This window comes from Bufo bufo, chromosome 6 (genome assembly GCF_905171765.1).
Source record: "Bufo bufo chromosome 6, aBufBuf1.1, whole genome shotgun sequence".
Classification (NCBI taxonomy): Eukaryota; Metazoa; Chordata; class Amphibia; order Anura; family Bufonidae; genus Bufo; species Bufo bufo.
Genome location: NC_053394.1, coordinates 117956514 through 118028602, shown reverse-complemented (window position 1 = coordinate 118028602; position 72089 = coordinate 117956514). Strand labels below are relative to the sequence as shown.

The following is a 72089-nucleotide window of genomic DNA, read 5'->3' as shown; positions in this document are numbered from 1 at the left end:
CACCCCTAACATCAAGGGCACCTCAACCGCCATCTTGGCAGGATTTTATGCTGTCCACCTCAACACTGTGCTGCCAGCCCAGGGAGGCTATCTGCTAACCGTGAGTAAACTGATGAACAGTGTGTTATACTATTTGGCCCCTCATCGGTCCACCGTGCACCTCACGTGTTGCCCCTGCGACTGTCTGGCTGCAGAGGGTATTTGGGTTCTTCCATGTAGCTGCTCTGCATATTTGTTCCACTGAGGCAGAGGCATTCTCTGCCCATGAGGCCGAGACGGCTCTGGTGGAGTGTACTTTGATCCCTTTAGGGGGGGGGCAAGCTTTTCTGGAGGTAACAGAACTCGATGGTGCTTTGGATCCATCTGGATATGGTACTCTTGCTTGCCGCTGATCCCTTATGCTGGCCTTGATATTAAAGGAGGAGATGGTCCGATCTTTTGAATACTTCTGAGACTTCTCGGTAAGTTAACAGGCATCTTCTGACATCCAAGTTATGGTATTTTCTTTCTAAGTCGGAAACTGGATTTTCACAGAAGGATGGAAGCGACACCTCCTGTTGGCAATGGAATTTTGAGGCCACCTTGGGTAGGAACATCGGGGTGTGTCTAAGGATAATACGGTCCTCTAAGACTGTGAGATAGGGTGCTCTGCAGGAAAAAAACAGAATCTCCCCTACTCTTCTAGCAGATGTTATTGCTAGTAAAAAGGTGTTTTTTAGGGTCAGGAGTTTAAGAGAGATCTCCTGCAAGGGCTCAAAAGGTGCGTCTATAAGAACCTCTAACACTAGATTCAGGTCCCAAGGAGGAATGGTAGAATGGACAAATGGACATCTTCTGAATGCTCCTTTTATAAATCGCTTTATCAACGGTAAGTCTGCCAGTTTTACTTCAAGAAAGTTACTTAAAGGGAGTCTGTCACCAGCATTTCACTTTTTTAACCCTTACCATAGCTCCCTAGCATGCTTACAGTTAATAAAAACGTTACCTCTGGCATCAATCCTGGACTTATAGAACCCTCAAAAACGATCTTTATAATATATGCAAATGAGGGCTCGCAAGTGCCCAGGGGCGGCGTTACTCTCTTAGGTGCCCTGCTTGCTCAGCCTTCTCATTGCGTCCCCCCGCCCCTTCCTACAGCTACACAGTAACTATTGCGCATGCGCCGGCTAACGACGCGAAAACACAACAAAGGAGGCGGTCCATCGGCGTCGTTAGCCGGCGCATGCGCAATAGTTATTGTGATGCCGTACAAGGAATGGGCATCGCAGTGCGCATGCGCCGGCCAAAGGAATGAGTGCGTAGGCGCGGGATATCGGCAGAATAACAAGTTAGTACAAAGGCGGTCAGAGGGAAAGGATGGGCGGGCAGAGGGTAAGTTTTTATTAACTGTAAGCATGCTAGGGAGCTATGGTAAGGGTTAAAAAAGTGAAATGCTGGTGACAGACTCCCTTTAATGCTGAGACCTTTGTCAAGACTTGCCTGCAGGAAGTCCAGTATGAGTGGAATATTGGCTTCCTGACTGTAGTACAGTCTGTCTCCTGCAAACTCCAGAAATACTTTCCATGTTCTTCTATAGATCCGAGAGGTAGAGTCCTTTTTAGTACAAAGCAGAGTGGATATTACCGACTCGGATAGGCCTCTTTGTTGTAAGTGGACCCGTTCACTTTCCAGGCTGTTAAATGTAGTCTCGCTACGTCTGGATGGAACACTGGACCCTGACATAGTAGTCCCGGATACGACAGGAGAGACCAGAATTGACCTGCCCAAGGAATTCCGTGAGGGGCATGGCGAGTTCCTAGAATATATATTTTTTTGGCACAAGTTAGCGGAAAATGATTTTTATATTTTTTTTTTCTTACAAAGTCTCATATTCCACTAACTTGTGACAAAAAATAAAATTTTACATGAACTCGCCATGCCCCTCACAAAATACCTTGGGGTGTCTTCTTTCCAAAATGGGGTCACTTGTGGGGTATTTATACTGCCCTGGCATTTTAGGGGACCTAAAGCATGAGAAGTAGTTTGGAATCCAAATGCGCAAAAAATGCCCTGTGAAATCGTAAAGATACTCATTGGAATTTTGGCCCCTTTGCGCACCTAGGCTGCAAAAAAGTGTCACACATGTGGTATCACCGTACTCAGGAGAAGTAGGGCAATGTGTTTTGGGGTGTATTTTTACATATACCCATGCTGGGTGAGATAAATATCTCTGTAAAAGACAACTTTTCCCATTTTTTATACAAAGTTGTCATTTTACAGAGATATTTCTCTCACCCAGCATGGGTAAATGTAAAAATACACCCCAAAAAGCATTGCCCTACTTCTCCTGAGTACGACGATACCACATGTGTGACACTTTTTTGCAGCCTAGGTGCACAAAGGGGCCCAAATTCCAATGAGTATCTTTACGATTTCACAGGGCATTTTTTACGCATTTGGATTCCAAACTACTTCTCGCGCTTTAGGGCCCCTAAAATGCCAGGGCAGTAAAAATACCCCACAAGTGACCCCATTTTGGAAAGAAGACACCCCAAGGTATTCCTTGAGGGGCATTGCGAGTTCCTAGAATATTTTTTTTTTTTGGCACAAGTTAGCGGAAAATATATATATATATATTTTTTGTTCTTACAAAGTCTCATATTCCACTAACTTGTGACAAAAAATAAAATTTTACATGAACTCGCCATGCCCCTCATGAAATACCTTGGGGTGTCTTCTTTCCAAAATGGGGTCACTTGTGGGGTATTTATACTGCCCTGGCATTTTAGGGGACCTAAAGCGTGAGAAGTAGTTTGGAATCCAAATGCGTAAAAAATGCCCTGTGAAATCGTAAAGATACTCATTGGAATTTGGGCCCCTTTGCGCACCTAGGCTGCAAAAAAGTGTCACACATGTGGTATCGCCGTACTCAGAAGAAGTAGGGCAATGTGTTTTGGGGTGTCTTTTTACATATACCCATGCTGGGTGAGAGAAATATCTATGTAAAAGACAACTTTTCCCATTTTTTTATACAAAGTTGTCATTTTACAGAGTTATTTCTTTCACCCAGCATGGGTATATGTAAAAAGACACCCCAAAACACATTGCCCTACTTCTCCTGAGTACGGCGATACCACATGTGTGACACTTTTTTGCAGCCTAGGTGCGCAAAGGGGCCCAAATTCCAATGAGTACCTTTTAGGAGGGTATTTTTAGACATTTGGATTCCAGACTTCTTCTTACGCTTTAGGGCCCCTAAAATGCCAGGGCAGTATAAATACCCCACAAGTGACCCCATTTTGGAAAGAAGACACCCCAAGGTATTCCGTGAGGGGCATGGCGAGTTCCTAGAATTTTTTATTTTTTTTGGCACAAGTTAGCAGAAATTGTTTTTTTTTTTGTTTTTTCTCACAAAGTCTCCCTTTCTGCTAACTTGGGACAAAAAGTTCAATCTTTCATGGACTCAATATGCCCCTCAGCGAATACCTTGGTGTGTCTTCTTTCCAAAATGGGGTCATTTGTGGGGTGTTTGTACTGCCCTGGCATTTGAGGGTCTCCACAATCATTACATGTATGGCCAGCATTAGGAGTTTCTGCTATTCTCCTTATATTGAGCATACGGGTAATGAGATTTTTTTTTTCCGTTCAGCCTCTGGGCTGAAAGAAAAAATGAACGGCACAGATTTCTTCATTTGCATCGATCAATGTGGATGAAAAAATCTCTGCCAAAAAATGTGCAAAAAAAAAAAAGGAGGGGAAAGGCGTCTGCCAGGACATAGGAGCTCCGCCCAACATCCAAACCCACTCAGCCCATATGCCCTGGCAAACCCGATTTCTCCATTCACATCAATTGATGTGGATGAATAAATCATTGCCGGAATTTATATATATATTTTTTTATATACAAAGTGTTTGCCAAAGCATATGAACACCGCCCCTCAGCTCATAAGCCTCGGCAAACGTATCTTTTTTACTGCAGAGGAGAAATCTCGTCTTGCAGCGCCGCATACACCGACTTTTGTGTAATCTGACAGCAGCACAATGCTTCTGTCAGAATGCACATCAGTGCTGCATGCAGCTGGTTCATCGGCTGGTCCACCTAGAAGGTAAAAAAAACAAAAAAAAACAGGCCGCAACGCAATAAATTTATTAACATTAACTTTATATAACATTAACTTTACAGAACATTAACTTTTATAAACTTTATTGAACTTTTGGAACATTAACTTTTTTGCTTTAGGCCTCCTGCACACGAACGTATTTTATTGCGGTCCGCAAAAACGGGTCCCGTTTTTCCGTGATCCGTGACCGTTTTTTCGTCCGTGGGTCTTCCTTGATTTTTGGAGGATCCACGGACATGAAAAAAAAGTCATTTTGGTGTCCGCCTGGCCGCGCGGAGCCAAACGGATCCGTCCTGACTTACAATTCAAGTCAATGGGGACGGATCCGTTTGACGTTGACACAATATGGTGCAATTTCAAACGAATCCGTCCCCCATTGACTTTCAATGTAAAGTCAGGAGTTAATATACCATCGGATCGGAGTTTTCTCCAATCCGATGGTATATTTTAACTTGAAGCGTCCCCATCACCATGGGAACGCCTCTATGTTAGAATATACCGTCGGATTTGAGTTACATCGTGAAACTCAAATCCGACAGTATATTCTAACACAGAGGCGTTCCCATGGTGATGGGGACGCTTCAGGTTAGAATATACTAAAAGAACTGTGTACATGACTGCCCCATGCTGCCTGGCAGGTGCTGCCAGGCAGCAGGGGGCAGACCCCCCCCACCCTCCCCCCCTGTAGTTAACACATTGGTGGCCAGTGTGGCCGCCCCCCCCCCTCCCTCCCCTGTAGTTAACTCATTGGTGGCCAGTGCGGCCGGCCCCCCCCTCCCCTGTAGTTAACTCATTGGTGGCCAGTGGGCCCCCCCCCTCCCCTGTAGTTAACTCATTGGTGGCCAGTGCGGCCGGCCCCCCTCCCTCCCCTGTAGTTAACTCGTTGGTGGCCAGTGGGCCTTCTCCCCTCCCTCCCCCTCCTAATTAAAATCTTCCCCCTATCATTGGTGGCAGCGGAGTGTACCGATCGGAGTCCCAGTTTAATCGCTGGGGCTCCGATCGGTAACCATGGCAACCAGGACGCTTCTGCAGTCCCGGTTGCCATGGTTACTTAGCAATTTGTAGAACCATTATACTTACCTGCGAGCTGCAGAGATCGCAGCTCGCAGGTAAGTATAATGGTTCTACAAATTGCTAAGTAACCATGGCAACCGGGACTGCAGTAGCGTCCTGGTTGCCATGGTTACCGATCGGAGCCCCAGCGATTAAACTGGGACTCCGATCGGTACACTCCGCTGCCACCAATGATAGGGGGGGAGATTTTAATTAGGAGGGGGAGGGAGGGGAGAGGGCCCACTGGCCACCAACGAGTTAACTATGAGGGAGGGGGGCCCACTGGCCACCAACGAGTTAACTACAGGGGAGGGAGGGGGCCCACTGGCCACCAACGAGTTAACTACAGGGGAGGGGGGGGGCCGGCCGCACTGGCCACCAATGTGTTAACTACAGGGGGGGGCCCACTGGCCACTAATGTGTTAACTACAGGGGGGGAGGGCTGCCCCCTGCTGCCTGGCAGCCTCTGCCAGGCAGCAGGGGGCAGTCATGTACACAGTTCTTTTAGTATATTCTAACCTGAAGCGTCCTCATCACCATGGGGACGCCTTTGTGTTAGAATATACTGCCGGTTCTGAGTTTTTACGAAGTGAAAACTCAGCTATGAAAAAGCTTTTATGCAGACGGATCTTCGGATCCGTCTGTATAAAAAGTAACCTACGGCCACGGATCACGGACACGGATGCCAATCTTGTGTGCATCCGTGTTCTTTCACGGACCCATTGACTTGAATAGACAGGTCATATTTTTTTCACGGCCAGGAAACACGGATCACGGATGCGGCTGCAAAACGGTGCATTTTCCGTTTTTTCCACGGACCCATTGAAAGTCAATGGGTCCGCGAAAAAAAACGGAAAATGGCACAACGGCCACCGGTGCACACAACGGTCGTGTGCAGGAGGCCTAACTGTGATTTTTTGTTTTGTTTTGTTTTTTTACCTTTATAGGACAAACCTCTCCTTCCCCATGGGACAATGTGCAAAGCGCAAATCGCCCAGAGATGTGTCGAAGTACATTATGCACTTTGTCCCAGGTGAAAGGAGAAGTTTGCATCAGCTCTGTGTGAAAGGGCCCTAAGACCCCTGTGTGCCTGTCCTGTGTCACGCAATCCCTATACTAAGTGTACCTGTGTGTGGTACTTCCGGAAACACTCCCCTAAGCATAGGGCAGGGTGGTCAGGGCAGTCAGGACAGAAATAGCGGGTGTCACGCCTTATTCCACTCCTGCTACAGACACGTCATCTTTTTCGGGGTGGCGCTTGGTTTGAGGTACCAGCAACGACATTGGGGAAATGTCGCTCGTGTAGACGGCTCACTACAATGGTGGTTGGGGCCACGGAACCTCCTGGATACAGGAGGTTCTCGATGATCTCTTCCTGAAATTTGAGGAAGGATCTTGTTCTCCCAGCCTTACTATAGAGAACAAAACTATTGTACATAGCCAATTGAATTAGGTATACAGACACCTTCTTATACTAGCGTCTGGTCCTGCGGGAGAGTAAATAAGGAGCCAACATCTGGTCATTGAAGTCCACCCCTCCCATGAGCAAATTATAGTCGTGGACCAAGAGGGGCTTTTCAATGACACAGGTTGCCCGTTCAATTTGGATTGTCGTGTCTGCGTGAATGGAGGAGAGCATGTAAACGTCACGCTTGTCTCTCCATTTCACCGCAAGCATTTCTTCGTTACACAAGGCAGCTGTCACGGCTGAGGATGGGGAAAACCCTCAGCCGTGCGATGTCAGAAGATGGTGGTCGCTGCTAGGCCAGGACAGGAATCAGGGAGCAGGTCACCTCCTAATTCTGACCCTGTCTCCTAGCCGTATGAGCCAACCCTGATGGTGTGAGGGCTCATACTCTGGAACCTGAGATCCCTACTAGCCCTCAGGGTGGCCCTGGACTAGGAGCAGGGTACGACTACCTGTTCCTCCTAGACACGGACGAACAAGAGTCTCAATGGCCAGACTGCCACACTTGTGTAGAAATTGTCCACATAAAGGTGGTACCCCTTGCCAAATAAGAGTGACACCAAGTCCCTGACTGTCTTCCCACTGCTCCCCAGGTAGTCAGGGCAACCGACCGTCTCCAGGGTCTGATCTTTACCCTCATAGACACGAAATTTGTGCGTATAGCCTGTGGCCCTTTCACAGAGCTTATACAATTTGACCCCATACCGGGCGCGCTTGCTTGGCATGTATTGTTTGAAGCCAAGGCGCCCGGTAAAATGTATCAGGGACTCGTCTATGCAGATGTTTTGCTCAGGGGTATACCAATCTGCAAATTTGGTGTTAAAGTGGTCTATGAGGGGCCGAATTTTGTGGAGCCGGTCAAAAGCTGGGTGGCCTCTGAGACGAGAGGTGCTATTATCACTAAAGTGCAGGAAACGCAGGATGGTCTCAAATTGTGTCCTGGACATGGCAGCAGAGAACATCGGTGTTACGGAACGTTTCAGCAGACAAGGGGTTAAAATCCGTTTAGGCGATATGCCCCTTTCTGAGAGACAGGCACAGCTACTGCAGAACACCAAACTCCTGAACTGGATACAAAATAGCACTCCAAACTGGGACCTCACGAATAGCTGCTAGCAGACGAACAGGAATCAGCTTACACTCCTGGCAATCAGTCTCTAACAGCATACAGTGGATCCCCCCAATAACGAGACAAGGCTCCGTGTTGAGGGTCAAGCAGTGGTCTGAGGTGCTGGCACACCCAGCCTGGTTTTTATTACAGTTGTTGCAATTACAGGTCCGCCCACAGGGTTTTGAAATACAACCAATCAATATGTTACAACACATACAATGTAAGTACAGCAACCAATCGTTCACGCCCCTAGGGGACCAGAAGGGAGACTGTGACACAGGACAGATATGTAGCAATTCAGGATACACAGAGACAATACATCCCCACAATGCATCATGGTTTCCTCCTCTCTGCCCTGGAGACACCCGAGGAGTAATCCAATTATCTCTCAAGACAAAGGGAAATCACCAATACACATGTGGGGACAACAGAACAGAAATCACCTTTTAAACATACAATGTCACAACCCTTTTCAATACACAGACATTTAACATCCCAAAATGGCACGAATTAGACCAGGAGTTCAAGTTAGTTCAAGTCCTTTGTGAACAAATGAGGCCTGGCTGATGAGAGGGCCCATAATCCTGGGGCAAGAGGCCAGCAGCCAGGCTCCTCCAAAACCCAGTGGCGAGGTTGGTTTCGCCACAATGGGCATGTGATGAATTGGGTTCGTGGACCAATATGACCGCAATTCATGGTTTTTTGTCAGGCCCATGTTGAGGAGAAAAGTTTTAAATTCGGAAACTTGGACGGGTTTCCACCGGAAAGACTAGGCATAAAAGCTTCCCGGGTTGGCGGCTATAAATTGAGTGGCGTACTGGTTTGTTTCTGCCACGACTAAGTCAAAGAGCTCCGCAGTGAAGAACAGCTCAAAAAACCCCAGTGCCGATCCGATCTGAGCTGTCTCAACCCGAACTCCAGACTGGGCGGTGAAAGGGGGAACTACTGGTGCGGCTGAAGATGGGGGCTGCCAATCAGGGTTTGCCAGCACCTCAGGGACTCTAGGGGCTCTACGGGTCTGTCTGTGCGGTGGCTGCGATGGGGGAACTACTGCACGTGCCACCGTACCAGCTTCAACTGCCCTTCTGGTGCTCGCCACTTCACCATGTTCTACGGCAGTGCTGGTACTAGGTCCAGGATGGGCTGCGCTGCTGGTGTATGCCTCACCACGTAATCCGACAGCGTCAGCCCCACTCTGCTGCCCTTGAAGCGGATCCTGCGCAACCTGTGGTCTAGCAACACGGGGCGGGGTACGCCTGGTGGTATCAGGGACCTCCATCGTCCGAACTTTGGGTCAGACTGCCACTGCTTTCTACAGGTTCGTATTCTGACCCGCTGGATTCGTCAGATGAGGGTTCCCATTCCTCATCCGACTGGGTCAGAAGCCTGTAGGCCTCTTCAGAAGAATACCCCTTACTTGCCATTTGGTCAGCTAAATTTAGGGGGTATTCCCTGAGACTACCCAAGAAAAAAAGCAAGCCTGTCTTACAAATGGGAGGCTAGCGAAGTACAGGAAGCCGCTGTGATTGATAAAAAATATCAAAACTGATTTTTCTTTATCGCCGCAGCGCTTGTGTAGTGATTGTGCAGTGATTAAAAATAAATAAAAATGTTGTCACTGCGGCGGGGCGGGCGTGGGTGAACGCACGTGTGGGCGACCAATCAGGCCTGATCGGGCAAACACTGCGTTTTGGGTGGAGGGCGAGCTAAGGTGACACTAATACTATTATAGATCTGACTGTGATCAGTTCTGATCACTTACAGATACTATAAAGTACCAATGCTGATTAGCGATACGCTAATCAGCGACTGCGGTGCGGTGGGCTGGGCGCTAACTGAAGCTAACTACCAAAGGGGCCTAAACTAATCTAAACCTAACAGTCAATACTAGTGGGGAAAAAAAAGTGACAGTTTACACTGATCACTTTTTTCCCTTTCACTAGTGATTGACAGGGGTGATCAAGGGGTTAATTGGGGTGATGGGGGGGTGATCTGGGGCTAAATGTGTTGTGCTTGGTGTACTCACAGTGATCTGTGCTCTCTGCTGGGACCAACCGACGAAAAGGAACCAGCAGAGAGCACAGAAGCCATTTAACACATTATATTTATAAATATAATGTGTTATTATATTTATAAATATAATGTGTTAAATGGCTTGTGATTCGATTTTTTAAAAGTCACCAACCTGCCAGCGGTGATCATTGGCTGGCAGGCTGGTGACAAACTTCTCCTGCGACTTTTCCCGGCCCGCACTGCGCATGTGCGGGCCGGCTATGCTCGCAATCTCGCGTCTCGCGAGATGACGCACCGATGTGTCTACGAGGAATAACCCGGTCGCCCGCAGGACGCATCCTTGCGTTAGGCGGCCGGGAGCTGGTTAAGGAGCTCTGGTTCCCATCCCAGCATTCCAGAAGGAATTTCTGCAATGTCCTTGTATGATGCTGGGCCCATCGGACTGCAGGAATAGTGGATGTTAGATGTCCCAACAGCCTCATGATATCCCGGATGGCCACTCTTCTGGATTCGCAGAATTGGGAGATTTTTTGAGTTATAACCATCTGTTTTTCTGGAGGTAAAAAGGGCATAAGACTGTGAATCTAACAGGATTCCTAAGAATTTATTTTGCTGACTGGGAACTAGGTCGGACTTTTGGATATTTATTAGCCAGCCTAACTCGATCAACTTTTCCTGCACCGTCTTCAGATGCCCTTGGAGGTCTTGAAGAGATAAACCTGCTATTAAAAGGTCATCTAGATATGGGACCACTATTTTACCCTGGAGATGTAAATATCGCATCACCTCGGCCTTAATCTTCGAAAATATTTTTGGGGCTGATGACAGCCCGAAGGGGAGTGTCTGAAATGGAAAGTGGTACTCCTGACCTCCTAGGAATATCGTAAACCTGAGATATTTTTGGTATAAACTTTGTGTATGGGAACGTGGTAATATGCATCCGAGAGGTCTATAGTTGCCATGTAACAATTGCGAGATAGGAGATTCACTGTGGATCTGATTGATTCCATCTTGAATCTTTTGTAGGTCATGTATTTGTTTAGCTTTCTTATATTGAATATTAGCCTGAAGGACTTGTTTGGTTTCTGAATAAGGAATATGGGGGAATAAAATCCTCCCCTTTCCTGATATCGCGGGACTGGAACAATTACACCTCTTTTTAATAGAGATAATATCTCCATTTCTAATGCTTGGTTTTTTTCTGACTCTTTTAATGGCCTGTTTACGGTGCAAATTTCTGGTGGAGGTGTGTCGAACTCTAGTTAGTACCCCATGCATATGGTGTTTATAACCCATGGGGAGGAAGACATTTCTTCCCAAGCCGTGGAGAACATCTTTAACCTGCCACTGGCCAGGTTTAGGAGTGGATTCAGGGTTGAATAGAAATCCCTTTCCTCTTCCTCTGGAAGATTGCCATTTTCCAGTACTGTCCTTTCTTTTCTGGTCTGGTCTATTTCTCCTTTGATTTCGACACTGCTGGTAGAACCTTGATTCTGAAGGGAATCCTTTTTTCATGTCTGATGCTTTATCTAAAATGTCCTCCAGGACTGACCCGAACAGCTTATCTCCCTCACACGGAATAGAGCATAACCGACTTTTCGAACTGGCATCACCGAACTAAGATCTGAGCCATATAGCTCTTCTTGTAGAATTAGAGAGGGCTGAGGATATGGCGGCGAGTTTCACCAGGTCAGTGGACACATCCGACAAGAAATTACAAGCCTGTTTTAAGATAGGTATTGAGGCCAGGATTTCCTCCCTTGGTGTCCCTGCCGCCAAGTGCTCTTCAAGCGGTGTCAACCAGACTGACAGGGATCTTGAAGTGCAGGTAGCGGCTATGCTCGGCCTAAGCATGGTTGTGTTTGTTTCCCATGCACGTTTTAGCAGACCTTCACATTTTTTATCCATGGGATCTTTTAAAAGACCCATGTCTTCAAAGGGGAGAGAAGTCTTCTTAGAAATCCGGGCTACAGGCGCATCGATCTTAGTCGTCTTGTCCCACAAAACGGAGTCCTCCTCAGTAAATTGATACTTTATATGGATACTACCTCTTAAAGGAGGTGGGGATTACATTATTTTTCTCTGGATCTTTCCATTCTTTTTTAATCAGCATTTTAATATTACTATGTACTGGAAAGACCTTTCTTTTCTTTTCTCCCAGCCCCTGGAACATTCTGTCCTGAATGGACTGAGGCTCCTTAGTTTCTTCTATTTTCATTGTAGCCCTAATGGTTTTTAATAGTCTTTCTGTCTCTTCTGGGCTACAAAGGGGCCTCCCTGATTCATCACCAGAGGATTCAGATTCTCCCAGGGATAATACCGGTCCCTCCTCAGAAGTGGTGGGTGGTTTGTGTGCTGGCACACAGTAGGGTACTTTTTCTGGCGCACAAAAGACTACCTCAATTAGGGAACTTTTGGTGTAATAGCTGTTTATTGTGCAGTGGACAACGCGTTTCGGAGTTTATAACTCCTTTCTCAAGTCTTGGGGGCGTCAGCAACAAGAGTGGCCAGATGGCTTGGAGCCTCTTCTGGTGCGCCCTATGCAGCAACACGCACCAGAAGAGGCTCCCAGCCATCTGGCCACTCTTGTTGCGCCCTATGCAGCACCACACCAGTGAGGGATATTATTAAGTGTTTCCCACCCCCCTCTCATAGCAGGGTCAATATCATACGGGAAGGAGACTTACCGGGCTCTGGGCGGCAGGATCTACAGGCTTGCGGGACTCAGAAGCTTCCAGGGGAGTCGACATGTTCACCGGACAGCGCTGATGGACGCCGAACTCCCTGCACCTGGTCTCATATCCGCCAGTTCTCTGACGTCATCCGCCACCGGAAGTGACACCGAGAACTGGCAACAGCACTTCCGGCCTGTGCGCACGCGCGTGATCCCTTGTTCCCAGCGGAACAGCGGAGCAGCGGAACGGAAGCCCGGGGCTGCCTTCAGTGAAGGACTTATGCCAAAGAACGGGGACAGAAATCCTGCCAACCCCCGCCTCTGCACGGCCCTCCCGGATGCGGCAACGCTATCCAGGCCGTGCGAGCAAGAACCCCTGACCTAGCAGGAGCGGCTTCCACGCGATTCCCGAGGACAGGAAACAACAAACTGAAGCAGGTAAGGGGAGGGGGCTTTTAAAGATTGAGCTTCTACGTTGTTTCCTGTCCTGGGGAGGCGGGGGCACCCTCCTGGAGTGCCGTTGTGGAGGCGCCGGGGAAAAACGCTATTATCAGCGTAACCATCCCACTTCTGTGTCTACTCAAACACTCGCTGCTCACAATTAAGGACGACACTTTGCATGTGGAAGAGGTGGAAATGGGAGAAGAAGACATTATACAGGGTGATAGCCAGACCACCCTCCGTCCATCTTCTCAGCGCGAATTGGACGATGAAGAGGTGCAGGAGGAGGAGGAGCAGGAGACGGTTGCCTCCTCTACAGAGGGTAGCACCCATGGAAGTTTTTTTTATTTTAAATTAGATCATTTTTATTAGTTTCCAGTTTATATCACAAGGAATATAAGCATCGTACATTAAGGTTACATCAAGGAGTAGGTCTCAACAATTCAATGTACATCTACAAACATATTATGACATGCATAATGCCCTTTTGAACATGAATCCCCCCTCCCATCCTTTTAAATCAGATCTTCTTTATTAAAGTTTTATATACACCATATAATCGTATGCAAATGACAATATCCATTAAAACAGGATCCTGCTTTGTGCAGAAGCATATAACATTTAGATAATAGCAACTTCGGTTACATAAAAGTTTGTTATTATGTACTAAACAATTGAGATCAACCAGGAACCCATCCCATCCCTCCACCTCCCTACCTCCCCTCCCCTCCCCTCTCTGTGTGGCCAAACCTAAAAGCAAAAAGAAGAGTACTGCAGTATACTCATCCCTTGATGTCCCTCAAGGCATTACACCTACTTGTATATAATTTATCTAGTGCCTCCAAACCCTCTAATAAACATACTATGCCATATATGTGTCAATCTTTGAGATAGCCTGCCAGGTCCGGTTAACCACATCTGCCACTGTTTCTTGAATTTTAGCACTGTGTCTGTTTTAATGTAAATACCACTTTCCATAGATATCATATGGTTAACCATATTTATCCATTCGGATTCTGATGGAGGTATCGGTTGTATCCAATGCGTAGCACTGGCTTTATGAGCAACATATAGCAATTTGGTGACCGCCAGATTATGATTAGTAGACACAGAGAGGTCTTCCACATACCCGAGATAACCCACCAGAGGAACCTTCGGTAAGGTGATGTCATAACTGTCTTCAATTTGTTTATATACTACACTCCAGAAATGTTCCAGTTCCGGACAGGACCAAAACATATCGATCAGGTCTGCTTCTGGGGCAGCACACCTAGGGCATTTTGAGTCTGCACGCAGACCCATTGTAAACATTAGCCGTGGTGTCTTATATACACGATGCAATAGGAACAGTTGTGATCTTCTATGTGCGACGCTCATAGAAATTGTGGGTACTGCCCCCAAAACATCCCTCCACATTTCATCTGTCAGGGCTCCCACATCCTTTTCCCATTTACTCTTAAGTCCAGAGAGTGGATCTTCAAATTTTTTGTCTAGTAGGTTAGCATATGTCACAGAGATTATTTTGCGCGTAAGTCTGGCTTGCACCACCAAATCTAACACTGGCATAGATTGTATAATTAGCGGAGCTTCACGTTGTTGACTCTGTACAGCGTGCCTCAATTGTAGGTATTGAACACCTGATTTGGCAGTCGAAAGTCTGCCTCTAATTGTTGAAAGGATTTAAGATTCCCTTCTGTATATAATTGTGGTATTTTATTGACCCTCGCTCTTTCCCAGTTATCAAATCCTTCTAATTTGAAAATCTTCCACAGCTGTGCATTTCTCCAAATAGGAGAATATTTTGTACACCCAGTTATCCCTAGTACAGTCCTGATCAAAATCCTGACTACTTGAAAAATGGCAAAAAATCATATTTAGCATGGCTGGATCTTAACAAGGTTCCAAGTAGAGCTTCAACATGGAACAAGAAGAATTGGGAGTGAGACAAAACATTTTTTGAGCATTCAATTTAATGAAAACAATGAATAAACTGAAACAGGCAGTTTTTCAGCTGATCAAAAGTTTAGGACCACACCTCCAAAAAAAAACTAAACCCCCCCAAAACAGAAATCCAACTTCCAAACATGAACTCAGTAATGAGTAGCTCTGCCGTTATTGTTTATCACTTCCAAAATTAGTTTCGGCATGCTTGATGCAAGCGTTTCCATAAGGTGAGTGGTAACATTTCTCCAAGTGGTGAAGACGGCCGCACTGTCTGGAACTTTTGTCCATTTTTGTAAACTTCCCTTGCCATCCATCCCCAAAGGTTCTCAATTGGATTTAGATCAGGGGAACACGCAGGATGGGCCAAAAGAGTGATGTTATTTTCCTGGAAGAAGTCCCTTGTCCTGCGGGCATTGTGTACTGTAGCGTTGTCCTGTTGAAAAACCCAGTCGTTACCACACAGACGAGGGCCCTCAGTCATGAGGAATGCTCTCTGCAACATCTGGACATAGCCAGTGGCCGTTTGACGCCCCTGCACTTCCTGAAGCTCCATTGTTCCACTGAAGGAAAAAGCACCCCAGACCATTATGGCGCCCCCTCCACTGTGGTGCGCAGAAAACATCTCAGGTGGGATCTGCTTGTCATGCCAGTAACGTTGGAAACCATCAGGACCATCAAGGTTAAATTTTTTCTTATCAGAGAATAAAACTTTCTTCCACCTTTGAATGTCCCATGTTTGGTGCTCTCTTGCAAAGTCCAAACGAGCAGTTCTGTGGCGTTCAAGGAGACGAGGTCTTTGAAGAAGTTTTTTGTTTTTGAAGCCCTTCAGTCTCAGATGCCGTCTGATGGTTATGGGGCTGCAGTCAGCACCAGTAAGGGCCTTAATTTGTGTTGAGGATCGTCCAGTGTCTTGACGGACAGCCAATTGGATCCTCCGGCTCAGTTCTGATGAAATTTTTTGGGGTCTTCCACTTGACTTTTTTGTTCCATAACCCTCAGGATCATTTAAGAAATTCCAAATAACTGTCTTACTGCGTCCCACCTCAGCAGCGATGGCGCGCTGTGAGAGACCCTGCTTATGCAGTTCAACAACCCGACCACATTCAAAAAGGGAGATTTTTTTTGCCTTTGCCATCACAACGTGTGACTACCTGACAGAAAATGACAATGAATCCACATCTTTGCACAGATTTGGCCTTTTAAAGGCATGTGGTCCTAAAATTTGGATCAGCTGAAAAACAGCCTGTTTCAGTTTAATCGTTATTTTCAATTAATTGAATGCTCAAGAAATGTTTTGTCTCACTCTCATTTCTTCTTGTTGCATGTTGAAGCTCTAGTTGGAACCTTGTTAAGATCCAACAATGTAAAATATGATTTTTTGCCATTTTTCAAGTGGTCTTAAACTTTTGATCAGGACTGTAGTTCTTTTGCTTTTCCCCATATTTTATGGATAAGAAGTAGTGTGAGCAAACCTGGAGATCGCAATCAGAATATTTGTGCCTCTAGTGCCCCCATCAAAGATTTTTCAGTAGTCAGGCATTGTATAATCAATCTTTTAGAGTCCGAAGCTATGCTGCCACCCTCTACCCCCCATCCCTGCATATGTTGCAGCTGAGCTGATAAAAAATATACCCACGGGTTGGGCAATGCTATCCCTCCCTCTGTCTTAGACAATTGTAATTTTGATTCTAGGGTTCTGTTTTTTCCAGATTAAATCCCTAAATATACCATCTATTCTATGAAATAAGTATTTGGGGATCCATACTGGTGTATTGTGCAAAACATATAATAGTTGCGGCATTAGGATCATTTTGGCCAGATTAGCACGCCCCACTACCGAAAGAGGGAGCTTAATCCACGCATTAACTTTCATCTTCATTTTTTCGAATAGTGGGTGTATATTAGAGACACTATAGTCCTGTATACTATGGGTAATTACTATACCAAGATATTTGAAGGAGTCAACAATCGGAATTGGGTTATTGTTCACCCACCTTCTATCTTCCTGTGGGGACATCAACATAATTGTGGACTTGGTCCAATTGATAGTAAAACCAGAATAGTTCCCAAATCTATTTATGACATCCATCACCCTGCTCAGGCTACTTTCACACCTGCGTTAGGTGCGGATCCGTCTGGTATCTGCACAGACGGATCCGCACCTATAATGCAAACGCTTAGATCCGTTCAGAACGGATCCGTTTGCATTACCATGAACAAAAAAAATAATGCAAACGGATTCGTTTTGACTTTACATTGAAAGTCAATGGGGGACGGATCCGTTTGAAAATTGAGCCATATTGTGTCAAATTCAAACGGATCCGTCCCCATTGACTTACATTGTAAGTCTGGACGGATCCGTTTGCCTCCGCACGGCCAGGCGGACACCCGAACGCTGCAAGCTGCGTTCAGGTGTCCGCCTGCTGAGCGGAGCGGAGGACAAACGGTGCCAGACTGATGCATTCTGAGCGGATCCGCATCCACTCAGAATGCATTAGGGCTGGACGGATCCGTTCGGGGCCGCTTGTGAGAGCCTTCAAACGGAACTCACAAGCGGAGCCCCGAACGCTAGTGTGAAAGTAGCCTTACAGAGACGTCCACCCTATCTAAAAATAAAAGCATATCATCGGCAAATAATGCCAGTTTTTCTTCCACCTCTGAGTGTTTGAACCCATGAATCTGGGGATCTTGCCTAATAACAGTAGCCAATGGCTCCATAGCTATGGCAAATAATAAGGGTGACAGTGGACACCCTTGTCGTGTTCCCATTTACAGTGTAAAGCTATCTGATATCTCATTGACCCATGGAAGTTTAATTCCATCTGTTCAGCGTGGGTGGGCAGAAGAGGAGGAAGAGAATGAGGAGCTTGAGAGTGATCCTCCTGATGACGACAGCGAAGTCTTGCCTGTTGGTACTCTGGCACACATGGCTAACTTCATGTTAGGCTGCCTTTCCCGCGACCCGCGCGTTATACTATTTTAGACAACACGGATTACTGGGTGTTCACCCTTATCGACCCCCGCTACAAACAGAACTTCTCATCTCTCATTCCTCAGGTGGAGAGGACAAGCAAAATGGTGCAATATCAGAAGGTCCTTGTTGAAAAATTGCTCCAAAAATTTCCATCTGACAACGCTGGCGGCAGAGTCTGTAGTTCCTTGGCCAACCGAGGAGGAGAGACACAGCAGTTCCAACAGAGGCAGGGCAACACTCTCCAAGGCCTGGGACAGTTTCATGACACCCCGCCAGCACCCTCACCCTGATGCGTGGCCTACTGTCACAAGGAGGGAAACATTTTGGAAGATGGTGAAGGAGTACATAGCAGACGGTGTCAGCGTCCTCAATGATCCCTCAGTGCCTTACAACTACTGGGTGTCCAAGCTGGACACGTGGCACGAACTGGCGCTCTACGCCTTGGAGGTGCTGGCCTGTCCTGCCGCCAGCGTTTTGTCTGAGCGGGTATTTAGTGCTGCTGGTGGCATTATAACAGATAAGCGTATCCGCCTGTCAACTGAAAATGTTGACAGGTTGACTCTTATAAAAATGAACAAGGCCTGGATTGTCCCAGACTTCTCGACTCCACCAGAGGAAAGTGGATGAACAAAGGCACTTTAAATGTGTTGTTTAATGTACTGAATACGCTGTATTCCCATGCACCCCTTCCACCACAAAAAAGGGTATATGGTTAAATCTTCCTTTTCTCCTCCTCCTCTTCCATCATATCAACATGCTTATTCATCGCATATAGGTTATCTATACCATCTTGTGCTGACGTAGGTGTTCAGACTCTTTACTCAGCACTTAGTTGAAGGACCTTTGGCAACAAATACAGCCTCCAGTCTTCTTGGGTATGAGACCGCAAGGTTTTCACACCTGGATTTGGGGATTTTCTGCCATTCTTCTTTGTAGATCCTCCCAAGCTCTGTCAGATTTGATGGTGACCATCAGTGGACAGACATTTTCAGGTCTCTCCAGAGATGTTCGATTGGGTTCAAGTCAGGGTTCTGGCTGGACCACTCAAGGACATTCACAGAGTTGTCAGAATTGTCCCTAAGCCATTCATGTGTTGTCTGGGCTGTTAGGTTAGTGTCATTGTCTTTTTGGAAGGTGAACCTTCAGCCCAGTCTGAGGTCCAGAGCACTCTGGATCAGGTTTTCATGAAGAATATCTCTGTACTTTGCTCAATTCAGCTTTCCCTGAACTCTGACCCGTCCCAGCTGCTGAAAAACACCTCCACAGTATGATGCTGCCTCCACCAAGCTTCACTGTAGGGAAGGTTTTGAGGAGTTTCAGGTATTGAGCAGTATCTTCCAAGCGTGAGGCCAAAAAGTTCAATCTTGGTTTCATCAGTCCAGATAATCTTGTTTCTTACAAAAAGGCTTCTTTCTGTTCACTCTACCATAAAGCTCAGAATACAGGAATGCTGCAGTGATGGTTGACCTTCAGTAAGTTTCTCCCATCTGCACACAGGATTTTTGGAGCTCAGCCAGAGTGACCATTGGGTTCTTGGTTGCCTCTCTTACCAAGTACCTTTTTCTCTAATTACTTAATTTGGTGGGGAGCCAGCTGTAGGAAGAGTCCTGGTTGTTCAAAACATCTTCAATTTAAGAATTATGTAAATCACTGTGCTCTTGGGAACTTTCAGTGCAAAACAAAATTCCAGATCTGTTCCCCCACACAATCCTGAGGCAGTTCTTTCCTCGTTATGGCTTGCTCTATATACAGGAGTGTGTCTTTCCAATTTATTTCCAATCACCTGAATGTACCACAGGTGGACTCAAATCAAGGTTCAGAAACATCTGAAGAGAAGAGTGTGGCTCTTGGAGCTAAATTTCAAGTGTTGTATCAAAGGGTCTGAATATTATGTCCACGTGAAATTTTAGCTGTTCCTTTTTTAATAAATGTGCAACCACTTCTACAATTCTGTTTTCACTTTCTCATTATGGAGTATTGACTGTAGACTGATGGGGGAAAACTTGATGTTTTTTTTATTTTAGTTAAAGGCAGCAACATAACAAAATGGGAAACGGGCTGAAGAATTTCCGAATGCACTGTAGACACACTAATAGGGGTTGTCCAGGATCAGAAAACATGGCTGTTCCACCAGAAAATGCACTCCACCTGTCCATTTATTGTGTTTGATACTGAAAGTTAGCTGAAGTAAATGTGAGCTGCAATACCACACACAACCTGTGGACAGGTGTGGTATTCTCATATGATGAAAGCCACCATCATGGCAGAGAACTAGATCTAATAATGAAGCCTTCTTCACCATGAATCAGGAAGGCTGAGGACCAGGAGGTTTGGACCTCCAGTTCTACCCCCATACAACAAGTCCTTGATCCACTAATTCTGACAATTTGCATTAGAAACCACTGTTGGGTTCTGGAGCAATGACTGAAGGGTTGATGGTGTCGGGTGATGTCAATGTGTTATATTCTGAGTAACGTGTGTGTGTGGAAGGAGATAACACTTTGCTGATGACATGGTTAGGGCTGTGGGCTGTGCTATATTCTGTGGTTACTCCATCCTGACTAGTCTGAAAATTTAACCCTTTTGCTGCTTTATAAAACTATATAGTAATGACCGTTCTATTTGTCCAATTCCTGGTGAGACCTATTTCTGAAAAAGATAAAGACAACCATTATGGCCACCATTATAGCTTCTAGAGTGGTCGTTACACAAAGTTCTTAATGGAAAACTCTATAGTGATGAGAAAGTGAAGGACAACTCGCTGCATTAATGGACAGAACAACAACCCCTATTACAGTAGGAGTCATAATGGTGGTCATCAAGGTTGCCAACCAGAATTTTTCTTTCTTTTTTTTTAACAATTTATTCCAAAATCACAGACAGACAATATTTTTTACGGATAAGTAATCCATGTCTATAAGCTCAATATACTTATAAGAACAATTGTACCCAAAGAAAAACAATTGTACCCAAATTTTTCTGCAGGATTCTGCTTTTTGTAGGTGATTTCTATTTTCTCCTGACTGTGAACAATAACCTCCCCCCCATAAAACTGTATACTCCCTCCAGTTGTGTAGAGATAATAAGGCTCCCGGACCGGTGACGTCAGCAACAGCATATAATCTGCTGTCAAGTTTTGCTGCGTCACAGTCTTTGAACCACAGAACGGACCTGACTGTTCCTCCCGGAGTTCAGGATGCGTGAAATTGTCCATCTGCAGATCGGTCAGTGTGGAAATCAAATTGGAGCGAAGGTGAGCGACTTCCCATATACAAGTGACTGGGACACCTATAGAGAGATATTTGCTCTATGAGTTATAGAATCTTTACAGCTAGGCTAGGTGTAGATGTGGATTTGCCATTGTGGATTTTTCTGTAGCGTTGTAAAGTACCAGCCGAGTGGATGAGGTTTTCTGAATTCTTATCCACACGCTGCAGAAAAAACATTGTGGATTTGAAATCTGCAGCATGTCAATTTATATAACGGATTTCTCCTGTGGATTTCACCCTTTTCAATGGTGAAGGCGAAACCCGCGGTGAAAGCCTCATGTAATACATACGGTTTTGTGGTAGTTTCTGCTTGTTTTTGCTGTGGAAAAGCCGAAAAATGTGCAGCGGATTTTCCGCTGGATTTTCAGTCACTCACATATTTTTTTTTTTACGCTTAATTTAGGTGTTATTGCCCATATAGTGGTGTAATTTAGTAGCTATATTTTTTGGATGCCTTGCGTATTTATATAGAAAAGTATGCACCCCCAGTAATTTCACTTCCTCTGTAGAGCACTATATGAAAAAGGATTGATAAAAAAAACATGCAAAACACAGTAAAAAATGCAACACACGCATTTTTAAGGCAGAATAAAAGATCTATTGAAACACAGTGGTCTATGAGACAAAAATTCCAGAAAATGAGGGGGAAAAGCCACACCCACAGCACGCTGGGATTTCAAAAAGATGTCATTGGCCCAAAAACACACCTCAAATGTAAAAAAAACACATCTGGAGCTGGCAATTTGTGCCTAAAAAAACGCAGCAAAAAACAAGCAGAAAATAAAAAGCAGCAAAAGTGCCTAGAAATGCCATAAAAGCCTGCGTGATGCCAGTCTTAGGCCTCTTTCACACAGGCGTCCCGGATTTGCTCTAGATGCATCGCGTGTGCTTTGCGGGAAAACCGCGCGAGTAGGCACACAATTGCAGTCAGTTTTGACTGCGATTGAGTTCGGATGTTCAGTTTTTTCCGCGCTAGTGCAATGCGTCACGCATTGCACCCGCACTGAATCCGAACCCCATTCACTTTAATGGGGCTGTTCAGATGAGCGGTGATTTTCACGCATCACTTGTGCGTTGCGTGAAAATTCGCAGCATGTTCTATATTCTGCGTTTTTCACGCAACACAGGCCCCATAGAAATGAATGGGGCTGCGTGAAAATCGCAAGCATCCGCAAGCAAGTGCAGATGCGGTGCGATTTTCACGCATAGTTGCTAGGAGATGATCGGGATGAAAACAACCCTGGACCCCAATACAGTGTATTCACTGTATTACTTTCCCTTATAACATGGTTATAAAAGAAAATAATTGCATTCTTAATACAGAATGCTTACTAAAATGTGGCATGAGGGGTTAAAAAATGTAAAAAAATTAACTCACGTGATCCACTTGTTCGCGCAGCTGGCAAGTCTTCTTTCTTCTTCTTTCAGGACCTGCCAAAGGACCTTTTGATGGTGAGCATGGTGACGTCAGCGCAGGTCCTGCTGAATGAAGATAGAAGATCCTGCGCTGACGTCACCGCGCTTACGTGGTGAGCGCAATTACGTCATCAAAGGTCCTTTTGCAGGTCCTGAAAGAAGAAGCAAGAAGACGATGCCGGCTGCGCAAACAGGATGAGGTGAGTTAATTTTTTTATTTTTTAAGCATTCTGTATTAAGAGTGCTATTTTTTTCCCTTATAACCATGTTATAAGGGAAAATATTTAAATTAATAGAACACCTAACCCAAACCCGAACTTCAGTGAAGAAGTCCGGGTTCGGGTCTGAGTACCACATTCAGTTTTTTCTCACGCGCGTGCAAAACGCATTGCACTCGCGCGGAAAAAAATGAACATCGGAATGCAATCGCAGTCAAAACTGACTGGAATTCAGTGCCTACTCGCGCAGGTTTCCCGCAATGCCCAAGCGACGCATCCGGAGCATATCCGGGACGCCCGTGTGAAAGAGGCCTTAGGACAACAGCAATCCTATGTAGAACCACAAATAACAGAGCATGGTGTGCCACACTCAACTCATGGGACAAATTGCATTGCATGTTTTGTTTAACAGTCTTGTTCTCAGCCATAGCAACGTGCCCCTGCGCTTTGGGATGTGCTGACTGACCCCCTTTTTCTTTGCAGCTTGTGCTGGAGGTGTGGCTGCCTCCTTAGTCGTGCACTCCTGACCAGCTCGTCTGCCCCATTGGCTGATTTTAATTAGTGTTAGCATATAGCTTGGCCTGCTCCCCCTCACTCACTGAAGCCATCTGGCACCAGGAGAGAGATAGTGTGTGGACTCTCATTGCAGTCTTTGGTGACCTTTTGGCGCCAGGGGTGGTGTGGAGTGGGCCCGGCATGCATGCTGGTAACTGCTTTCCGTGGATATAATGGAGGCCATTTTGGCACCAAAAATGACAGAAATTCAGGTGGATCCAGCATGCATGTGGAACCTGCACTTTCTGAATTATATGGTAGCCGTCATGGCACATAACAGGTAAAATTTAGTGTTAGGAACCCGTCTAACTAGAGATCGCCTTGACGTGCGGCAGACGGGCTCAAATAATTTTGTACAAAACGATTTGACAAGCATCTCTAACTTATTAGTATAGCATTTGCAATTATGATGCAATTTTGTACTTTATTTGGTTTGCAGTGAGCTGTTGCATTGCATGTTTTGTTTAAAAGTCATGGGACAAATTTAGCTCTGCTGTTTTTGACAGCTATATCTTTTCTTTGCTTCAATAGTTTAGCAAATATCTGCCTCAGGCGACTATTTAAAAAATTATTTCCACAGATATTGTAGTCAGTTGAATGAAGTTTACAGTTTCTACTTGCTACATCTCCAGCTGGGCTCTTAAGGTGGTATATTATCTGCAAGCAACCATCTTGGGCTACTTTCACATATGCGTTTTGGCATTCCGGTTTTGAGATCTGGCAGAGGATCTCAAAATCGGGCTAAAACGGCTGTGGTTTTGTGCCTGTCGTTTTGTGCCAAACGGAACAAACCGTATTATACTTACATGCTCGTTCTTCTTGTATAAGCATAAGCAATGCGCCGCACAGACCTGTGAGTTACAAGGAGTAGCACCGGGCGGCCACAGCACATGTAAGTATAATGCTGCTGAGTAACAGACCATGGCAGACAGGACTTCAGTAGCGTCCTGGCTGCCATGGTAACCAATCGGAGCCCCAGCATTACACTGCTGGGACTCCGATCGGAACTGCCGCTGCCACCAATGATGGAGTGGGGAGGGCGCACTGCCCACCAATGATTTTAATACTGGGAAGGGGGGGGAAAGGTGCACTGCCCACCAATGATTTTAATACCTGGGAGGGGGGGGGCGCACTGCCCACCAATGCATACATTGTAGAAACATTGCCGACACCCGACCTCTGACAGGGAGCTGCCGTCCGTGCAATTAACCCTACTTGTCATAACAGAGAGGCACTGTCATTTAATTTTCCCTTATGTGTTATGTTCAGTTCAAGCTCATCTAGCATAACCAAGCATGTCCATGATGGTTCATGAGGGTGCCTCTGTTAACTTGAGTTTTTTCATAAAGTAAGCTACAGTTCTCGTTTAGAAATCTGTTCTGTTTAAGCTCACAATCTATTTTTGTGTTTGTTTGATTGAATTACAGTACATTTTGGGCCTGTCTTCTAAGTTGCTATCAATAAAGACCTTATTTAAATATGGTTTTGATTTAAAATAATTTTTTGTATCAGGACAAGTAGATTGTCATGAGGGACAAGCAGATCGAGACCCGCTTTAGTCCTTCGACAAGTAGTTTTTTTTTTTATTTCCACACCCCTGCATTGACATTTAATGTATTTAGTGACGGATCTGGTTTGTTCCCTTTCGATTTCACTTAACCGAATCCTAACAGAACGGATAGATCCTGATTTGTAGTCAAAACGGAACCGTTTTGGTCAGGTTTTGACGTCCTCTACCGAATCTGAAAACCTGAAACCAAAACGCATATGTGAAAGTAGCCTGAGGCTCCATTCAGACTGTATTTAAACCCTACTCTCTGCATATACAGTCGTGGCCAAAAGTTTTGAGAATTACATAAATATTGTAAATTGGAAAAGTTGCTGCTTAAGTTTTTATAATAGAAATTTGCATATACTCCTGAATGTTATGAAGAGTGATCAGATGAATTGCATAGTCCTTCTTTGCCATGAAAATTAACTTAATCCCCAAAAAAAACTTTCCACTCCATTTCATTGCTGTCATTAAAGGACCTGCTGAGATCATTTCAGTAATCGTCTTGTTAACTCAGGTGAGAATGTTGACGAGCACAAGGCTGGAGATCATTATGTCAGGCTGATTGGGTTAAAATGGCAGACTTGACATGTTAAAAGGAGGGTGATGCTTGAAATCATTGTTCTTCCATTGTTAACCATGGTGACCTGCAAAGAAACACGTGCAGCCATCATTGCGTTGCATAAAAATGGCTTCACAGGCAAGGATATTGTGGCTACTAAGATTGCACCTCAATCAACAATTTATAGGATCATCAAGAACTTCAAGGAAAGAGGTTCAATTCTTGTTAAGAAGGCTTCAGGGTGTCCAAGAAAGTCCAGCAAGCGCCAGGATCATCTCCTAAAGAGGATTCAGCTGCGGGATTGGAGTGCCACCAGTGCAGAGCTTGCTCAGGAATGGCAGCAGGCAGGTGTGAGCGCATCTGCACGCACAGTGAGGCGAAGACTTTTGGAAGATGGCCTGGTGTCAAGAAGGGCAGCAAAGAAGCCACTTCTCTCCAAAAAAAACATCAGGGACAGATTGATCTTCTGCAGAAAGTATGGTGAATGGACTGCTGAGGACTGGGGCAAAGTCATATTCTCCGATGAAGCCTCTTTCCGATTGTTTGGGGCAGCTGGAAAAAGGCTTGTCCGGAGAAGAAAAGGTGAGCGCTACCATCAGTCCTGTGTCATGCCAACAGTAAAGCATCCTGAGACCATTCATGTGTGAGGTTGCTTCTCATCCAAGCCATGAATAAAGAATGGTACCAAAACACCCTCCAACAGCAACTTCTTACAACAATCCAACAACAGTTTGGTGAAGAACAATGCATTTTCCAGCACGATGGAGCACCGTGCCATAGGGCAAAAGTGATAACTAAGTGGCTTGGGGACCAAAACGTTGACATTTTGGGTCCATGGCCTGGAAACTCCCCAGATCTTAATCCCATTGAGAATTTGTGGTCAATCCTCAAGAGGCAGGTGGACAAACAAAAACCCACTAATTCTGACAAACTCCAAGAAGTGATTATGAAAGAATGGGTTGCTATCAGTCAGGAATTGGCCCAGAAGTTGATTGAGAGCATGCCCAGTCGAATTGCAGAGGTCCTGAAAAAGAAGGGCCAACACTGCATATACTGACTCTTTGCATAAATGTCATGTAATTGACGATAAAAGCCTTTGAAACGTATGAAGTGCGTGTAATTATATTTCACTACATCACAGAAACAACTGAAACAAAGATCTAAAAGCAGTTTAGCAGCAAACTTTGTGAAAACTAATATTTGTGTCATTCTCAAAACTTTTGGCCACCAGGAAAGCTTACAATGCAAACACCAAATGTATCTCCATTCACAAGATGGTAACAGAAAAGGGGTCTGCATCAGTGGTCCCCAATCTTTTTTGCACCAAGCACCAGTTTCATGCAAGGCAATTTTCCCAGGGACAGGGTGGGGTGGCTGGTTTTGGGGCGGGGCTTAGGGGGTGCTGGTCGGCGCTGACTAATTCACACACATAACAAAACACAAGTTGCATATTAAAATATATAACACTATATAAACTGACTAGGGTCTCTGCTGCACTGTACCGTATTTTTTGCCCTATAAGACGCACCTAGGTTTTAGAAGAGAACAATAAGAAAAAAATATTTTCCATTACACCTCAGGTCAGACCAGCAATCAGACCCTTAATGTTAATCAGACCTCAGATCAGCCCCCCATGTCAGCCAGCCATCAGCCGCCCATGTCAGCCGACCATCAGCCTCCCCTTGTCAGCCAACCATCAGCCCCCATGTCATCCATCAGCGCAAATAAAATAAAACACTTACCTCTCCTGCTCCTGGACGCCACCGCTCCTCACCATCACGATCCTATTCATCCTGCTGTCGGCTGTGTATCGCGGGAGCGGCGCACAGTGTGAGATCACAGTGCGCCCTCACGCTGTGCGCAGCCGACAGCCAAGCCGAGGACCAGGAAGCGGTGATTACAGATCCTTCACCGCTTCCTGGTCCTCCAGTACTAATGAAGCGCTTTCATAATGGAAGCTCTTCATTAGTACCATCTCAAAGACGGCCCTGATTGCCGCGGCCCGGCAAACAATCTTTCAGGGCCCGGACCTGGGCCGTGGCCCGGCGGTTTGGGACCGCTGGTCTACATCACTATAACATTTTTCTAACTGTATAGTAAAGTGCAGTGAAATATGCTTTTCTATACAAAAATGTGTATGCTATGCCCTTTATGTTTTGTTTTTTTCAACAAGGAAGCCTATTAGAGAGATAGGCAGCAGTTTATTAAAACTGGTGTCAATGAAAACTGGCTTAGTTGCCCATAGCATGCATAGGACCTTGGAAAATGGAATCTGAATGGTTGCTCTGGGCAACTAAGCCAGATTTCATTGACATTACTTTTGATGTCTCCCTCATACTGTACACCACAGCCTTATACACTGGGAAATCTTCCCAATGTACTGTATACTTCTAATGGAAGGCTTAAAACTATGTGAACAGAGCCTAAGACAGGACTCAATGCACTCAGTGTTAGGCCTCATGCACACAGCCATTGTGCAGCCGTTACGTGCATTGGGGACCGCAATTCAAGGCTTAGAAGTTTAGAAGCAATTCTTGAAACTTTTCTGAAATTTTCAAAAACCCACTTTTTAGGGACCAGTTCAGGTCTGAAGTCACTTTGTGAGGCTTACATAATAGAAACCACCCAAAAATGACCCCATTCTAGAAACTACACCCCTCAAGGTATTCAAAACTGATTTTACAAACGTCGTTAACCCTTTAGGTGTTCCACAAGAGTTAATGGCAAATGGTGATAACATTTCAGAATTTAGATTTTTTGGCAAATTTTCCATTTTAATCCATTTTTTCCAGTAACAAAGCAAGGGTTAACAGTCAAACAAAATGCTATATTTATTGCCCCGATTCTGTAGTTTGCAGAAACACCCCATATGTGGCCGTAAACTACTGTACGGGCACACAGTAGGCCGTAGAGGGAAAGGTGCGCCGTATGGTTTTTGGAAGGCAGATTTTGCTGGACTGGTTTATTTACACCATGTCCCATTTGAAGCCCCCCTGATGCACCCCTAGAGTAGAAACTCCATAAAAGTGACCCCATCTAAGAAACTACACCCCACAAGGTATCCAAAACTGATTTTGCTAACTTTGTTAACCCTTTAGGTGTTGCACAAGAGTTATTGGCAAATAGAGATGAAATTTGAGAATTTAAATTTTTGGGCAAATTTTAAATTTAAAAACTGATTTTGCTAACTTCAATTTTAATCAATTTTTTCCAGTAACAAAGCAAGGGTTAACAGCCAAACAAAATGCTATATTTATTGCCCCGATTCTGTAGTTTTCAGAAACACCCCATATGTGGCCATAAACTACTGTACGGGCACACAGCAGGGCGTAGAGGGAAAGGTGCGCCGTATGGTTTTTGGAAGGCAGATTTTGCTGGACTGGTTTATTTACACCATGTCCCATTTGAAGCCCCCCTGATGCACCCCTAGAGTAGAAACTCCATAAAAGTGACCCCATCTAAGAAACTACACCCCTCAAGGTATTCAAAACTGATTTTGCTAACTTTGTTAACCCTTTAGGTGTTGCACAAGAGTTATTGGCATATAGAGATGAAATTTGAGAATTTCAATTTTTTGGCAAATTTTCAATTTAAAAACTGATTTTGCTAACTTCAATTTTAATCCATTTTTTCCAGTAACAAAGCAAGGGTTAACAGCCAAACAAAATGCTATATTTATTGCCCCGATTCTGTAGTTTGCAGAAACACCCCATATGTGGCCGTAAACTACTGAACGGGCACACAGTAGGGCGTAGAGGGAAAGGTGCGCCGTATGGTTTTTGGAAGGCAGATTTTGCTGGACTGTTTTTTTTTGACACCGTGTCCCATTTGAAGCCCCCCTGATGCACCCCTAGAGTAGAAACTCCATAAAAGTGACCCCATCTAAGAAACTACACCCCTCAAGGTTTTCAAAACTGATTTTACAAACTTTGTTAACCCTTCAGGTGTTGCACAAGATTTAATGGAAAATAGAGATACAATTTCAAAATTTCACTTTTTTGGCAGATTTTCCATTTTAATAATTTTTTTCCAGTTACAAAGCAAGAGTTAACAGCCAAACAAAACTCAATATTTATGGCTCTGATTCTGTAGTTTACAGAAACACCCCATATGTGGTTGTAAACCGCTGTACGGGCACACGGCAGGGTGCAGAAGGAAAGGAATGCCATACGGTTTTGGAAGGCAGGTTTTGCTGGACCGATTTTGTGACACCATGTCCCATTTGAAGCCCCCCTGATGCACCCCTAGAGTAGAAACTCCAAAAAAGTGACCCCATTTTAGAAACTACGGGATAGGAGGGCAGTATTGTTGGTACTAGTTTAGGGTACATATGATTTTTGGATGCTCTATATTACACTTTTTGTGAGGCAAGGTAACAAGAAATAGCTGTTTTGGCACCGTTTTAATTTGTTTTTATTTTCAACATTAATCTGACAGGTAAGATCATGTAATATTTTTATAGAGCAGGTTGACACGGACGCGGCGATACCTAATATGTATACTATTTTTTTATGTACATTTTACACAATGATTTCATTTTTGAAACAAAATAAATCATGTTTTAGTGTCTCTTTAGTGGTTCTTGAAGATCCAGTGGGTCTGATGTCTGTATAATACAGTACAGTACACTATATAGTGTACTGTACTGTCACTTTACAAAGTCTGATTAGACTTCTGCCTTTAGCAGAAGTTTAATCAGCACCATGGACAGCCTCTGATCAGTACCATGGACAGCCCTGGTACCCATCACTCGCCTCCACAGCAGAGCAGTGGGTGATGGGGAGGTAGGGGGGCCCCCTCCCTCTCCCATCGGGGGCTGAAAAGGCACAGCAGCCCCCGATGGGAGAGAGCTCCCTCCCTCTTAAAGAGGACCTTTCACTAGAATACAAAATCTAAACTAAGCATACAGACATGGAGAGCGGCGCCCAGGGATCTCCCTGCACTTACTGTTATACCTGGGCGCCGCTCCGTTCTCCCGTTATAGGCTCCGGTATCTTCATATGTTCGGCTCCACCCAGCTGAGCCTGCCGGCGTCTCCTTCTCCCAGGCTGTAGCGCTGGCCAATGGCAGCGCTCAGCTCATAGCCTGAGAGGTTTTTTTTTCTCTCAGGCTATGAGCTGAGCGCTGCGATTGGCCAGAACTCCCCGCATCCCCCCCCCACTGCGCCCGCAGGCAGATAACAAAGAGGGCAGCGGGGGGGGGGGGGGGTTAAACATTAAATAAAGGTTATTTGAAGTCTCTGATCTCCGCGGTCACAGACCGCAGGGATCAGAAACTTCAGAAACCGCAGGTCTGAATTGACTTGCGGTTTGCTGCGATCGCCAACATGGGGGGGGTCACAAGACCCCCCCGGCGCATTTAGCCAAGGTGCCTGCTCAATGATTTGAGTAGGCACCGGGTTCCGATCACTGCCTGACGGGCGGCGGTGATCGGAACTATACATGACGTACCAGTACGTCATGGGTCCTTAAGGACTCGGGAACCATGCCGTACTGGTACGTCATGGGTCCCTAAGGGGTTAAAGGGGTTGTCCCATGAAAAATATTCTGCAGTTTTCAAACCAGCACCTGGATCTGAATTCTTTTGTAATTGCATGTAATTAAAAATGTAGTATAGCCACTGAGTTATTCAGTGAAATGTATCTGTATAGCACCGGCCGCGTCTACTAAGAAAATCTTGCGCCTGCGCCGTCCCGTTCAGTATTCGACGCAGTGAGGGAAGGACGCTCGGCGGCTGCTGGCTTCCTCACTACGCCTGCGCTGAATACGTCACAGTGAGGAAGCCGGCTGCCGGAGAATGTCCTTCCCTCACTGCGCCGAATACAGGAGCAGGTTCAATGCCACCCCCCCCCCCCCCCACTGCTCCTAGAGGCTAATTAGCATATTATAAAAGTTTGTTTTTATCAATAAAGGCTTTAGGTCTCTTTCACACTACCGTGTTTTTTTTCCTTTTTGCGGGCCGTTTTTTTAATGGGAACCATTGGGAACCATTCATTTCAATGGGTCCGCAAAAAAAAAACGGAATGTACTCCATATGCATTCCATTTCCGTGTTTCCTTATCTCCGTTCCGTGCAAAGATAGAACATGTCCTATATTTGGCCGCAAATCACGTTCCGTGGCTCCATTAAAGTCAATGGGTCCGCAAAAAAAACGGAATGCATACGGAAATGCATCCGTATGTCTTCCGTATCTGTTCCGTTTTTTGCGGAACCATCTATTGAAAATGTTATGCCCAGCCCAATTTGTTCTATGTAATTACTGTATACTGTATATGCCATACGGAAAAACGGAACCGAAACGGAAACACAACGGAAACAAAAAACGGAACAATGGATCCGTGAAAAACGGACCGCAAAACATTGAAATAGCCATACGGTAGTGTGAAAGAGGCCTAAGGCAGTAAAATGGCACTATTACAGTTATGTACAGCTGACATTAGCACATCGCTAATGTCAGCCAGCTTAATACCCATTTTTCAGGTGACAGAAACTCTTTAAACCATCAAGGTTCCCATTCACTGACAGTAAGCAAAGATCTTGAAAATCAGGATCATTTAGTACACACAAAACAGATAATTGCAGAATACGCTTTTTTGCTGAAATGGCAGCATTTCTTTAAATGCAATTATAGACATCAGATTTTCTCTATGTATCCTGGCAATTTCGATGGGATCCATGAAAAATCGAGAGAACTACTCCCCAACCCGTGGCTCTCAGGATGTTGCAAATGTCCCACCATTTTCTGACAGCTGCAGGCTATCAGGGCATCACGGGAGCTGTGGTTTTGCAATCGCTGGACAGCCACGTTTTGGGGAACACTGATCTAGAGTATTCAGACAGCTCAATGGCGCCTTTTTCCATCAGGAGAAACCAGGATACATTAGATTGGATTTTAACCTCTGATGTGTAGCAGCCACTCGTCCCTATTGAAATAACGCACACGTGTCCAAGCTAAACATGTTTTTGTGATGGGGAAGTGTCATTGTCACCTATTGCAAGCCCTGTTTAATAAGATGAGTCAGTAGGGCAGCTATAGGTGGTAGGTACCGAATTTGCAAGCGTGCCCCCCTCCTAGGTGTGACCAGACCCCCAATGTTACATATGATAATAGCAGCACTGTATGTACAATTTATAGATAATGTAATTGTATGATGTGTTATTGCCAAATACAGCTTCTATATACTTTTCTGTATATCAGTAAATAAGTTCAAGTGAGGGATCAGGCCAGGCGAGGCTGGTAGCAGAGGGTGTGCCCGAGGCTTCATATTGTGGTGTGTGGGGGAGACTGATAAGGACACATGGGCAGGTCTGCTGAATGGAGATGCAGATAGGAGTCTACCACTGCTGCAGTATTCTTTCTGTCAGAAGACCACAGCCATTTTCTTATTGGAGGTGGCAGTATGTTATGGTCTTCATTACTATAGGGCAGTGATGGCGAACCTATGGCACGGGTGCCAGAGGCGGCACTCAGAGCCCTCTGTGTGGGCACCCACGCTCTGGAAAAATTCTATGGCATAGCAATATGCTTTAGACTTTTCCTGCCATTCATCATCCCCAGGACACACTATAAACAGCACAGGCAGCGCATTAAATGTAGGCTATTAATCTATTATAGATAAATGATAAAGGACATGAAAGATATATTATATTGGTATTTAGGTTAAATTGCCGTGTCGGCACTTTGCGATAAATAACTGGGTATTTGGTTGCAGTTTTGGGCACTCGGTCTCTAAAAGGTTCACCCTCACTGCTATAGGGCTACCTGCACACGGGTGCGGGTAAACATGCAGAACATATTTCTGCATCAAATCCGCATGTGTTACTTGCAGATTGGATGTGATTTTGACACAGATGTCATTCTTCCATTGAAAAAGGTGAAATCCGCAAAGAAAAAAAATGACAAGCATAATTCACATGCTGCGGATTTCTATGTCCACACAGCAGGTCAATTTCTGCACAGAAGAAAAAGGCAAAGTGTACGGGAGATTTTTCTAATCTCATACACTTTCCTGTTACTGTATTACACTTTCTGAACGAAAAACCAAGTGTAATCCGCAAAGTGTGCAGGTAGTCTAAAGACTAATGCTGTACAAAACCCTGCTGCTCCATAAACTTCTTAAAGGAATTTTCGGGGAATTATTTAAAATGGTCACCTGCGACCTGTCCTAGGATGTGAGCAGCGCTAGTTGTCACCACTTGCAGAACTGCCTAGGAGAGGTGAGCGAGTGAGGCCTCACTACACATTACACTCTGGCACTTGCATATACAGTCAGGGCCATAAATATTGGGACATTAACACAACTTTAACATTTTTGGCTCTATACACCACCACAATGGATTTGAAATGAAACGAACAAGATGTGCTTTAACTGCAGACTGTCAGTTTTAATTTGAGGGTATTTACATCCAAATCAGGTGAACGGTGTAGGAATTACAACAGTTTGCATATGTGCCTCCAACTTGTTTAGGGACCAAAAGTAATGGGACAATTGGCTTCTCAGCTGTTCCATGGCCAGGTGTGTGTTATTCCCTCATTATCCCATTTGCAATGAGCAGATAAAAGGTCCAGAGTTCATTTCAAGTGTGCTATTTGCATTTGGAATCTGTTCCTGTCAACTCTCAAGATGAGATCCAAAGAGCTGTCTCTATCAGTTAGGCAAGCCATCATTAGGCTGAAAAAACAAAACAAACCCATCAGAGAGATAGCAAAAACATTAGGCGTGGCCAAAACAACTGTTTGGAACATTCTTAAAAAGATGAGCTCAAAAAACACCAAAATAATCGGAAGACCATAGAAAACAACTGTGGTGGATGACTGAAAAATTCTTTCCCTGGTGAAGAAAACACCCTTCATGACAGTTGGCCAGATCAAGAACACTCTCCAGGAGATAGGTGTATGTGTGTCAAAGTCAACAGTCAAGAGAAGACTTCACCAGAGTGAATACAGAGGGTTCACCACAAGATGTAAACCATTGGTGAGCCTCAAAAACAGGAAGGCCAGATTAGAGTTTGCCAAACGACATCTAAAAAAGCCTTCACAGTTCTGGAACAACATCCTATGGACAGATGAATCACTGAAGAAAATGCACCAAAAGGATATGTCACTGACTAAACTAGCTGGTCATGCAAGCAGATATTAAAAGCTGAGACTTTCGCCAATATGTTCCTGTCAGGAAGATATCGGAGCCCATCATTGCACCACGTCACGGTCACTCAGCATGGCAAAGGGTCCTACCACTACGCTAACTGTGGTGTGAACACGGTCTGAAGGTGATGTGATCCAGCTCACAGCCCAGCCTGCACACAAATGCCTAGCAGGACAGCCAGTGCAATGTGAACAAAGCAGGACTGTGAGCCCCACCCATATCAGACCATGTAATGAAGGATTCCAGGTGCAAAGGAATGTTCAATTGCCAGATGAAGGCACATTCAAGACATATAAAACAAAATCACTGTAGAATTGCAGTGGCCAATATGGCGGAACTGCTCAGACCCCAAACACTGTAGCGTGTTTCTCATTGGGCGAGCAGTCCCATCACATGTGAACCACAGAAATATCGTGGCAGATATGGAGGAGCTGCTCAAACCCCAAACACTGTAGCGTGTTTCTCATTGGGGGAGCAGTCCCACCGCATGTGGACCGCAGCAAACGACCATCCCGAGCAATTAATGCGTACAAAGGAGGACGCCAGCGCGGTCCACATGCACCACAAAAGCATCCTGCACAGGCAGAGCATTGTGCGGATGAAAATACAATTATATAAATCACTGAAGAAAATGCACCAAAAGGATATGTCACTGACTAAACTAGCTGGTCATGCAAGCAGATATTAAAAGCTGAGACTTTCGCCAATATGTTCCTGTCAGGAAGATATCGGAGCCCATCATTGCACCACGTCACGGTCACTCAGCATGGCAAAGGGTCCTACCACTACGCTAACTGTGGTGTGAACACGGTCTGAAGGTGATATGATCCAGCTCACAGCCCAGCCTGCACACAAATGCCTAGCAGGACAGCCAGTGCAATGTGAACAAAGCAGGACTGTGAGCCCCACCCATATCAGACCATGTGATGAAGGATTCCAGGTGCAAAGGAATGTTCAATTGCCAGATGAAGGCACATTCAAGACATATAAAACAAAATCACTGTAGAATTGCAGTGGCCAATATGGCGGAACTGCTCAAACCCCAAACACTGTAGCGTGTTTCTCATTGGGGGAGCAGTCCCACCGCATGTGGACCGCAGCAAACGACCATCCCGAGCAATTAATGCGTACAAAGGAGGACGCCAGCGCGGTCCACATGCACCACAAAAGCATCCTGCACAGGCAAAGCATTGTGCGGATGAAAATACAATTATATAAATCACTGAAGAAAATGCACCAAAAGGATATGTCACTGACTAAACTAGCTGGTCATGCAAGCAGATATTAAAAGCTGAGACTTTCGCCAATATGTTCCTGTCAGGAAGATATCGGAGCCCACCTGTGCAGGATGCTTTTGTGGTGCATGTGGACCGCGCTGGCGTCCTCCTTTGTACGCATTAATTGCTCGGGATGGTCGTTTGCTGCGGTCCACATGCGGTGGGACTGCTCCCCCAATGAGAAACACGCTACAGTGTTTGGGGTTTGAGCAGCTCCTCCATATCTGCCACGATATTTCTGTGGTTCACATGTGATGGGACTGCTCGCCCAATGAGAAACACGCTACAGTGTTTGGGGTCTGAGCAGTTCCGCCATATTGGCCACTGCAATTCTACAGTGATTTTGTTTTCTATGGACAGATGAGACCAAGATCAACTTCTACCAGAGTGATGGGAAGAGAAGAGTAGAGTAGGGAGAAGGAAAGGAACTGCTCATGATCCTAAGCATACCACCTCATCAGTGGGCATGTATGGCTGCCAATGGAACTGGTTCTCTTGTATTTATTGATGATGTGACTGCTGACAAATGCAGCAGGATGAATTCTGAAGTGTTTCGGGCAATATTATCTGCTCATATTCAGCCAAATGCTTCAGAACTCATTGGACGGAGCTTCACTGGGCAGATGGACAATGACCCAAAGCACACTACAAAAGCAACCAAATAGTTTTTTAAGGAAAGAAGTGGAATGTTATGCAATGGCCAAGTCAATCACCTGACCTGAATCCGATTGAGCATGCATTTCACTTGCTGAAGACAAAACTAAAGGGAAAATGCCCAAAGAAAAAGCAGGAACTGAAGACAGTTGCAGTAGAGGCCTGGCAGAGCATCACCAGGGATGAAACCCAGCGTCGGTTGATGTCTATGCATTCCAGACTTTAGGCTGTAATTGACTGCAAAGGATTTGCAATCAAGTATTAAAAAGTGAAAGTTTTGATTTATGATTATTATTCTGTCCCATTACTTTTGGTCCCTTAACAAGTGGGAGGCACATATGCAAACTGTTGTAATTCCTACACCGTTCACCTGATTTGGATGTAGATACTCTCAAATTAAAGCTGACAGTCTGCAGTTAAAGCAGGTCTTGTTCTTTTCTTTTCAAATCCATTGTGGTGGTGTATAGAGCAAAAAAATTTAGAATTGTGTCGATGTCCCAATATTTATGGACCTGACTGTACTACTGTATATATTGGGAAGTGTTTCCGTCAGGCTGCTCAGCCATGATGGCATATCATAGGCAGGATCACATCATTATCATCAGAGCACTGTAGTGAGGCCCCACTCCCTCACCTCCCTAGGCAGCTCTGCAGGTGGAGTCCTGCTCATATTCTAGGACAGGTTGCTTAGTTGTAGCTATTTAAAATCATTCCCAGAGAACTCCTTTAGAGGGTTTTGTCCAGGATTACAAAAGACATGACTGATTTCTTCCAAAACCAGCACCCCACTGCCTGCAGATTGTTTGGTATTGTAGCACATCCACATTCTCTTCAGCAGAACTAAGCTGTAAACTAGACACCACCTTTGGCTGGCATGGCACTGTTTTTTCTAACCTTGGACAACCTTTTAACAGACTATAGTGCCATAACTGCCATATATAAAGCACTGATGTATGCTAGAGGATGTAACCACAAAATTCACAGAACCTGAAGAGCTCACAATTTGATTGTCTAATCAACCAACAAGAGTCTCCAAGGGAAGATGTAGCTTGACAACAGCTAAAAAGACAAAGGTTGCAGATCAAGCACAATAGCTAGTCTCCATTTCAGGTTTCCTTTGCTTCGAGATCCTTAGTAACATCTTTTCTTCTTTGCAGTTCTGGGAAGTGATTAGTGATGAACATGGTATTAACAATGGAGGGAACTACAGGGGAGAGTCTGACCTGCAGCTAGAGAGGATCAATGTCTACTTCAACGAGGCTCATTGTAAGTGTCTCCTCATGACACAAGTTGCTTCTACCTCATTGACATTTCTGATACTATGTTATATTTCTTACGTGCTATTCTCTGCTCTCCTTTCATAGCCCAAAAGTATGTACCTAGAGCAGTGCTCGTGGATCTGGAACCTGGCACTATGGACAGTTTGCGCTCCAGCTCTATTGGACCTTTATTCCGTCCAGACAGCTTCATCCATGGTAATACAAATATAAATACAGATCTGATGGCCTTGTTGCATGTGCATGATGAAGATAGAAAAATAATAATAAAAGTCTGCTTAGGCTAGTTTCACATTAGCAGTAAATTCTTCAGGCAGGCTGGTCTGGCAGAGGAACAGCCTGCAGGAAGACATGGTATCCAGCATAGCGAGATACTACCTGACCCCACTGTTGCCTATTGACTATAATGGGACTCGGATGGGATCTGGCCTGTTTACATTATTAGTGCTGGGATTTGGCCGGACAAAAACTGCTGCTTGCAGAGGTATTTGTCCTGCCGAATACCACACCAATGTCGGAAACAGGCCGGATCCCCGACGAGTACCATTATAGCCAATGGAGCCTGGTATACTCCAGCCTTTTACAAGCTATACCGCATACAATGTCTTTCGACAGGTTGTTCCCCTACTGGCACAGCCTGCCGGAAGAATTTATTGCTATTGTGAAACTAGCCTTAACTGGTGTGTGGTCAGATTAAAGTCCAAGCTGAGCACTAACAGTAATAATTTTGCTTTGTTAATGTTTAGCAGAACATTTTTTCATCAAGGTATATGATTATTTGTTAGTGCGAAAAACAGAGCAGACCCCTATACTCATTCAGACCCCAGAGCAGACTTCCTAAATTATTTCAGACCCCTAAAATTAATCAGACTGCAGACCAAACCCCTAGGACCTTGTGTGCTGGGCTCTGATGGTCATTTTCTTTTCAGATGGCATCTGTGGCGGCAGGTATGTAGGGTCCGGACAACTGGGGTCCCTGGTTCAGATTTGGACTGCTGTCTGCCAGCTGAGGACCACTGCTGTACAAGAGTCTATAGTAGTAATCTTATTTGTAGATGAAGTAGATCAGGGGTGCACAATTTGCAGCCTCTGGTGCGATCCATGTGGCCCCAACCTTTGGACACAGACATGCTGTTACCTGAGGGTCAGCAGCATGACTTGTATTTTTTCTTTGGTGCTCTGTGGATCTCTTCCTGCTCATCCAGGTATAAACAATGTCTTCACAGAGTTCTCCTTTAAAGCAATAATCCCATCACATACACTTATGACATATCCACTAGTTCTAGTCTCCAGGGAGGAGAATATGAGGTGAAGATGTGGCAATGCATTTCTCCATTGTAGTTTATCAGAGTGTATTTTCACAATTGCTTATACAATGTTGAGAGCCACAGACATACATGGTCTCCTCCTTTTTATCAAGTTAGTTGGGGGTTCAATTTCTGGCACTCTCAACTATCCGATAATTAAAGAATGCTGATGATATTTTGTAAATGCCTCTGAAGACAGGCCCTTGTGCATTATACAATCTGATGAGGCCCTCTCATAAGAAAAGGAGGTGCACCCCTAATATGGACTATGATAAACAATTTACAGTTTATTGTACACAAGCTAAAAGGAGGGATTCCGTTAATATTAGATAGGAAACTAGTCCTCCAGGCAGGATCTTACTTTTCAGTGTATTCTTTCTCATGTTTTTGAACATCATGGACTGGAGTTGATAAACATTCAGGTTTTATTTAACAGGTAACTCCGGAGCTGGCAACAACTGGGCAAAAGGCCACTACACAGAGGGAGCAGAGCTAATTGAATCTGTGATGGATGTAGTGAGAAGCGAGAGTGAAAACTGTGATTGTCTTCAAGGATTTCAGCTGGTGCATTCTCTAGGAGGCGGAACCGGCTCTGGAATGGGCACTCTCCTTATTAACAAGATTCGTGAAGAGTACCCAGATAGGATCATGAACACCTTTAGTATTATGCCCTCACCAAAGGTGTCAGACACGGTGGTGGAACCTTACAATGCCATCTTGTCCATCCACCAACTGATTGAAAACACAGATGAGACTTTCTGCATTGACAATGAGGCCTTGTACGATATCTGCTTCCGTACCCTGAAGATGTCCGAACCAACATATGGTGACCTTAACCATCTGGTGTCCATGACAATGAGTGGGGTGACTACTTCTTTGCGTTTCCCTGGTCAACTCAATGCTGATCTCAGGAAGTTGGCAGTCAACATGGTGCCTTTTCCTCGTCTTCACTTCTTCATGACCGGGTTTGCTCCTCTAACATCTAGAAGAAGCCAACAATATAAAGCTCTAACAGTGCCTGAGTTAACCCAACAGATGTTTGACTCCAGATCCATGATGACTGCCTGTGATCCACATCATGGACGCTACTTAACAGTGGCTGGAATCTTTCGTGGTCGAATGTCCACTAAAGAAGTGGATGAGCAGATGCTAGCTGTGCAGTCCAAATACAGTGCATACTTTGTGGAGTGGATTCCCAACAATGTCAAAGTTGTTGTTTGTGACATCCCACCCCGTGGTCTCAAGTTGGCTTCTACCTTCATAGGCAACAACACAGCCATCCAAGAAATTTTCAAGCGAATTGCTGAGCAGTTTTCGGCCATGTACCGAAGGAAAGCTTTCCTCCACTGGTATACGGGCGAGGGCATGGATGAGATGGAATTTACTGAAGCGGAGTGTAACACTCATGATTTGATTGCAGAATACCAACAGTACCAGGATGCCACAGCAGACATAGAGGACTATTTTGAAGAGGTTGAAGAAACAGAAGTAGTTAAAGTAACAGAGACTGTACAAAATGTTCACATATAGACCACCTTTAAGATCAACTAAGAGTTTCCAGTAACACGTGTGGCAATAAGGTTACTTTCACACCAGCGTTTTTGCTGGATCCGTCATGGATCAGCAAAAGCGCTTCCGTTCTGATAATACAACCGTCTGCATCCTTTATAAATAAATCCAGTTGTATTATCTGTAACATAGCCAAGACGGATCCGTCATGAACTCCACTGAAAGTCAATGGGGGACAGGTCCATTTTCTATTGTGTCAGAGAAAACGGATCTGTCCCCATTGACTTACATTGTGTAGCAGTAAATAAAGTAAAGTCCAGCTCACTCAATCAGCCTGGATCGCCCGTGTGCATGGAACAGGCAGGTGAGCCTCGTAGCACAATTCAACAAGAAAAAGTTCCAGCACTGACGTTTTCTTTGGTAGCTAAAATCCTCGTCTTTATTCAGGCAGTAGAAGCAATATACAGGACATGCACCCACTAGTGTAGCAACATTGACGCGTTTCGAACAAAGTTCTTATTCTTAACTTACATTGTGTATCAGGACGGATCCGTCTTGCCTTGCACCACATCGCAGACAGAAAAATGCTGCTTGCAGTGTAATTGTGTCCGCGATGGGGACGCAACCAAATGGAACGGAATGCATTCTGGTGCACTACGTTTCATTCAGTTCAGTTTTGTCCCTATTGACAATGAATGGGAACAAAACAGAAGCGTTTTCCCCGCTATTTAGATCCTATGACGGATCTCAATAGCGGAAAGGGAAAGCGCAAGTGTGAAAGTAGCCTAACTTTGGCCTCATCTAGATGGTTGTATTGCGGGTGCATTTTAGTATCTATATTATGGCCGCAAGTCATGGCCTGACCATGGGTCTAATGACCTGAATTAAATGCATCATAGATAACTATGAAGTTTGTAGCCAGGACTTCTAGCAGTAATAAAGACGCTATAATGCAGCCGTATAATGGTCATCTGAATGAGGCCAAAGTCTGACAGAATTGTCCGTGTAGAGAGCTTAATTCACAACTCCATGAACTTTGTAGAAATGTGACTTTACAATACTAGGACATTATTTTATGTATATAAATGACATAAAAGATACCCAATTTGTAGTGAATTATGAAGATGCAGTGGAATGATGCATAAAATGGCTTCCATTTTGAAGGCGATTCACAGAGTGGAGCACTTATATGCGCTTTTATAAATGTTTTATGATCCAATATTGCTTGTTTCAGAATTTCAGGTTGTTAGGCTTTGTCCACCTCTATGATATGGCTTCCATATATAATGGAAGCCACAGCACATTGCCAGGCTGGTCATGCTATGAACTCCATTGATAATGGGCTTGCTGGGTTTCTGTAGTTTTAATGGCATAAAAAAATAAAATAAAAAAAATGCATGCTGTGCTATTCTTAATGTGAAAATTTACAGAATGGAAAGCAGCAACACAGATGAACAGAGCCCTTAAAGGGGTATTCCAGTTTCGGTATTTGTCAATGTCTTAACCCATAAAGAAACAGTTTTCAGGGGTCCAGTATTACCCTTCTATCCTACTACTGTTCTCCAATTTTGATCTGTAATCCACTCTTTTTGTTATGGCACTTTCCCTTACATCACATGAGCTTGAAACAAACCTTCTGACTACACTGCCCATGATTCTATCGCACTGTCCTGGACCGAAATGGGTGGAGCTAATAAAACTCTGCCCATAAGTGGGTGGGGCTTACATGTCCCAATGTCTTTGCTTAAAGGGATTCTGTCATGAGATTTTAGCCCTATAAGCTAAACATATGCCCATGTCCGTACTAATAACATGAATCCTAAACTGGCCTTATTAATCCTGCTTGTGGCTCTATTAGCCCAAAAAACAGGTTTTTATAACCTGTCAATCGCCTACCTAAGGTGCCCAAGGGGACGTCCGTTAATACAGGGTGCCCGGCCGTCTGGTGCCCAGCGCCTCCTTTCCAGTCTTAATCGCCGCCCTACCTGTCTACAATGCCGCCTTCCTCACCTCAGCGCCGCCTCCGCAATCCTCCCGTCCCTCTGCCAGATCCGGCACCTGCGCATTAGGCGAAGTGCACATGCGCCCGGCCTGGTGCGCATGCGCACTTCGCTCAACGAAGCCACTGCCAGGAGTCCGCGGCGCATCAGGCTGAGCCTAGTGCGCAGGCACCGGATCTGGCAGAGGGACGGGAGGATTGCGGAAGCGGCGCTGAGGTGAGGAAGGCGGCACTGTAGACAGTTTTTTTATGACTTTGCTTGTATTTGTCGATTGGTACGCAAAAAAGACGATTACTCTTACCGGTAATTGGATTTTCCAATAGCCTCCACAACGGCACTCCAGGAGGGTGCCCCCGCCTCCCCAGGACAGGAAACAACGTAGAAGCTCAAACTTAAAACGCCCCCTCCCCTTACCTGCTTCAGTTAATGATATAGGACTCGGTTAGTTAGTTCAAGAACTGTATTGATATAATGATAACATAACATAACATTCCCACAATAATTGCACAACTTGGGTAGGGAATCCAGTGCCGTTGTGGAGGCTATTGGAAATCCAATTACCGGTAAGAGTAATCGTCTCTTTTCCCCGGCGCTTCCACAACGGCACTCCAGGAGGATTAATAGAGAAACAAACTCTAGGGTGGGACTACTGCAGATAAGACTTTTCTGCCATACAATAAATCATGATTTTGGAGTACATCTAATTTATAATGTTTAAAGAAAGTATTTGGATTCTTCCACGTAGCTGCTCTGCATATTTGCTCTACTGAGGCAGAGGCATTTTCTGCCCATGAAGCTGACACGGCTCTGGTAGAGTGCGCTTTGATCCCTTTAGGGGGTCAAGCTTCTCTGCAGGTAACAGAACTCAATGGTGTTACGGATCCATCTGGATATGGTACTCTTGCTTGCCGCTGATCCCTTATGCTGGCCCTGATACTGAAGGAGGAGATGGTCCGATTTTCTGAATACTCCTGGGGCTTCCAGGTAAGTTAGCAGACATCTTCTGACATCCAGATTATGGTATTTTCTCTCTAAGTCAGAGGCTGGATATTTACAAAAGTATGGAAGCGACACCTCCTGTTGGCGATGGAATTTTGAGGCCACCTTGGGTAGGAACATCGGGGTGTGTCTAAAGGATAATACGGTCCTCTAACACTGTGAGATAGGGTGCTTTGCAGGAAAAGGCCTGAATCTCGCCTACCCTTCTGGCCGATGTTATTGCCAGTAGAAAGGCGGTCTTTAGGGTCAGAAGCTTAAGTGGGATCTCCTTCAAGGGCTCAAAGGGTGCATACTTTAAAACCTCTAATACTAAATTCAGGTCCCAAGGAGGAATGGTAGAATGAATAAATGGGCATTTTCTGAATGCTCCTTTTATGAATCGCTTTATTAATGGTAAGTCTGCCAGCTTTACTTCAAGAAAGCTACTTAATGCTGAGACTTGCACATTTATGGTGTTAGGTCTGAGACCTTTGTCAAGGCCTGCCTGCAAGAAATCCAGTATGAGTGGAATATTAGCTTCTTGACTGTGGTATAGTCTGTCTCCTGCAAACTCCAGTAATGTTTTCCATGTTCTTTTGTAGATCCGTGAGGTAGAGTCCTTTTTACTACAAAGTAGGGTGGATATTACGGACTCTGATAGGCCTCTTTGTTGTAAGTGGACCCGTTCACTTTCCACGCTGTTAAATGAAGTCATGCTACATCTGGATGGAGCACTGGACCTTGGCATAGTAGTCCCGGATACGACGGGAGATACCAGAATTGACCTGCCGACAGATTGTAGAGGAGGGGAAACCAGGACCTTTTTGGCCAGAATGGAGGAATCAATATTAATTGTGCCTCTTCTACTATTACCTTTATAAGCACCTTCGGAATTATACTGTAAGGGGGAAAGGCAGACAGGAGGTCTTTCGGCCATGGACAGGACAGAGCGTCCACCATTAGTGGGTGATCCCTGCTGGAGAGGGAACCGAATAACTCAAGTTGTTTGTTCTTTTGATTTGCAAAGAGATCCACTTTTGGTAACCCCCATTTGAGACATATTTGCTTGAACATGTTGGGATCTAATGACCATTCTCCCACTCTTAGAACCTCTCTGCTGAGATAATCCGCTATTCTGTTTTCCTCGCCTTTCAGATGGACCGCTACCAGGGACTTTATATTCCTCTCTGCCCAACTGAAAATTTTACATGACAACTGTTGTAATTCTTTGTTTCTGGTACCCCCCTGTCGGTTTAAGTAGGCTACTGTGGTAGCGTTGTGGGAAAGTATCTTTACGTGATGGGATTTTACATACGGAAGAAGATACGTAAGAACTTCCAGCACTGCCGACAGTTCCCTTATGTTTGAAGAGGCTGCTGACATCTCTGGGCTCCAGGTGCCCTGAACTACCTGATTTCCTGTATGGCCTCCCCAGCCTCGGCTGCTGGCATCGGTTGTTATGATGATCTGATTCGCCGATCGCCAGAAAACTCTTCTTTGGAGATTTTTCTTTATCTTCCACCAGAAGAGAGACATTTTCACTCTTAATGGAACTTCTATTCTTTTGTTTAAGGAGCTTTGATCTCCGTCCCAGGATTCCAGGAGAAATTTTTGTAATGTCCTTGTATGATGCTGGGCCCATCGCACTGCGGGGATGGTGGATGTTAGATGTCCTAACAGTCTCATGGTGTCCCTTATGGACACTCTTTTGGCTTTGCAGAATTGGGAGATCTTTTGACTTATGATCATTTGTTTTTCTGGAGGTAAAAAGGACATGAGGTTGTATGAATCTAACAAGATTCCTAGAATTTTTTTCTGCTGACTGGGAACCAGGTCGGAGTTTTGGGTATTTATTAGCCAGCCTAACTCGGTCAGCTTTTCCTGCACCGTCTGCAGATGCCCCTGGAGAACCTGAAGAGATGAACCTGCTATCAAGAGGTCGTCTAAATATGGGACCACTATTATACCTTGAAGGTGTAGATATCCCGTCACCTCGGCCATGATCTTGATAAATATTCTTGGGGCTGATGATATCCAGAAGGGAAGTGCCTGAAATTGAAAATGGTACTCCTGACCTCCAAGGAGTAGTGCTATTCTGAGATATCTTTGGTATGCTCTGTGTATGGGAACATGGTAATATACGTCCGAGAGGTCTATAGTTACCATGTAACAGTTGCGAGATAGGAGATTCACTGTGGATCTGATCGATTCCATTTTGAATCTCTTGTAGGTCATGTATTTGTTTAGCTTTTTCAAATTGATTATTAGTCGGAAGGACTTGTTTGGTTTTTGAATAAGGAATATGGGAGAATAAAATCCCCGCCTTTCCTGATCTTGCGGAACTGGAACAATTACGCCCTTCTTTAGGAGAGATGATATCTCCAACTCTAAGGCCTGCTGTTTTTCTGATCTTTTTAACGGCTTGTTGATGGTGAAGTGTTCCGGAGGAGCCATATTGAACTCTAGTTTGTACCCCATGGATATGGTGTTTATAATCCAAGGGGCGGAAGAAATCTTTTCCCAGGCCTTGGAGAACATCCTTAACCTGCCCCCTACATGATGCCTGGCATCATTGACCGGGTTTAGAAGTGGATTCGAGGGTTGAATAGGAACCCTTTCCCTCTCCCTCTGGAGGATTGCCATCTTCCGGTACTGCCTTTTCTCTTCTGGTCTGGTCTATTTCTCCTTTGATTCCGAAAGGACCGACGCTGCTGATAAAACTTTGATTCTGAAGGAAATCCCTTCTTTTTGTCTGATGCTTTTTCTAAAATGTCCTCAAGGACTGACCCGAACAGCTTATCTCCCTTACACGGAATAGCGCATAGCTGACTCTTTGAACTGGCGTCACCGGACCAAGATCTAAGCCATATAGCTCTTCTTGTGGAATTGGAGAGGGCTGAGGATCTAGCAGAGAGTTTCACCAGGTCTGCGGATGCATCTGACAGGAAAGTACAGGCATGTTTTAGGGTAGGTATTGAGGCCAGGATCTCTTCCCTTGGAGTCCCTACCGCCAGGTGTTCTTCAAGCTGTGTTAGCCATACTGACAGGGATCTTGATGTGCAGGTAGAGGCTATACTGGGCCTAAGCATGGCTGTGTTTGTCTCCCATGCACGTTTTAAGAGACCCCCGCTTTTCTTATCCATAGGATCTTTTAAAAGGCCCATGTCTTTGAAGGGAAGAGACGTTTTTTTAGATATCCTGGCGACAGGCGCATCAATCTTAGGCTACTTTCACACTTGCGTTCGGGGTTCCGCTTGTAAGCTCCGTTTCAAGGCTCTCACAAGCGGCCCCGAACGGATCCGTACAGCCCCAATGCATTCTGAGTGGATGCGGATCCGCTCGGAATGCATCAGTTTGGCACCGTTTGGCCTCCGTTCCACTCAGCAGGCGGACACCCGAAAGCAGCTTGCAGCGTTTTTGTGTCCGCCTGGCCGTGCGGAGCCAAACGGATCCGTCCAGACTTACAATACAAGTCAATGGGGACGGATCCGTTTGACGTTGACACAATATGGTGCAATTTCAAACGGATCCGTCCCCCATTGACTTTCAATGTAAAGTCAGGAGTCCCCTATTAATATACCATCAGATCGGAGTTTTCTCCAATCCGTTGGTATATTTTAACTTGAAGCGTCCCCATCACCATGGGAACGCCTCTATGTTAGAATATACCATCGGATTTGAGTTAGATCGTGAAACTCAGATCCGACAGTATATTCTAACACAGAGGCGTTCCCATGGTGATGGGGACGCTTCAAGTTAGAATATACTGAGAACTGTGTACATGACTGCCCCCTGCTGCCTGGCAGGTGCTGCCAGGCAGCAGGGGGCAGACCCCCCCTCCCCCCTGTATTTAACGCATTGGTGGCCAGTGCGGCGCCCCTCCCTCCCTTCCCAGTATTAAATGTGACCAGTGTGGCCCCCCTCCCTCTATATTCATTGGTGGCCAGTGAGGATTCCCAGTAATAAATGTGACCAGTGCGGCCCCCCTCCCTCTATATTCATTGGTGGCCAGTGCGGATTCCCAGTATTAAATGTGACCAGTGCGGCCCCCCCTCTCCCTCCCCTAATTAAAATCACACCCCCCCATCATTGGTGGCAGCGAAGAGTACCGATCGGAGTCCCAGTTTAATCGCTGGGGCTCCAATCGGTAACCATGGCAACCAGGACGCTACTGCAGTCCTGGTTGCCATGGTTACTTAACAATTTTTAGAAGCATTATACTTACCTGCGAGCTGCGATGTCTGTGACCGGCCGGGCGCTCCTCCTACTGGTAAGTGACAGGTCTGTGCTATAAGCAATGCGCCGCACAGACCTTTCACTTACCAGTAGGAGGAGCTCCCGGCCGGTCACAGACATCGCAGGTAAGTATAATGCTTCTATTTATTGCTAAGTAACCATGGCAGCCAAGACTGCAATAGCGTCTTGGCTGCCATGGTAACCAATCGTAGCCCTAGCGATTAAACTGGGACTCCGATCGAAACTCTCCGCTGCCACCAATGATGGGGGGGGTGATTTTAATTGGGGGGGGGGAGAGGGGAGGCCGCACTGGTCACATTTAATACTGGGAATCCGCACTGGCCACCAATGAATATAGAGGGAGGGGGGCCGCACTGGTCACATTTAATACTGGGGAGGGAGGGGGTCTGCCCCCTCCTGCCTGGCAGCACCTGACCTCTTACAGGGGGCTATGATTCGCACAATAATTGTGCGGATCACAGCCCCCTGTAAGAGATCGGGTGCTGCCAGGCAGCAGTCATGTACACAGATCTTTTAGTATATTCTAACTTGAATCGTCCCCATCACCATGGGAACGCCTCTGTGTTAGAATATACTGTCGGATCTGAGTTTTCACTAAGTGAAAAATCAGATCTGTAAAAAACAGTTATGCAGACGGATCCGTTCTAAACGGATGCAAGCGTTTGCATTATAGGAGCGGATCCGTCTGTGCAGACACCAGACGGATCCGCTCCTAACGCAAGTGTGAAAGTAGCCTTAGGCGTCTTGTCCCACAGAACTGAATCCTCTTCAGTAAATGGATATTTCCTTTTAAAGGAGGCCAGGATTAAATTATTTTTCTCAGGATCTTCCCATTCCTTTTTAATCAACGTTTTAATGTTACTATGGACAGGAAAGACCTTCCTCTTCTTTTCTCCTAGCCCCTGGAACATTCTGTCCTGCACGGACTGAGGCTCCTTAGTCTCTTCTATTTTCATTGTGGACCTAATGGTCCTTAACAGCCTTTCTGTATCTTCTGGGCTACAAAGGGGTCTCCCTGATTCCTCGTCAGAGGATTCAGTTTGCTCAAGGGATAATACTTCTCCCTCCTCAGAGTCAGGCTCCGGCTGATGGTCCGACAACTGAGATCTTTGAGAGGTAGAGGGCTGAGGGGAACACGAAGGGAGCCTTGTGTCAATTGCTGATTTAACCTCTTCCTTAATCATATCTCGGATTGATTCAAGGAAAGAGGGCGATTCCCCCGAAACTATCTTGTCCGTACATTTTGGACATAGTGACTTCTTTGATTTAGAGGGTAGGGATTTTCTACAAATTGCACATCTTTTCTTGGATAAAGACTCCTCAGATCTTCTGGTGCTGGTGTCCTTGCCCTGAAAGATAACATTTGAATCTTTTCAGGGCTTGTAATAGGGCTACACTATAACACCAGCACCACACCAGTGAGGGAATAGCAATGTGCCTCCCCCCCCCCCCCCAGCAGGGTCAATATCAGACAGGAAGGAGGCTTACCGGGCTCTGGGCGGCAGGATCCACAGGCTTACGGGACTCAGGAGCTTCCACAGGAGCCGACATGTCACGGTCAGTGATGCAGGAAGCCGAACTCCGCGCTCCCAGCCCTATATCCGCCAGTCCTCTGACGTCACCCGCCACCGGAAGTGACGCCGAGGACTGGCAACTTAACTTCCGGCCTGTGCGCGCGCGCGTGATCCCTCGTTTCCGCAATGAGCCAAGGAACGGAAGCCCGGGGCTGCCTTCACAGAAGGACTTATGCCAAAGGAATGGGGACAGGACTTGTCAACCCCCGACCTCTGCACGACCCTCCCGGATGGGGCAAGTTATCCAGGCCGTGCGCAATGAACCCCTGACGTAGCAGGAGCGGCTTCTACGCGATCCCGAGGACAGGAAACAACAAACTGAGGCAGGTAAGGGGAGGGGGCCTTTTAAGTCTGACCTTCTACGGGGACACCCTCCTGGAGTGCCGTTGTGGAGGCGCCGGGGAAAATATATAATAAACAGTTTAATGAGAAAAACATAACTGCTCATTAAAAGGCCTTTTAGGGTACTTTCACACTAGGGTTTTTCTTTTCCAGCACTGAGTTCCGTCAAAAGGGCTCAATGCCGGAAAAGAACTGATCAGGCATATCCCCATGCATTCTGAATGGAGAGCAATCCGTTCAGGATGCATCAGGATGTCTTCCGTTCAGTCATTTTGACTGATCAGGCAAAAGATAAAACCGCAGCATGCTACGGTTTTATCTCCGGCCAAAAAAAACTGAAGACTTGCCTGAATGCATTTTTTTTCCATAGGAATGTATTAGTTCAAAATACCGGAATGCCGGAAAAATAAATGCTGGATCCGTTTTGCCGGATGACACCGGAAAGACGGATCCGGCATTTCAATGCATTTTTCTGACTGATCAGTCTTACAAATGCCATCAGATTGGCATACGTTTTGCCAGATCACTCTACCGCAAGTGTGAAAGTAGCCTTACTGTACATAAACATGTAAGGGCAGTAGACATAGCTCCTCTGGCCCAATGGCAACACTTCCTGTGCTCTAGCAGTTGAGCCTTGATGCAAATCATTACCAATGCCTACATCCATGCTGAATAGTAGCATTTAGGGCTCATGCACACAAACTTATTTTTTTTTCATCAGATCTACATTTTGTGCCGGTTGGACGTGGACCTGTTCACATCAATGGGGCCACAAAAGATGCGGACAGCACATGTCCGTTCCGTGGCATCTGCTAAAAGATAGATTCATTTTACAGACAAGGATAGGACTGTTCTAATGAAGCCAGGACGTTCCTCTCCACAAAATGCGGAACACACATGGACAGTATCCGTGTTTTGCGGTCCACAAAACAGACTACGGTTGTGTGCATGAGCCCTTATATGTATATAGAGCTGGGTGATGGTGGCTCAAAATTTATGTTCATTCGATGGACTTTTATATAATGGAGTTTAAAAGTCTTTATATATCTTATACAGACGGAAGCTTTATGAGGCCACTGAACCACGTGATTAGGGTTCATTCAGACAACCGTATACTTGTGTCTACATCCATTCCACAATTTTTTGGAATGGATGCGGACCCACTCATTTCAGTGGGGCCGCAAAAGATGCAGACAGCACACCATATGCTGTCCACATCTGTACTTCCATTCCGTAGCCCTGCAAAAAAGCTAGAGTATGTCCTATGCTTCAATTGCGGAGAAGAATAGGCATTTCTATCATAGAGCTGGCCATTCCGTTCACGCACAAGGGCGGTATCCATGTTTTGCAGATCCGCAAAATAGATACGGTCGTCTACATGAGTCCTTAGTTGTATCACTGCAGAGACAATACAGGTGACATTTACTAGAAACCAATTCAGTTATTACTGACTTGTATCATATTCTTCTATTATCAGGTTTCCATACATCATTTAATAGGCACCTAGCACTGACTGATATTAGACACATGAGTCGATCATATGCGTCTCCCACAAACACTGTCTGCCGTGGTTCCTTTTTCAGTTTGGAAATGAGGCAACCATCCACAAGGTTGTGTCTAATAGCTTGTCAATGGGCTTCATAAGCAAACTCTTTCCCCAAAGTGCTATTGAGATCTCGCAAGATGATGAAAGTCTACAGCAATGAGGCCTATGAGACGTGCTTGGGAGGAGGTGAAGCTATCGTTCAGGGAAGGAACCATAGCCGACCAACGCAACTCTGTCCCTGGAGATAAAACAGAAGTCACAAAAAAGGGAAGGAAAGGAAACGAACTTCTGGTTGATATGAATGCAGATGCTACATTGTGTTCTTCTCCTTACATATACATATATGGATACTGCCCGTGTTGCATCCGCATTTTTTGCGGATCCATTTACTTCAATGGGTCCATAGTCTGCATTCTGCGGGCAAGTATAAGACATGTTCTATTTATTTGTGGGGGAAAAAAACACACAGTTGGGTAAAGCACATGGGCCCTTCGTTTGCTTTGAGAATCCGTATGTCTGTTCCGCAAAAAGATTGAATTTGTCTGCAAAATGCAGACCACAGAGTCAAAAAAAAAAAAAAGCAGGCGGCATCTGTATTTTGCAGATCCGCTAAACAATGCAGTCCTGTGCATAAGGCTACATGCACACGAATGTGGTTTGGTTCCGCATCCGAGCCGCATTTTTGTGGGGCCACAATAGATGCGGACAGCACTCCGTGTGCTGTCCGCATACGTTGCTCCGTTCCGTGATCCGCAAAAAAATATATAAACTGTCCTATTCTTGTCCGTTTTGCAGACAAAAATAGGCAGTTATATTAACGTCTGTCCGTGTTTTGCGGATCTGCACTTTGTGGACAGCAAAACACACAACGGTCGTGTGCATGAGGCTTTAGCCAATATATTTTGATCAAAACACATCTGTGCCCGCCTACCCAGCGCCAAGGTGGTCTCAGGTCAGGCAGGTCCTACGCTAAACCTACCTATGCCATTGGGCATCTATGTTCAGGAGCGCAGACTCTGCACATATCGTGTGCTGCTCCTAGTCACCTCTATGTGCATCCAGAAGCCAATGAGAGGAGGAGCGGACACACCTATAGTGGATATAAAAAGTCTACACACACCTGTTACAATGTCAGGTTTCTGTGATATAAAAAAATGAGACAAAGATAAATCATTTCAGAACTTTTTCCACCTTTAATGTGACCTATAAACTGTACAACTCAATTGAAAAACAAACTGAAATCTTTTAGGTGGAGAGAAGAAAACAAACAAAAAAAAATAATGTGGTTGCATAAGTAGCTGTAGCTGTGTTCAGAATTAGCTGTGTTCAGAATTAAGCAATCACATTCAAAATCATGTTAAATGCTGTAATGGGGACCCGATGGCATGGAAGGCAGCGCAATGCCTTCCTTAGGCATCAGGGCTGCCTTCTGGTGAAGAGCCTGTGAGATCCAGCCCCCTGGATCTCACAGGCAGGAAGCTGTATTACTCATACAGCCAATGCATTCCAATACAGAAGTATTGGAATGCATTGTAAAGGGGATCAGACCCCCAAAAGTTGAAGTCCCAAAGTGGAAAAAAAAAAAAGCTGAAAAAATAAAGTCCCCCCCCCAAAAAAATGAAAAGTTTCAAGTAAAAAATAAAAACACGTCATTTTCCCCAAATAAAGTTAAAAAAAATTGGTAAAAAATAGGGAAAAGTAGACATATTAGGTATCGCCGCATTCGTATCGACCGTCTCTATAAACATATCACATGACCTAACCCCTCAGATGAACACCGTAAAAAATAAAAACTGTGCTAAATAAACAATTTTTTTGTCACCTTACATCACTAAAAGTACAACAGCAAGCGATCAAAAAGGCGTATGCCCACCAAAATAGTACCAATCTAACCGTCACCTCATCCCACAAAAAAATTAGCCCCTACCTAAGAGAATCGCCCAAAAAATAAAAAAAACTATGGCTCAGAATATGGAGACACTAAAACATTTTTTTTTAGTTTAAAAAAGCTGTTATTGTGTAAAACTTAATTTAAAAAAGTATACATATTAGGTATCGCCGCGTCCGTGAGAACCTGCTCTATAAAAATATCACATGATCTAACCCCTCAGGTGAACACTGTAAAAAAAAGAAAAAAAACTGTGTAAAAAAAGCAATTTTTTGTCACCTTACATCACAAAAAGTGTAATAGTGAGCGATCAAAAAGTCATACGCACCCCAAAATAGGGCCAATCAAACCGTCATCTCATCCCAAAAAAATGAGCCCCTACACAAGACAGTCGCCCAAAAAATAAAAAAATATGTCTTTTAGAATGTGGAGACATTAAAGAATCATTTTTGTTTTTAAATAATGCTTTGTTATGTAAAACTAAAACAAACAACCAAAAAAAGTAGTCATAACCTGCTCTATAAAAATATCACATGATCTAACCTGTCAGATGAATGTTGTAAATAACAAAAAATAAAAACGGTGCCAAAACAGCTATTTCTTGTTACCTTGCCTCACAAAAAGTGTAATATAGAGCAACCAAAAATCATATGTACCCTAAAATAGTACTAACAAAACTGCCACCTTATCCCGTAGTTTTCAAAAAAAATTGGTGTTTCTACTCTAGGGGTGCATCAGGGGGGCTTCAAATGGGACATGGTATCAAAAAAACAGTCCAGCAGAATCTGCCTTCCAAAAACCATTCCTTTCCTTCTGCGCCCTGCCGTGTGCCCGTACAGCTGTTTACGACCACATATGGGGTGTTTCTGTAAACTACAGAATCAGGGCCATAAATATTGAGTTTTGTTTGGCTGTAAACCCTCGGCCAAAAAAGTGACATTTTGAAATTTTCTCTATTTTCCATTAATTCTTGTGGAACACCTAAAGGGTTAACAAAGTTTGTAAAATCAGATTTGAATACCTTGGGGGTGTAGTTTGTAAAATGGGGTCATTTTTGGGTGGTTTCTATTATGTAAGCCTCACAAAGTGACTTCAGACATGAACTGGTCCTGAAAAAGTGGGTTTTAGAAATTTTCAGAAAAATTTCAAGATTTGCTTCTAAACTTCTAAGCCTTCTAACGTCCCCAAAAAGTAAAATAGCATTCACAAAATGATCCAAACATGAAGTAGACATATGGGGAATGTAAAGTAATAACTATTTTTGGAGGTATTACTATGTATTATAAAAGTAGAGAAATTGACATTTGGAAATTAGCAAATCTTTAGTAAATTTGGCATTTTTTTTTTACTCAATTTTACCACTGTCATGAAGTACAATACGTGACGAGAAAACAATCTCAGAATGGCCTGGATAAGTAAAAGCGTTTCAAAGTTATCACAACATAAAGTGACACATGTCAGATTTGCAAAAAATGGCCTGGTCCTTAAGGTAAAAATGAGCCCGGTCCTCAAGGGGTTAATGGAGCTGCAGAAATATCTGGCAAGTACTGGCTGTGTGGTACATGTGACAACAATCTCCCGTATTCTTCATATGTCTGGGCTATGGGGTAGAGTGGCAAGACGAAAGCCTTTTCTTACGAAGAAAAACAAAAACACATCTGAAGTCTCCCAAAAAGCATGTGGGAAAAGGTGTAATGGTCTGATGAAAGGTTGAACTTTTTGGCCATAATTCCAAAAGATATGTTTTGCGCAAAAACAACACTGCACATCACCAAAAGAACACCATACCCACAGTGAAGCATGGTGGTGGCAGCATCATGCCAGGGGCTGTTTTTCTTCAGCTGGGACTGGGGCCTTAGTTAAGCTAGAGGGAATTATGAACAGTTCCAAATACCAGTCAATATTGGCACAAAACCTTCAGGCTTCTGCTAGAAAGCTGAACATGAAGAGGAACTTCATCTTCCAGCATGACAACAACCCAAAGCATACATCCAAATCAGCAAAGGAATGGCTTCACCAGAAGAAGATTAAAGTTTTGGAATGGCCCAGCCAGAGCCCAGACCTGAATCTGATTGAAAATCTGTGGGGTGATCTGAAGAGGGCTGTGCACAGGAGATGCCCTCGCAATCTGACAGATTTGGAGTGTTTTTGCAAAGAAGAGTGAGCAAATCTTGCCAAGTCAAAATGTGCCATGCTGATAGACTCATACCCAAAAAGTGCTGTAATAAAATCAAAAGGTGCTTCAACAAAGTATTAGTTTAAGGGTGTGCACTTATGCAACCATGTTATTTAATTTTTATACAGAAATGCTACTCCCAAGATAAAATAGGAGCACATTCACACTCAAAGGTGCCACTGCCTCAAGCATATAGTACATAATAAACAAAAATCACTGAAAAAAGATAAACAAAGATAAAAACATCCTGCACGATGTAATAAATAAATATGCGGATGTCGCTGGCTACATTCATGAAAAGAAATCACAGAAAAAATGTTAGACTCTTAGCCAATATATTTTGATCAAAACACATCTTTGCTAAGAGTCTCAGATTTTATTACATCAGAGTGAGGGCTTAGTCCATATATAATGCTTGCATCTTTTTTGCTAGTGCACTATTTTCACGATTTCTCTAACAAGGAGCTTAACGGCAAAATTCACAAGAGAGTAGTCTGCGTGCTAGACGACCTGCAAAGGTACCCGACCACAGGCATCATCGTCTTGCATGGGCCAGAGAGCTGGACGAGGGACCAGGGGGCCTCAATGTTGTTCTCTGATGAAATTCGATTCACGCTGAGCATAAATAATGGCCACCAATGATGTTGGAGACGTCAAAGAGAGACCTATGCATCAGTCACTGTTGTCACCAGACGAGCCTTTGGTGGTGTTACTGTGTGGGCAGGTGTGTCTAGTCAAAACAGAACTGCCCTACACTTTGTGAATGGTACAGTGACGAGCCCATACTACTTGAATAACATCATGAATCCAGTCATTATGCCTTTGCATGAACAACACAGGCCTAATTTCATCTTCATGGATGACAATGCGCCAGCTCATCGAGGTCGCATCATTAGGGAACGGCTGCTGGAGACTGGGGAACCTCAAATGGAGTGGCCTGCGCTTGCTCCAGACCTGAATCCCATTGAAAACCTATGGGATCTGCTGAGTCGCCATGTAGAGGCTCGTAACCCTTTACCCCAGAATCTTAAAGGGGTTCTGCAGTTTGTTTACCGCTGACCCAGTGACGTCACGACTAGTATCAACTGGCCTGGGCGGGGCTAAGCTCCATTCAAGTGAAGAGTTTAGCCCCGCCCAGTTGATACTAGTCGTGACGTCACTGGGTCAGCGGTAAACAGTGAGAAGGCCGCGGTGCTGCTGAAGCGCCGCTGCCTTCTCAAACAGCTGATCGGCGGGGGTCCCGGGTGTCAGACCCCCACCGCTCAGATACTGATGATCTATCCAGAGGATAGATCATCAGTTTAAACAAACTGCAGAACCCCTTTAATGACCTGAGGGCCGCCCTTCAAGAAGAGCGGGATGCCATGTCTCAGCAGACAATAAGTTGACTTGTGAACAGCATGAGACGTCGTTGTCAAGTTGTAATTGATACTCAAGGCCACATGAAAAGTTTTTGAGACATTGACCTTTTTGTGGGGTATACCCACCACTGTTGTTGTCTTTTGTTTCAGATGAGGAAATCATCATTGCATGCTTCTACTTAAATGCCCTACTTTCATGATATAATATCACTGTAGTGTGAAATGTTTACGTTTTCCATAAGTTTCACCCGAAAGCCAAATACCCCTAACTTTTTGTGATTTCCCTCATCTCAAACAATTTATTGAAACATAAGTCAGTCCTCAAAAGTGTCCTCATTAAGTCTCTAATTTATTTTTCTCTTAGTGTCCTTTCACACTTTCGTAACGTGTTTTGCGGATCCATGGATCCGTAAAACACGGACATCGGCAATGTGCGTTCCGCATTTTGCGGACCTCACATTGCCGGCACTAATAGAATAAGCCTAATCTTGTCCGCAATTGCGGACAAGAATAGGACATGTGCTATTTTTTTCGGGAACGGAATAGCGGACACGGAAGTGCGGGTCCGCAATTCCGGATCCGGGCTGCACATCCTGCGGCCCCATAGAAATGAATGGGTCCGCAATTCCGTTCCGCAAAATGCGGAACGAAATTGCGGACGTGTGAAGGGACCCTTAGGCAGAGATTGAGGGTTTGCGAGATGCTTTGGTGGTATGAGGAGATGTGACCTAGCCTCTGATATGACTTATGAGGAACACAAGAGTAGTTATACTAAGGTTTATATCGGCCAAATGTCCATTCTCTCAGCTTCCTATAGGAAAGGACCTGGGATTGTGAGGAGGAATTCTGGAGGGGTTCTATAGTAACATTTATGTCACCACCCAGTATACAGATTCCTTATTGGAAGGAATGTTTTAAGGTACCAGCTTTCTTTACATTTTGATGTATGTTTGGGGCATATGAACTTACAATTGTGACAAAGGTATCGGCTAGGTTTCCTTTGAGGAGGAATATTTATTCTATATGTATAATACTGGAGGACAAACTGAAGAGCACTTTTTAAGGGTTATGGTCACCCCTCATATTTTAGACAAATGAACCTACTGTAGGTAAAATACGCAAAAACCATAGTCAAACAAGACTATACGCTTTTTAGTAGGTGGCACAACCACTCAAGAATAGATGAACACTCCAATGAATTGCCACCTTCCTTTAGTGTGCGGGGTTAGCAGCTTTTTCTGAGAGGAGTGATCCTTGGGCAACAGCTATGGTAAAACTTTGGGCAAAGTCAAAAGCTCAGCCATATCTGTAACATGTAGCCAGGAGAGGATTTCCTTAGGGTCTAGGTCCAGGTAATCAAAGCCATTGATGATGGATCTTTTTGCTTTTGATGGCTTCTGTGACACTTATCTTCATTATACTGGATATTTTAGTCACTTCAAAATGGTAGATCTGGGCTCTTGCTCTTTTCAGCACTTCATCCCAGTGGGAAGAGTTTAGCAGTCTGCATATAATATCCTGGGAGCAGCGCTGCAGTGAAGAGCACTGCCCGCTACAATGTTGACGGTGCGGTGTACTTCCAGTAACAAAGCGACACCCAAACAGCTGAACTGTGGGGGCACAGGGTGTTGGACCTTTGCCAATTAGTTAGTAATGGCCTGTCTTCAGAAGAGGCCACCATTTGGAAAAGGCTGGACAACAAAGCACCAACTTATACTTTAAGAGTAACTGGTCTTAACCCCTTGTCTAATCTTTCCTATAGGAAGTCTAAAATTCTGTTAACTTTGAGGTAAAGCACAGAAATGACAGCTGAAATTCCCGAAAGGTTTCTAGACTCATATAGATGGTGGATGTAACGGGTGTGTGACTTGAGGACGGACAGTTTAACAAGGGTACCAGGCCTTTCTTGGCATAAAGGGAACAATCAGGATTAGGCCTCTTGCACACGAACGTGTGCTGTCCATGCCTGTGCTGCGAAACCGCAAATTGCAGTCCGCAATGCACGGGGACAGACCGTGGACCAGCCACATGTGGATCGCGACCCCATTCACTTAAATCCTTCCGTTCCGCAAAAAGATAGGACAAGTTCTATCTTTTTGCGGAACGGAACCCCACGAAAGCACTCCATTTGCAACTGTGAAGCGGAATGCACACGGCCGGTGACCCGTGTATTGCGGGCCGCAATACGGCCACCGGGGACACACGGTCGTGTGAAAGATGCCTTATAGTGGTTGCACTTTTGAGTACTCTACAGATTACTGCTGGGAAAAAACAAACAAAAAACAAACAAAAGTATATGCCAGTCTGGGTTCCCTTTTGTCTAAATAAAAAGAGAACTGCTTTGTCTTTCAATTCTTCCCGCAAATTCGTCGCAAATAAATCTATGAAACAGGTTGTCCCATATGGAGATTTATGGCATTTTTATCCACTCATATTTAGAATGATGGGCTGCCCAGAATGGAGAGGTGGCCTCGCATGCATAGCTCTTTTCATTTTCTTAAAATAAACTTAGCTGTGCGCCCCCTGTCCATTCCCAGCAGCGAGAAAGAGTGCCCTGTTCTACAGGTGGGAACTGCACCCATTGGACATTTATGACCTGCCTTAATCCAATAGTCGATGGCACAATCAATAAAGCACAAACAGGACCACCAAGGTGCATGAACGTCGACAACTCCACACCAATTTCAGACTTAAAATGAAAAACTGCACCAAAAAACAATTAGCTTTTTCTTTTTATTTCTTTAACAAAATCCCTTGTCATTATGTTGCATATATCACTGACTCACAGGGAAAAGCACATATAATAGTATAAAGTCCATATGTAACAATGAAGTCTGTTGTGCATGGGTCCTGTTTGAGGTTCAGCACATGTAGAGCCTAGCAAGCATGTAGCTACGTTTCGGGGGTCCCCACCCTTTGTCAAGCATGTGTGCTAGTCTGCTGATTCCCATTAAATAGGTTCTGCCCTCAATTACTACTGTACATTAAAAAGCACCGATTACAGCTTGCTTCCAAACAATCCTATAGAAACACGTTGACTTACCAATACACTTCTCTCTGTAGTAGCCTCGTCTCAACAAGAGCCCTGCACATAACCTCTTCTAATATTGTCCACCTTAAATCACAGATATCGTGTCTAGCCTCAAAAAAAGGTTCGGCTTCTGTAGTTTCTCCAAATCATTTCCTAGGAGGAGACTTCTCTTGTTTACCACCAATTGAGCTCTCTTTATCTAAGATGTGGATGTTAAGAAGGAAGGATCTAGTCTCGCTACTGCATTGTACGCCAAACCAATTGACCGAAATATTTTGCTGAGAAGGGATACCATGCTCCCTAGGTATTCAGAGGAATACCTTAAAGGGGTTTTCCGATTTCAGACAATGGGTCTAGGATATGCCCCCATTATCTGATCGGTGCGGATCCCACCGCTGGGACACGCACCAACAATGAGAACAGAGCGGGGAAATGAACGGAGGGCGCACAGCCCAAGCGCTGGCTCGGCTATTGCCGTCTGCCCCATAGAAATGAATGGGAGCATGGGCCACTCATGCGCGGTGCGCTCGCATTCACTTCTATGGGAGCAGCGCTTGGTGGTGGACGGACCCTTTGTTCTCGTTGTAGGTGCAGGTCACAGCGGTGGGACCCGCACCTATCAGACAATGGGGGCATATCCTAGCGATATGACCCCATTGTCTGAGATGGGAATACCCCTTTAAAGTCAAATAATGCAGGTTCAGCAGATATACTAGAAATGGTTGATAAAATTGTGGCCAGAGGATACAGTAGAGATGAGTTGGTACAAGTAGCGCAGGAGGTAGCTGAAATGTATAGGAAAGCGCTTGTAAAAAAGAAAGTTATGAATAAAAGGACAATAAAATCTGGTTCTGTTCCACATACGCTGCGTTAGTTAGAAGCATTGGCATGTTCAGACTAGTACCTCGGAACCAAAGTCGAGTTCAGTTTCAAGTTTTAAAGTGGTTTTCCACTTTAAAAATCAACTACCGAAGCAGTGGCGTAGGGATCGCCATAGCAACCATAGCAGTGGCTATGGGGCCCTACGCCACTGGGGGCCCGTCCGGATAGCATTCATTTTTTTTTTTTTTTATTTTTTTATTAACACACACACAGGCACTGACAGCCAGGCCCGCCCGCCCGCCCAGTGTAGTGGGTGGGGCGTGGGCGGTCCACGGCTCAGGCCTGGCTGGGGGGAAGCCGCGTCAAGTCAGGACTCAGGACTGGAGCAGGCGGGCCCGGGGCAGAAGATGAAGTAGGTGGTGCGCACGAGGTGTGCCTGGGCACAGCCTAATCACACCCCTGTGCTCCGCCTCCTGCACTGCCAGCCATGCACGTCACGTTACGCTGCCGCCGGCTGCCTATTTTCAATGTGAAGAGCGGGAGCCTGCCTGCCCGCCCCCCCGCGCCCAGTGTGCCTAATTGATCTTCAGGATCAGTCATCAATACAGAAGTGAATGGATTCTGATCTTTTGTGCACTGCCAGCAGTCTGCCACAGTAAAAAGAAAAAGTCTGGAGTGGAGAGGAGTCCTGACTGTCCCCAGTAAGTTAGTGAAGTGTCAAGTGATAGATAAGGATTATTAGATAGTAGTATACATACTAGTACATACTTTGCACAAGTTTATTATTTACAACTTAAAGGGAACCTGGCTGTCACCAAAAAATACTATTAACAGCTTAATAAGCGATTTTTTTGGTGACAGGTTCCCTTTAAGTTGTAAATAATAAACTTGTGCAAAGTATGTACTAGTATGTAGTACCTTATAGTGGTGCATAGTAGTTTCCTAACACACTTTTTCTTCATTTAGCCGCATCTAGCCTCCTTGAGAAATCGATGTTTTATTCAGCCGCTGCCCCTTGCTTCAAGTCAGGTTTGAAGTCAAGGGGGCAGCGGCCTAGGCATCTCCAATGCTGCTCTCCCCGCCGCCTTTATTGACACACCGGATCTCAGTGCCGGGACCGCGTTCCCAGCCCGCATGCGCAGTAAAGGGCTGCTGTAGCCTGTAGCGCGATCCCGGCTCCGGCTCGTACACTCAGCCGGCTTCAGTTTCGCTACTGCGCATGCGCCCAGCATCTTCTGTAACTGCGCTAGTATGTAAGGCTGGCGGGCGCAGGCGCAGTAGCGAAACTGAAGCCGGCTGAGTGTACGAGCCGGAGCCGGGATCGCGCTACAGGCTACAGCAGCCCTTTACTGCGCATGCGGGCTGGGAGCGCGGTCCCGGCACTGAGATCCGGTGTGTCAATAAAGGCGGCGGGAGGCGGGGAGAGCAGGATTGGAGACGCCTAGGCCGCTGCCCCCTTGACTTCAAACCTGACTTGAAGCACGGGGCAGCGGCTGAATAAAACATCGATTTCTCAAGGAGGCTAAATGAAGAAAAAGTGCATTAGGAAACTACTATGCAGCACTAAAAGGTACTATTAACAGCTTAATAAGTGATTTTTTGGTGACAGGTTCCCTTTAAGCTCACTTACATAAGGAACGCGGGGTCCGTCTTACAATAGTTGTCGGCCTCCACCCCCTGTTGGGGGTCAGTCACTGTCAGGGACACTGTTATGGAGGGGGGGGGCCATAAAATTTTTTTGCTATGGGGCCCATGCATTTCTAGCTACGCCCCTGTACCGAAGTTATTCAACGAAGTCGTGTGCGACTTCGTGAATAACTAACTTCGGCTCATTAGAGCCCATACATTCTAATACTGTATAGAGAAGGATCTCCCTACAGTATTATTCTGACGTTTTGAACAAAGCGACTTCGGATGCTTCATCCGAAGCTCGCTTCACTCAACACTAGTTCTAATCTGTTGTCAAGGCAGCCTAAGGCTCTCCCCCCAGACCTTCGATGGTAATTAGAGTTGAGCGAACACCTAGATGTTCGGGTTCGAGAAGTTCGGCCGAACTTCCCGGAAATGTTCGGGTTCGGGATCCGAACCCGAACCGAACTTTGTCCCGAACCCGAACCCCATTGAAGTCAATGGGGACCCGAACTTTTCGGCACTAAAAAGGCTGTAAAACAGCCCAGGAAAGAGCTAGAGGGCTGCAAAAGGCAGCAACATGTAGGTAAATCCCCTGCAAACAAATGTGGATAGGGAAATAAATTAAAATAAAAAAATAAAAAAAATTAACCAATATCAATTGGACAGAGGTCCCATAGCAGAGAATCTGGCTTCACGTCAGCAGAGAATCAGTCTCTTCATGCCATAGCAGAGAATCAGGCTTCACGTCACCCACCACTGGAACAGGCCACTGTCACATATTTAGGCCCAGGCACCCAGGCAGAGGAGAGAGGTCCCGTAACAGAGAATCTGGCTTCATGTCAGCAGAGAATCAGTCTTCATGTCATAGCAGAGAATCAGGCTTCACGTCACCCACCACTGGAACAGGCCACTGTCACATATTTAGGCCCCGGCACCCAGACAGAGGAGAGAGGTCCCGTAACAGAGAATCTGGCTTCATGTCAGCACAGAATCAGTCTTCATGTCATAGCAGAGAATCAGGCTTCACGTCACCCACCACTGGAACAGGCCACTGTCACATATTTAGGCCCCGGCACCCAGACAGAGGAGAGAGGTCCCGTAACAGAGAATCTGGCTTCATGTCACCCACCACTGGAACAGGCCACTGTCACATATTTAGGCCCAGGCACCCAGGCAGAGGAGAGAGGTCCCGTAACAGAGAATCTGGCTTCATATCAGCAGAGAATCAGTCTTCATGTCATAGCAGAGAATCAGGCTTCACGTCACCCACCACTGGAACAGGCCACTGTCACATATTTAGGCCCCGGCACCCAGACAGAGGAGAGAGGTCCCGTAACAGAGAATCTGGCTTCATGTCACCCACCACTGGAACAGGCCACTGTCACATATTTAGGCCCAGGCACCCAGGCAGAGGAGAGAGGTCCCGTAACAGAGAATCTGGCTTCATGTCAGCAGAGAATCAGTCTTCATGTCATAGCAGAGAATCAGGCTTCACGTCACCCACCACTGGAACAGGCCACTGTCACATATTTAGGCCCCGGCACCCAGACAGAGGAGAGAGGTCCCGTAACAGAGAATCTGGCTTCATGTCAGCACAGAATCAGTCTTCATGTCATAGCAGAGAATCAGGCTTCACGTCACCCACCACTGGAACAGGCCACTGTCACATATTTAGGCCCAGGCACAGGAGAGAGGTCCCGTAACAGAGAATCTGGCTTCATGTCAGCACAGAATCAGTCTTCATGTCATAGCAGAGAATCAGGCTTCACGTCACCCACCACTGGAACAGGCCACTGTCACATATTTAGGCCCCGGCACCCAGACAGAGGAGAGAGGTCCCGTAACAGAGAATCTGGCTTCATGTCACCCACCACTGGAACAGGCCACTGTCACATATTTAGGCCCAGGCACCCAGGCAGAGGAGAGAGGTCTCGTAACAGAGAATCTGGCTTCATGTCAGCAGAGAATCAGTCTTCATGTCATAGCAGAGAATCAGGCTTCACGTCACCCACCACTGGAACAGGCCACTGTCACATATTTAGGCCCCGGCACCCAGACAGAGGAGAGAGGTCCCGTAACAGAGAATCTGGCTTCATGTCAGCACAGAATCAGTCTTCATGTCATAGCAGAGAATCAGGCTTCACGTCACCCACCACTGGAACAGGCCACTGTCACATATTTAGGCCCAGGCACCCAGGCAGAGGAGAGAGGTCCCGTAACAGAGAATCTGGCTTCATGTCAGCACAGAATCAGTCTTCATGTCGTAGCAGAGAATTAGGCTTCACGTCACCCACCACTGGAACAGGCCACTGTCACATATTTAGGCCCCGGCACCCAGACAGAGGAGAGAGGTCACGTAACAGAGAATCTGGCTTCATGTCACCCACCACTGGAACAGGCCACTGTCACATATTTAGGCCCAGGCACCCAGGCAGAGGAGAGAGGTCCCGTAACAGAGAATCTGGCTTCATGTCAGAACAGAATCAGTCTTCATGTCATAGCAGAGAATCAGGCTTCACGTCACCCACCACTGGAACAGGCCACTGTCACATATTTAGGCCCCGGCACCCAGACAGAGGAGAGAGGTCCCGTAACAGAGAATCTGGCTTCATGTCAGCACAGAATCAGTCTTCATGTCATAGCAGAGAATCAGGCTTCACGTCACCCACCACTGGAACAGGCCACTGTCACATATTTAGGCCCCGGCACCCAGACAGAGGAGAGAGGTCCCGTAACAGAGAATCTGGCTTCATGTCACCCACCACTGGAACAGGCCACTGTCACATATTTAGGCCCAGGCACCCAGGCAGAGGAGAGAGGTCCCGTAACAGAGAATCTGGCTTCATATCAGCAGAGAATCAGTCTTCATGTCATAGCAGAGAATCAGGCTTCACGTCACCCACCACTGGAACAGGCCACTGTCACATATTTAGGCCCCGGCACCCAGACAGAGGAGAGAGGTCCCGTAACAGAGAATCTGGCTTTATGTCACCCACCACTGGAACAGGCCACTGTCCCATATTTAGGCCCAGGCACCCAGGCAGAGGAGAGAGGTCCCGTAACAGAGAATCTGGCTTCATGTCAGCAGAGAATCAGTCTTCATGTCATAGCAGAGAATCAGGCTTCACGTCACCCACCACTGGAACAGGCCACTGTCACATATTTAGGCCCCGGCACCCAGACAGAGGAGAGAGGTCCCGTAACAGAGAATCTGGCTTCATGTCACCCACCACTGGAACAGGCCACTGTCACATATTTAGGCCCCGGCACCCAGACAGAGGAGAGAGGTCCCGTAACAGAGAATCTGGCTTCATGTCAGCACAGAATCAGTCTTCATGTCATAGCAGAGAATCAGGCTTCATGTCACCCACCACTGGAACAGGCCACTGTCACATATTTAGGCCCAGGCACAGGAGAGAGGTCCCGTAACAGAGAATCTGGCTTCATGTCAGCACAGAATCAGTCTTCATGTCATAGCAGAGAATCAGGCTTCACGTCACCCACCACTGGAACAGGCCACTGTCACATATTTAGGCCCCGGCACCCAGACAGAGGAGAGAGGTCCCGTAACAGAGAATCTGGCTTCATGTCACCCACCACTGGAACAGGCCACTGTCACATATTTAGGCCCAGGCACCCAGGCAGAGGAGAGAGGTCTCGTAACAGAGAATCTGGCTTCATGTCAGCAGAGAATCAGTCTTCATGTCATAGCAGAGAATCAGGCTTCACGTCACCCACCACTGGAACAGGCCACTGTCACATATTTAGGCCCCGGCACCCAGACAGAGGAGAGAGGTCCCGTAACAGAGAATCTGGCTTCATGTCAGCACAGAATCAGTCTTCATGTCATAGCAGAGAATCAGGCTTCACGTCACCCACCACTGGAACAGGCCACTGTCACATATTTAGGCCCCGGCACCAAGACAGAGGAGAGAGGTCCCGTAACAGAGAATCTGGCTTCATGTCACCCACCACTGGAACAGGCCACTGTCACATATTTAGGCCCAGGCACCCAGGCAGAGGAGAGAGGTCCCTTAACAGAGAATCTGGCTTCATGTCAGCAGAGAATCAGTCTTCATGTCATAGCAGAGAATCAGGCTTCACGTCACCCACCACTGGAACAGGCCACTGTCACATATTTAGGCCCCGGCACCCAGACAGAGGAGAGAGGTCCCGTAACAGAGAATCTGGCTTCATGTCAGCACAGAATCAGTCTTCATGTCATAGCAGAGAATCAGGCTTCACGTCACCCACCACTGGAACAGGCCACTGTCACATATTTAGGCCCAGGCACCCAGGCAGAGGAGAGAGGTCCCGTAACAGAGAATCTGGCTTCATGTCAGCACAGAATCAGTCTTCATGTCATAGCAGAGAATTAGGCTTCACGTCACCCACCACTGGAACAGGCCACTGTCACATATTTAGGCCCCGGCACCCAGACAGAGGAGAGAGGTCACGTAACAGAGAATCTGGCTTCATGTCACCCACCACTGGAACAGGCCACTGTCACATATTTAGGCCCAGGCACCCAGGCAGAGGAGAGAGGTCCCGTAACAGAGAATCTGGCTTCATGTCAGCAGAGAATCAGTCTTCATGTCATAGCAGAGAATCAGGCTTCACGTCACCCACCACTGGAACAGGCCACTGTCACATATTTAGGCCCCGGCACCCAGGCAGAGGAGAGAGGTCCCGTAACAGAGAATCTGGCTTCATATCAGCACAGAATCAGTCTTCATGTCATATCAGAGAATCAGGCTTCACGTCACCCACCACTGGAACAGGCCACTGTCACATATTTAGGCCCCGGCACCCAGACAGAGGAGAGAGGTCCCGTAACATAGAATCTGGCTTCATGTCAGCACAGAATCAGTCTTCATGTCATAGCAGAGAATCAGGCTTCACGTCACCCACCACTGGAACAGGCCACTGTCACATATTTAGGCCCAGGCACCCAGGCAGAGGAGAGAGGTCCCGTAACAGAGAATCTGGCTTCATGTCAGCACAGAATCAGTCTTCATGTTATAGCAGAGAATCAGGCTTCACGTCACCCACCACTGGAACAGGCCACTGTCACATATTTAGGCCCCGGCACCCAGACAGAGGAGAGGTTCATTTAACTTTGGGTTGCCCCGCAATATAATGGTAAAATGAAAATAAAAATAGGATTGAATGAGGAAGTGCCCTGGAGTACAATAATATATTGTTAAGGGGAGGTAGTTAATGTCTAATCTGCACAAGGGATGGACAGGTCCTGTGGGATCCATGCCTGGTTCATTTTTATGAACGTCAGCTTTTCCACATTGGCTGTAGACAGGCGGCTGCGTTTGTCTGTAATGACGCCCCCTGCCGTGCTGAATACATGTTCAGACAAAACGCTGGCCGCCGGGCAGGCCAGCACCTCCAAGGCATAAAAGGCTAGCTCTGGCCACGTGGACAATTTGGAGACCCAGAAGTTGAATGGGGCCGAACCATCAGTCAGTACGTGGAGGGGTGTGCACAGGTACTGTTCCACCATGTTATTGAAATGTTGCCTCCTGCTAACACGTTCCGTATCAGGTGGTGGTGCAGTTAGCTGTGGCGTGGTGACAAAACTTTTCCACATCTCTGCCATGCTAACCCTGCCCTCAGAGGAGCTGGCCGTGACACAGCTGCGTTGGCGACCTCTTGCTCCTCCTCTGCCTTCGCCTTGGGCTTCCACTGGTTCCCCTGTGACATTTGGGAATGCTCTCAGTAGCGCGTCTACCAACGTGCGCTTGTACTCGCGCATCTTCCTATCACGCTCCAGTGTAGGAAGTAAGGTGGGCACATTGTCTTTGTACCGGGGATCCAGCAGGGTGGCAACCCAGTAGTCCGCACACGTTAAAATGTGGGCAACTCTGCTGTCGTTGCGCAGGCACTGCAGCATGTAGTCGCTCATGTGTGCCAGGCTGCCCAGAGGTAAGGACAAGCTGTCCTCTGTGGGAGGCGTATCGTCATCGTCCTGTGTTTCCCCCCAGCCACGCACCAGTGATGGGCCTGAGCTGCGTTGGGTGCCAGCCCGCTGTGAACCTGCTTCATCCTCATCCTCCTCCACCTCCTCCTCCTTGTCCTCCAGTAGTGGGCCCTGTCTGGCCACATTTGTACCTGGCCTCTGGTGTTGCAAAAAACCTCCCTCTGAGTCACTTTGAAGAGACTGGCCTGAAAGTGCTAAAAATGACCCCTCTTCCTCCTGGGCCACCTCCTCTTCCATCATCGCCCTAAGTGTTTTCTCAAGGAGACATAGAAGTGGTATTGTAACGCTGATAACGGCGTCATCGCCACTGGCCATGTTGGTGGAGTACTCGAAACAGCGCAACAGGGCACACAGGTCTCACATGGAGGCCCAGTCATTGGTGGTGAAGTGGGGCTGATCCGCAGTGCGACTGACCCGTGCGTGCTGCAGCTGAAACTCCACTATGGCCTGCTGCTGCTCGCACAGTCTGTCCAGCATGTGCAAGGTGGAGTTCCACCTGGTGGGCACGTTGCATATGAGGCGGTGAGCGGGAAGGCCGAAGTTACGCTGTAGCGCAGACAGGCGAGCAGCGGCAGGGTGTGAACGCCGGAAGCGCGAACAGACGGCCCGCACTTTATGCAGCAGCTCTGACATGTCGGGGTAGTTGCGAATGAACTTCTGCACCACCAAATTCAGCACATGCGCCAGGCAAGGGATGTGCGTCAAACCGGCTAGTCCCAGAGCTGCAACGAGATTTCGCCCATTATCGCACACCACCAGGCCAGGCTTGAGGCTCACCGGCAGCAACCACTCGTCGGTCTGTTGTTCTATACCCCGCCACAACTCCTGTGCGGTGTGGGGCCTGTCCCCCAAACATATGAGTTTCAGAACGGCCTGCTGACGTTTACCCCGGGCTGTGCTGAAGTTGGTGGTGAAGGTGTGTGGCTGACTGGATGAGCAGGTGGAAGAAGAGGAGGAGGAAGCTGAGTAGGAGGAGGAGACAGGATGCGAAGAATGTTGCCCTGCGATCCTTGGCGGCGGAAGGACGTGCGCCAAACAGCTCTCCGCCTGGGGCCCAGCCGCCACTACATTTACCCAGTGTGCAGTTAGGGAGATATAGCGTCCCTGGCCGTGCTTACTGGTCCACGTATCTGTGGTTAGGTGGACCTTGCCACAGATGGCGTTGCGCAGTGCACACTTGATTTTATCGGATACTTGGTTGTGCAGGGAAGGCACGGCTCTCTTGGAGAAGTAGTGCCGGCTGGGAACAACATACTGTGGGACAGCAAGCGACATGAGCTGTTTGAAGCTGTCTGTGTCCACCAGCCTAAATGACAGCATTTCATAGGCCAGTAGTTTAGAAATGCTGGCATTCAGGGCCAGGGATCGAGGGTGGCTAGGTGGGAATTTACGCTTTCTCTCAAATGTTTGTGAGATGGAGAGCTGAACGCTGCCGTGTGACATGGTTGAGATGCTTGGTGACGCAGGTGGTGGTGTTGGTGGTACATCCCATGTTTGCTGGGCGGCAAGTGCCAACGTCCCTCCAGAGGCGGAGGAAGAGGCCGAGGCGGCGGCAGCAGCAGAAGAGGCCGAGGCGGCAGCAGCAGAAGAGGTAGCAGGGGGAGCCTGAGTGACTTCCTTGTTTTTAAGGTGTTTACTCCACTGCAGTTCATGCTTTGCATGCAGGTGCCTGGTCATGCAGGTTGTGCTAAGGTTCAGAACGTTAATGCCTCGCTTCAGGCTCTGATGGCACAGCGTGCAAACCACTCGGGTCTTGTCGTCAGCACATTGTTTGAAGAAGTGCCATGCCAGGGAACTCCTTGAAGCTGCCTTTGGGGTGCTCGGTCCCAGATGGCGGCGGTCAGTAGCAGGCGGAGTCTCTTGGCGGCGGGTGTTCTGATTTTGCCCACTGCTCCCTCTTTTGCTACGCTGTTGGCTCGGTCTCACCACTGCCTCTTCCTCTGAACTGTGAAAGTCAGTGGCACGACCTTCATTCCATGTGGGGTCTAGGACCTTATCGTCCCCTGCATCGTCTTCCACCCAGTCTTGACCCCTGACCTCCTGTTCAGTCTGCACACTGCAGAAAGACGCAGCAGTTGGCACCTGTGTTTCGTCATCATCAGAGACGTGCTGAGGTGGTATTCCCATGTCCTCATCATCAGGAAAAATAAGTGGTTGTGCGTTAGTGCATTCTATCTCTTCCACCCCTGGGGAAGGGCTAGGTGGATGCCCTTGGGAAACCCTGGCAGCAGAGTCTTCAAACAGCATAAGAGACTGCTGCATAACTTGAGGCTCAGACAGTTTCCCTGTTATGCATGGGGGTGATGTGACAGACCGATGGGCTTGGTTTTCATGCGCCATCTGTGCGCTTTCTGCAGAAGACTGGGTGGGAGATAATGTGAACGTGCTGGATCCACTGTCGGCCACCCAATTGACTAATGCCTGTACCTGCTCAGGCCTTACCATCCTTAGAACGGCATTGGGCCCCACCAAATATGGCTGTAAATTCTGGCGGCTACTGGGACCTGAGGTAGTTGGTACACTAGGACGTGTGGCTGTGGCAGAACGGCCACGTCCTCTCCCAGCACCAGAGGGTCCACTAACACCACCACGACCATGTCCACGTCCGCGTCCCTTACTAGATGTTTTCCTCATTGTTACCGTTCACCACAATAAGAAAAATATTATTCGGGCCAATGTATTGAATTAAAATTCAGGCCTTTTTTTACAGACACCTAACACTATTTGGCTATCTATTTAGGTACCTTATTACACTAATACAGGCACACCAGTAATGACAGATTTAGCTGAATATAAATGTGAGGCCTATTTTTTAGGCGCTGTGTGACAGGTATACGTTTAATCACAGAATTAGACTTGGATCTGCACTGTAGCGTGTGTGTTAAGTTTTTCAGAATGACCCTATCAGCACCTTGAATCTAATATACCCTTTTAAAGTAGGCCTGATACAGCAGAAACCACTAATTTTGAGAATTGCAAATTTGGGAATTGTTTTTCAACCCAGAACAAAAACTGTGCTTTGACGGTCGCAAACAATAACTTGACCAGCTAAAACAGTACAGATTTGGTTGAATATAAATGTGAGGCCTATTTTTTAGGCGCTGGGTGACAGGCTCAACTTGCCCCTGATGTAGTATATGGCCAAAAAAATAACCACACTATTGATGGTTAAATGCACTTGATGAAAGCTTGACCCTGATGTAGGATATAGCAAAAAATAACCACACTATTGATGGTTAAATGTACTTGGTGATAGCTTGTGCTGGCGCACCACAAGCCACAAAATGGCTGCCGATCACCCCAGAAAAAAGTGATATAAAAACGCTCTGGGCACCCTAAAAACACTGAGCAATTGAATATCAGCACTTCAATGATCCACAGCTGTAGATCGATCACTGAATGAAGTCTTTTGGAGGAGTTAATCTGCCTAATCTCGCCCTAACGTCGCAGCTGCAACCTCTCCCTATGCTTGTATCAGCAGAGTGATGTTTGCCAGACTTCGGATGTTTGCCACGGGAGCTTCAGGCTCCTGTCCCCGCCATTCAGCCCCACAGGCTTCTAGGCATGAAGCCTATGTGGCAGTAGAACGGCACAGGCAGTTGCAATGACATCATCATGACCTCCTGTGCCGGGTCACAGGCTGCGTGATTACATGTTCATGTGCCCACGTCATTGCGCCGCCCGTGATCCAGCGCATGAGGTTGTCACGACCGCCTGCAACGGGAAGAGGCAACTCAGGCCCTGTGACCTGAAGAAAGAAGAAACTTGTGGCCTGCATCGCAGATGGACACAGGTGAGTATAATGTACCCATGGCACTACTGGGGGAGAGCAATACATATGGCTATATTATTATACATTTTTTTCATGGGGCCATTATTCTGCAAGAGGAGTTTTATATACTGGGGCATTATTCTGCATGAGGGGGAGCATTATATGTGGGGGCATTATTGTACAGGAGAGCATTATATGT

General features: G+C 46.1%; 1 protein-coding gene across 1 annotated transcript; it reads left to right on the top strand.

The window, feature by feature from the left end:
- Positions 1–20924: 20924 nt before the first annotated feature.
- TUBB1 (tubulin beta 1 class VI) lies at positions 20925–41099 on the top strand. Its single transcript, XM_040434855.1, has 4 exons — positions 20925–21031; positions 37584–37692; positions 37791–37901; positions 39447–41099. The coding sequence occupies exons 1-4, from the start codon at positions 20975–20977 to the stop codon at positions 40538–40540; spliced, it is 1371 nt and encodes a 456-aa protein (XP_040290789.1). The 5' UTR covers positions 20925–20974; the 3' UTR covers positions 40541–41099.
- Positions 41100–72089: the final 30990 nt, after the last annotated feature.

Excerpts from the sequence above, each read along its gene's own strand:
- TUBB1 (XM_040434855.1), top strand. The coding sequence starts at position 20,975 with ATGCGTGAAATTGTCCATCTGCAGATCGGTCAGTGTGGAAATCAAATT. Across the intron at positions 21,032-37,583 it reads GAAATCAAATTGGAGCGAAG|TTCTGGGAAGTGATTAGTGA; the intron begins GTGAGCGACTTC and ends TCTTCTTTGCAG. Across the intron at positions 37,902-39,446 it reads TCCAGACAGCTTCATCCATG|GTAACTCCGGAGCTGGCAAC; the intron begins GTAATACAAATA and ends TTTATTTAACAG.